Here is a 72,089-nt window from a genome sequence, read left to right as displayed (position 1 = left end):
TAAATATTCATGTAATAGATAATTATTGTAGGTACTCAATAATATCTTTTTTTACTCAATAACTTCTTAGTATATTTTGGATACATATTAGGGATTGAGATCAGATATGGTACAAGTTATTTTGCAGGTTTTAAAATTTTTGGGTTTGGGTTTGGTTCGGATAAACCCCATAACCTAAAATACCGTAAAAAAGATCCATTCGGTATTTATGTCGGGTTCGGATTTTTGGATTCAGTTTATTTGTCCAGCCCTAACTCAAAGTTTATACATGTAAACCGTTAATATTTTTTTTTGAAAAATAATTTATTATTACATATAATTTTCATATAAATATAAATATGTAAGAGTTGAAATTGAATAATCCATTTATTTAATCTGTCTCCCATTATTTAGCTTTATTTTTTAATGTTTTAAAATTGTAATGGACTTTTTTGGCAACTGAATACTTATATTAAAAGTGGGAGCTAAAATCCCAAGAAGTTTTGAGCAACTGAATATCTATATATCTAAAACTGAAGTACATTTTGCTACTGCTTGAAAACATGAATAACAGTATAAATGAGAATTGTATGAAAATATAGATAGCAGTATTTTTAGTATTTTCATTTATTTACACATTTAGCCATTGTATTTTCAATAAATTAAGGACTTCCTTTTGTATTTCTTTTGATTTACAGATTTTGCCACTACATTTAAAATCAATTTAAATTAATTAATTACAATTTCAAAGCTTATCAAACCAAATCGATATTCATAGATTGACCATTATTAATATTATATGAATATCAACTAAATCGCATGTAGTCAAATATAAAAATTTAGAGAGTTCGATTTTCAAGAAAACAAAATATCATAAAATTAATAATAATTCATAAAAAACTAATGCAAAAATTAAACTATTTAGTACATTATAAGATCTTTAAAAGTAATAATGTTGGGACTTTAAAATTTTATTCATTTATAGAGATATTAATTTACAAAAGTTTCTTTATTTAGATTTCTTATTCTTACATATATTTATTCTAAGATAAGAAAAATATTTGATTTTAGTGTATAGACATTAATTGTTATTTTTTGAAATTTGAAATTTACATTAATTTGATTATATTTTTGTTGTATATTATATATATATTTCATAGAAATTACATATGTTTTTAGATATAATATTACTAAATCTCATCAAAAATATATGAAGTGTTGAGAAATATAAAGATAATTCCATTGTGAATATAAAATAAACAATATCATAATAGTTTCTTACTTATACAAAATATATATACATATAAATTATTTATTTATAATTTTAATGAGACCATATATTTACATAGTATTTTCTATAAAAATATTATTTTATTATTTTATCGATTTGTGTAAAATTTTGAACCGCTCCAAGTTGAGACCGACAAAATTTATTTGTTTACAGAGTATTAGTTTATAGAGGTTCTACTGTATGTTGTTTCATTTTAAAATAAATTAACAAAAAAGCAAGTCGATATATGAATAGTACAATTACATGAAATTGCATCAAGTTATAAATTTATAATATAATATTCTGTACAAATAAAAAAAATTATGATCAAACATCTATATTATAAAATAATATATTCTACTGTATATATAAATTACAAAATATAAAAAATATATATGATTTTTTTTTTAAAAAAACCAGCAGTTTATGAGTGTACGTTGAACATTATTTAAATAAATAATCCGCGCTAGTTTATATTAAGAGGGTGGAACTGAAATGGACTATAATCTATATATTAGGTAGTTTGCTAGATTTTTTACTTTTGATAGCTCAAAAAGAATGATGACAAAAAGTCCAAGGATGATTACTTAAACAAAAGAAGTTCCATTTACCTTAAATCTAACTGAGATTTTGAAATTGATAATTGCATTTTTGTATCATTTGATTATTTATTTTATTAAAAATAAAAGTTGATAATTTACGTTTTTAAAAAAATTAGAAAAAAAAGTTGATATTGTTCATCAGTCATCACGACACCAGATTGGGATATTAGGTACGATTTCTGGATATTGGGAAAATATAAGTTGGTATGGTCACCAGTCATCACGGCACCAAAAAGTCTATTTTCCACTATCATTGGGCTGAAGTAACATTTTCTGCCAATACTTATCGTAATCTTTTTGAAACACTAATAATGAACGTAACAAAATAAACAATGAACATTATCTGTTTACACATAGTTTTTTTACATATTATATATAGTTGCATTGCATGCTAGTAGTTTAATACTTAATAGTTGTAAACTAATATAAGCCAACTATTCTACGTACAATCTACAATATAGTTCATTTACCATGCCATTCCTTGGATACGAACCTCACGTCACCTCATTAATTAGATAACAAACATTAAAATACTTTTTGTAACCACATTTACATAATATCTTTAAAGAGATGATAATTCCTTTAGCACTAATCGCAATTGTTTACCTACCAAAGGAAATAGTTTTTTTTTTCCACTAGTCGCAATTGTTCACAAATCATGAGATATTAACATACATATGACATTGTTGTGAATGTTTTCTATATTTAAATTTTAGTTACATAACAGAACTATATCAATAATAAACGATGAGATACTCCGTTAAAAATATGCCAATAATGAAAGAAATGAGTTTTTTTCTAGATCCTTTTTAAAATTTAGTTTTCTTTTAAAAAAAGAACCTCGTGTAACGTTTTAAAAACAATCTGGCTTAAAAAATAGCGAGCATAAATCATAAACTACACACAATTGGACTGGCGTATCCACTTGGACCGGTCGTGAACGGTGGCAACCTAACCTGTGCACTTCTAAGATTCTCTATGTTTTGTGTATAATTTTTTCGGAAACTTTAAGAATATATGAGATGTATCTATGTATGATTTCTTTAAACTTAAGAGTAAGATATTTATATGCTTTTGATACACGCCCTTCCTTTTTTTTTTTTTTTTTTGGCATCACACGCCCTTCCTTTTGTGGAGCCTATCGAAGATTACAATTGCACAAAATCAATCATTTTGAGTTGTGTTATTTCAGATTTGTAAAGCTTTTTCTTTTTATAGTGATGTTGATTCCTCACTGCTTGTACATATCTTACTAAAAGAAATTGAAATATACCTAATCGTTTACCCTTACTCATAATCTAATTAAGGGATTGATGTATGGCTAATGGAAGATATTTTCCTATTAAATACCTAATAAACGATCAGATATATATGAAATATCTAAGATTAACTTATCTTAAAGTTGTAACACAGTTAGCTAAATGAAATTGACGTATGTACTAACCTTTAGTTAAGTGCCTAACTCCAACACTATTTGTAATTTTGTATACGTCAGAAAACATCTTGTAGCTACACGAAACTTACAACTCAATTATTATATTTTTTTTGTAGATTGCATTTCAAATATTTTTATTATTGTGTAAAAGTATCGGATACACATAAAGTTAACATAGCTGTGAATCCTCTTCACATTTACTTTTTTTTTATCGGCCTTGAACCATTCGATGATTCTAAGAAATATCTCTATACATAAGCCCGAGAGTATATATAGAGATTGAGTTTTTTTTTTGTAATACTGTTTTGGCTATATATGAAATAACCTCTTGTAAACATTTTTCAGTTAGCAAAAAAAGACACCTCTTGTAAATAATAGAACCGTGCGCGAGATATATACTAACACTGATCGACAATATAAAATTTAGAAATGGTAGAGATTCGAGAATAAATACCGCAATCTATTTATTTACAAAATGACAAAGAGCAGGAGATTTATAGATTTTAATAAACCAAGATTAAGAACTTCAAACTTCTCAAGTCTTGATCGAGTGGCCAACACCGGGACTATGCCCTGGCGCGGTGGGCCGGAAAGCATCAACACGGTAAAGATCTTTGTCCCTCCTCGTCTTGATGCTTCGTTGCAGACTCTCTGATTCATTCGGATTATCCTTGTGATAATGATGATGATTATGATGATGGTGGTGATGATGATGGCTAGAACGTTTCTTGCATGAATAATCCTGTGGATGATGACGCCTCAAACGACTACCCTGTGCCTCGCCGATGAATTCGCTGAAAAGGAGAATACTAAGGAAAAGGTAAATCACACGAAGGGTCTTTGCCATATCTAAAATAATATATATATATATATATATATATATACTATGCTTAGGTTTATAAGTGTTTGAACGCAAGAAGTAATATGAAAATAATAATAATGATTATAGTTTTGAGGTTGAAAATGTGGCTATTTAAAGACAAATTGGACTTAGGCGATTGATTCCGATGTTTCTAAGTTATTGATAGAAAACGACCGTAACTTTACTGTTCTTGGAGCATGCAAGACCCCATGATTGTACTTTGTAATCGATCGACGACCTATATTATATATATACCACCGAAATATCTTATTATCGTACAATTACTATCTCATGTCTGATTCATTGGAAACAATAACTAGTGTTTGATTTTATTTGAATGACATATTGTTCTTAGTCATTCGATGTGTGAATCTAGATGTAGGTTTACGCATAGTATTTGATGCTTATATATAGATTGGAATTATATTTGCTTCACCGTAATAATGATTTTTTTTTGGCACCGTAATAATGAGTAGAGTTATGATATCTGCTTAAGTAATATTTTAAGGACAAAGTGTACTTCAATGTTTTTCCACAAAAACAAACTGCTAGACTATAGCCCTTAATTAATGATTGTAACCCAAGAGTTATCTATATAGATATTTATATACATAAATATTTTATTCTAGTACCATTATTAGGTCATTATATGAATTACAATATTAAAATTTTATTTTATATCACTTTTAGTAGTATATGATTTAATCTATATGGCATATTGTTCTTTATCTCCCTTGCGATGTCGAAAAATGAAAGTGATAACTAGAGTTTATAATTGTAGGTTAATGTTTTGTAACTCAAAGTTGAGTATCGAAGAAGCTTAAACTATACTATATCATCACACATCTAGACAAAAGTAATGTATGAAAAATTATACGAACTATATGAATCATGACAATATCCATAATCTAATATGTTTTATGTTATTAATACAATAAATATAATTTTTATATTAGAAAAATATGCCAGATTTAGAATATGACATCACCCAACAATAATTTCTTTGAGAAACGAAACATATGTAAGACATATCCAAATGATCAAAAAAATGAAAACATATGGATCAGTCATTAAAAAATGCAACGTTATACATAAAAAATATGAGATGACATATTAAATATATAAAGCATTATGGAAAAATATCGAGTTACAAATCCAATACACTTTTATGTCTACCGAAGTTATGCTGACAATGTTAGTAAGATAACACATAGTAGTTGAGAGAGATGTTGACATATAATTTATATAGTTAGTATAGTCAGGTGGTATATTGTTCGTGTAGCTAGTAATTATCTTAATTATTGTTACATGGGCTCATACCGAGCCAACTTCTGGCGTGCCCCCAAATATGAAATGCCAAATCTCCTATGGGCTCCTAGAGTCTCTTATACCCCTATTACATAATTCTTTTTTTGATCATAATCCAAACTTCCAAATTAAATCTTTCCCGGTCATCAAAACTAAACCCTAACCCCCCCTATGGATTAGTGAATCCATGGGCAAATATTTAAATTCTATACTTTTTCAAATTCAAAAAAAAATATTTTAAAATCGTTTTTAATCATATTTTGATGATTTTTTTGAAAATATAGAAAAAAACGTTTTTGGATTTTTTAAATATTTTTATCAAATTCTATAAATCAAATAAAAAATATTAACGTTTCCATTTTAATTTTATGATTTTTCGTTTGACATATAAAATTAAAAGAACAAAAGGGTCCTTTTGAAATTGTGTTATGAGATATAGGAGTATGAGAGGATTTGTCTCGCTCATACCCTTGATTTTGGACTCTTCATTTTTAAATGATCAGTTGCATATGTGAAAAGTGGAATCAGAACTATGTGTAAGAATATCGTACTGAATGAAATCTATTGTTCTAAGAAAGGAAGAGACATAAACATGTGAAAACGGAAAATGAATGGTAGTTTTGCAAGAAAAAGGTTGGTGATGGTTTGAGATGCATACTCTATATATATTTGTTATTTTTATTATTTGAGTTATAATATTAATTGATGGTTAATATTAATGTTCGCAAGCCCCTCCGCAATAAAGTGTTCGATATTCATGGAAAGTTGTAAGCATTTGCATGTTAGGTTTGCTTCCCTGTAATATTCTCCTTTTCCTTCTTTGCTAAACTTTTTTTTGAACGACTAATTTTTTAATAAAAAGCGAAAACAGAGTTCAGATCTGTGGGCTAAAGTTACAAAACAGAAGATAAGTGTACTGGGCTTTAAGGACTTGTTTAGTTAGGATGTCTGCGACCCTGTTCTGTGAACGAGGGATGAGACGGAAGTCAATCGAAACAAAGCGAGACGAGAGACGGTGGATGTCTGGGAGAACACCGTAGAGCTCTGTGATCTGGCTTTTCCTTCTTTGCTAAACTAGACTCCCATTTATTTGATTTTGACGATTAGTACGTATATCTTATATATTTTTTAGTTTTTAAATCCAAATTATAAAATATTTTTTGAGAATTTCTTTAGTATTATTAAGAGGTCAAGGTACAATAGGTATTTTTAAATACAAACGATAGTGCTAGGCTGCTAGCTCAACAGGAAAATAATTATTCTAGTCTTTGTATATACACGGTACCAAATGTTTCTAATCTTTGTATATATATATATATATTAGGATAAATGTGGATATAAAAAGACTTACAAACATTTGATTTCATTTTTTATATATATTCTAAAATTCTAACAAACATGTCACGATATATCTAGAGAATGTACAGTGGTAAATTCTCACACGAATACTCTGAATGTCCAAGTAATATTTTTCACACAGCTAACTAATTTAAAATAAATAAAATATTAATATTTCGTTTTTTAGATAATGATGCTCTAAAACATCTTTAACCTCATTTTATGTTTTGCTAGTAAAAATGTTTTAGTTCTAATCCATTTTTCATTTTATAATAGAGTAAAATTGGATTTACATTATAATAGAACATTTCATTTATTTCATTTATAAAAAAAAAAGAATATTTCATTTATTTTTTGTTTGTCACTCTATTTTTTACTTTAAAATAAAATATTATTGTTGTAAAATTCAACTTTTTTAGTTATCCTATTTTAAAGAAAAATAGAATAACCATTGAAAATGGTTTAACAGGTTTTCATGGTGGCTTATAAAGATTGAGGAGGCCCAATTTGGACTATATCATCAAGAATCTGAGTTCAAAAAGGAACGGTGGAAATGAGACCTTCTTTAAATAGTATGATGGCCAACATAACAATCAATTTTAATATGTTTTGTTCATTTGTATAAAGCAAAACTAACAACCACGTTAATGACGGCTTTACTGTCACAAAACAAAAACATGTTTGCTTCGAGGAACTCCAAGATCCAAAATTAGCTTATTTCATCCATAGAATGTGACCATATCATTTGTTTCTTTGTATTATGTGATACAGTCTTACAAAATTACTAAGTGGAAAGTAATTCAACCTCTAACTTCTAAAATGTTATCTCATAGATTTTTTTTTTTTTATCAAATGTTATATCATAGATTTAGATTATTATTTAAGCAGTTAAGTTACAAACTATAACAATATATCATAACATTAGAAAGGTTATGGACACATAACACAGAGGGAAAATACAATTTTGAGAGCCAGAAACCATCAGAGAAGAATATCATTATTAAGTACAGAACTTGAGGCGATTTCATGGACTATGCAGTTCATGCTAGTGTCAGGATTTTTGCACCAATAGGATCTGATTTCAATGATTCAAGATCTAAGAACATGATCAAATTTTCCACTGAATTGAAAGAACTGTTAATACTAGAGAATAGATTTACAGATTTCTCAATTGTGTTTTTTTTTCTCACTTTAAACATATTTTTTTTCTTCTGATTTATTAGTTGAGATATCAATTAAAAAAACCATGAGTAAACCAAATTCTCTTCCAAGCCCACGATTCAGTTTTACTTTCTCTATCGCTGCATTAATCTGATTTCGTTCAATCATTAGCTTTCTAGGGTTTGATAAAATTGGAAAATCGTGGGTTTCTCTAAAGTTTAATCCTTTGTTCGGTGATTAGGAAATAATGTGTTTTTTCGCCAAAACTGCAAAAACTCATTTTTCCGTCAAAACCAGAAAATGTGTTTTCTCGCCAAAACCGCAAAACACATTTTTCCGCCAAAAACGCATTATTCCGCCAAAACCGAAAAACGCGTTTTCCGCCAAAACTGAAAAACACATTTTTCCGCCAAAACCGCGAAAACACATTTTTTCGCCAAAACAGCAAAACGCGTTTTCCCGCCAAAACCGCAAAACACATTTTCCGCCAAAAACGCATTTTCCCGCCAAAACCGAAAACGCTTTTTCCCGCCAAAAACGTGTTTTCCGCCAAAACGGCAAAACACGTTTTCCCGCCAAAACCGCAAAACATATTTTCCCGCCAAAACCGCAAAAAAAAGTTTTTCCGCCAAAACCGTAAAAATTTGTTTTTCCACCAAAACCGAAAACGCGTTTTTTTATCATTTAACATTTTTACATATTCAAAATAACACATGGTTGAGAAACAAATTTATTTTCGTAAGGAAATCATGCATTTGATATTGTTGCCGAAACATGTCTTCTCAGGTGAAAGTTTCTGAGAAAACATGTTTCGGCAACGATATCAAATGCATGATTCCCTTACGAAAATAAATTTGTTTCTCAACCATGTATTACTTTGAATATGTGAAAAACTTGTAAATTAATCATAAAAACTTCTAAATCAATAAAGCCAATTTACAAAAGAAAAACTTCTAAATCAGTCTTTCAACCATTCACATTAAATGTAGGTAAATAATAGTCACAGGTAAGAAATTTATCAGCATCTATGAAAATATTAGTTCGTTATCATCTCTGAGCAAGTGAACAAAGCATAGCCTATATAAAACTATACAAAAACCAGTTTTTTTTTTTCTTCCAACAAACGCTGTAAGTTAAGAAATAAGCAGCATTAAATCAAGAGAAAAGAACTAAACTATACAGAACCAACTTTTACAAGAATCAAGAGAAAATAAATGAGCTGAGGGTGGCTGTAGAGACTCTGATGTCTTTTTTCTATCATCATTTTGTTTCTTTATAACTTGAAATCATATTTAACTTTAGTTACTCTGTTTAATTTGGAATTTGGTTCAGTGGAGTCAAATTATAAGTTAAAACGCTTTAAGTCTTTAGTCCACTTTGGAATCAAAATTAGGTCGGACTGTGTTGGTTTGATCGTGTCTTTTATTCCGTGTGGATCTAAATTTGCTTCTTAGGCCTTGACTGGTTCAAACGCAGCGGTTGCGGTTGCGGGAATTTGTGGATGCGAGCGGTTGCAGTTTCTAGCAGTTTTAAGAGATTTGTACGACTGGTACTGTGGTTAAAAATTGGTGCGTTTGCGGGTGATTTATGACTGGTTAACTACCAAATACGGTAACAGTCAAATAATAAATTAACAATATTTACATTTAATATAATTATAAAAATATCAAAAATCATAAAATTATAATAAATATAAAATTTATATTTAGAAAGTTATAATTTTAATTTTTGAAAATTTATTGAAATTGTTTTTATTATAAAATTTTATAATATTAATTAAAATATAATAGATATATTTTAATATTTTCATAATTTCAATTTTAAATTTTTTATTAAATATTTTTACTTTTGTATATATATTGTTTTAAAAAAAAAAAAATTTACCCTTCCACAACCGCCCGCAACCGCAAACGCTAGCTGGAGCCAGCTTTTAAATTTATGAGATTCAGAGCGGTTTGAAACGGTTTAGAGCGATTTGAGTGATTGTTGCAAACCACCGACAATCGCAACCAACCGCAAAAGCTGCGTTTGCGGGTGGTAGCGAGAAAACCAGTCGTCCCCTTACTCTCATGTACCTTCCATTTTAGCCTTCTGGTTTGGTTTTTTTTTTTGGTCAAAACCTTTTCGTTTGGTTTATGACCTATGTCTTATTAGACCAGAATTTATGGGACAAAATTTATATCACAGTAAACTTGTATATGAAATCATCTTGTAATTATCTTCGAGCTGATGCGATACAATAAACACTCTGAATTATTAAAATGTTATGTGTTGTTAGAAAAAAGTTGTATATGAAGTCATCTTGTAAACATCTTCCAAATGCAATACAATAGACACTCTTACTCATTGAAATGTGATGCGTGTAAGAAATTTTTCATTAAAGTTTCCAACGGTGCACTTTATTTAGTTACACTGCATATATGTGAAGCCCCAAGTGTGCAGTGGAACCTAAACTTTATTCTTATTGTCTCCAGCCTTTTCGGAAGTGTCTTGTATGGATCCACTATTTTCTGTACACCACATATTCTTAATGCAACGCTTAACTTAATAGATAAATAGAATGTCTCTCTCTCTCTAGGTATTTATTGCAAATCCAAATGATTATAAGAAGAAAAGAATAAAGAGTGAAAATAAAAAGTTGGCTACTCGAAATTAAGAGGAGGCCATAGAGGATGTTTGGTGTTAAACAAGCTCAGGCGCCACCATATAAATAAGCATTGCGTTGATTTTCAAGGCTGTCGTACATCTATCACCGTTGATTTTTCTAATCAAAAGCAATTGAGTACAAAGTAGAATATATTTCATAATTCAATAGTAGTGTATTGTGGAATATTTTTGACTTTTTAAATAAATTTGTGTGTAGTGCAGATTGGATTATGATATTGATATTTGAATTGTATGGTGAAATTATTTTTTCAGTAATCATAAAAATGTGGTGTGCCTTTGATGTTGAAGATGCCTTGGTTTGAACCTTTTAGGCTCAAATCGATCGATAATAACATTTAGATGTCAAAATTGTTGCAACTAAAAGGTAAGTTTGTTTTCTTCTCTTCGGATAGTTATGTGTTCTTTGCCAGTAACAATAAAACAACTCGGACATAATCTTGAAGTATGTGTGATCTTTGTTTTCAGCAAGGAAGATACATATATAGTTACTGTGTAATTGTGACTTGAACTGTATATATAGTTAGTTTCTGTTGTCGCCGGACTATATAGTTAGTTAACAAAATGTATAAATGAAGAAATACACGATATGAACACTTATGTTATTGACATAATTATGTCTCTTTTTTTTAACCCGCCGACATAATTATGTCTAATATTAGTTAGTACTACTATACTTTTGCCAAATATTGAACAAAAGAGTAGCACTAACATGATGCTAGTTAATAAACTAGTTGTTGCAGCCTACGAAATATTTATAGCTGCTAGTGAGGGAACCTTTTAATCACTATTCGAATCTCACTCACCATCTGAATCACTTTATTTGTCTATCTTATGTTTATTTATTATTGAACTTTAACACTTTTGGTCCAATATAACGAGAGACCAAGTTAATAAATCCCAGGATATTTGGTTTCTTTTTGTAAGGTTAGCTTTTTAAATTAAATAAAAATATGTTTTGATAGTATTAAATAAGTTTTTTTTGTTTCAAAATAGTACACAAAAAATAAAAAAAAGTAACACATTAGGTACAAAGACACATATATCTATAGGGTTAAATATTTGAATTTAAGATTTGTATTTTAATGGTTGGGGTTTAGGGGTGAGGGATTATGGTTTATATTTTAGTGGATAGGGATTTAGGAGTTAGGGTCTAGAACTTAATATTTTGGGTAACAAATATATATTCTATTTAAAAATAAATAATTTTTGAAAAAATATTAATACTAAAATGTATTATGTGTTGAAGGAATAAAAAATGCTAATTCTTTAATGAATGTTATTTTGTGGTTTTTATCATATGCTATTTTCTTATTAAAAATTGTGCTATATATATATATATATATATATATATATATAACTTACCAAACATTCAGCTCAAGTTGAGCCTTTTTATAATAAAGGAAACAAGGTAAGGATGAATTTCCAAGTATTTTAGGTGATGATTGTTTCCATTAGTTTTTGGTTTTAGTTTTTAGTTTTTGGTTTTTAGATTTTGGTTTTAGATTTTGGTTTTTAACTTTTAGATTTTTGTTTTTAATTTTCAGCTTTTGGTTTTTGGTTTTTAGTTTTTAAATTTTGTTTTTGTTGTATTCTTAATTTTTTTCATAAAATAAGCAATACATTCTTTATAATAATAAAAAATAATATGTTTTAAATTATTTTATTTTAAGTATTATACTTAAATATAATTAATAAAATATCTATAAATTATTAAAGTTTAAAATATTTTAATATTTTGAAACTATTTATAAATTACATAAAATATATTTTTGTATTTTAGAACTTGAATGGCTATTTATTAAATTAATATATTGTATTCATAAACATTTTAAATTTTATAATTTTTAGTTGTTTTTAGTGTGTATAATAATTATTAACATTATTCAATAATTTTCTAATTGCTTACAACTAATAGTAAAATTATATATATTTATTTACATATATGAAGCACATAAATTATTTTACATTAATGTTAAATGATAAAAAATGTAGTATTTTATGAAAATATTATTTATTTAATTATTAATTAATTAAAATATATTATTTTATAAAAAATAAACAAAATTCGTTTTTATATTGAAAACCCAAAAATTTTGGTTTTTGGCTTTTCTTCACAAATTGGTTGAAATTTTGAAAAACTACTTTCTCTAAATTTTAGGGAATCTATTTGTTAAAAAACTTGATTGGCAAGTGAAATGGTTTTTACAAAGAAAAAACTAAAAGCTAAAACTTGATTGGATAAAAAATAATTTTTACAAAAGAAAAAACCAAAAACTAAAACAAAACCCACAAACAATCAACCTCTTAGTATTTATCTAATTTCTTGTAAGACTTCAAAACCTTTTTCATCAATATACCCTTATTTTCTGTTACTTTCATCCATATTTTAATCAGAGATCATTTCCCAAATTAAAATAAATATCTTATAAGTATTGACATATTCTAAAGGTCATCACAGAAAGTATAGTATTTTCTCTATTTGTTAAAAAACTTGATTGGTAAGTGAAATGGTTTTTACCAAAAAAAAACTAAAAGCTAAAACTTGATTGGATAAAAAATAATTTTTACAAAAGCAAAAACAAAAACTAAAACAAAACCCACATCTTGTAAGACTTCAAAACCTTTTTCATCAATATACCCTTATTTTCTGTTACTTTCATCCATATTTTAATCAGAGATCATTTCCCAAATTAAAATAAATATCTTATAAGTATTAACATATTCTGAAGGTCATCACAGAAAGTATAGTATTTTCTTTTTACTTGTAAGATTACTTAAATCACCCACTAATAATTTATCTTAATTTTTATTATAAGATATATTTAACTAAAAGCATCTCCAAAAGAAACTCTATATTAACTTCAAATATAGAGTTTTTTTTCTCTTCGAAAATAAACTTCAAAACTTGAAATTTGGAATTTTGAGGCGTGAAACTTCATATTTGAAATTTCATCTTTTTGTTTGAAATTTTGGTCCTTACGATTAATTTCACATCAATTTTATGATTCTTAAATATTTTCTTGTTTATCTTTTTAATCCTTAATTTTTTTTATAAATTCAATTTTACACGTTAAATTAAATAAAAAAATTTTAAAAAATTTTTAAAATATTCTAAAACTCGAATTAGACACAAGAATGTTACAAAAAAAACTTAATATAATTTTTTAAAAGATTTAAAGATGCATGAAGACATAAGTATTACTCAAATTTAAATATTACAAAGATACTAATAGTCTGGTAAATTTGCTCCAAAACCTCTAAAATCTCCAAAATATTGTCGTAACAAATTATGTGTAACCGAAGATAAAGCATTACGAAAAATAATTTAATGGAATAATAGGGTATTTTTTTGTAGTTTAATATTTAATTATATATTTCGTTTTAGAATTTTATATTTTAGTGTAAGAATTTTTTAATTAATATATTTGTAATATTTTGATATCTGTCCTAGTTATTTATAAAATATTTATGGATTTACATTAATTACGACAAATGTAAGGATCATAGTGTAAATGCAAATAATTTGAAATTAAGTTTAAAGTTTTAATTTTGAAGAAAAACACCTTCAACATCAAATATAGAGTTTTGCAAAATAGGGAGTATGCTCTAACTTTCATTAAATCAGAGTGAAATTTACTCATCGCTCTGAAAGATGAGTTTAAACTAACAAATCTGGTTTAGCTAAGGAATCAGTATCAATAATTTCCAAACAGAATGCAATGCAAAAGTAGATAAATTCAAAAAGGTAACACAAGACATAAATATCATGGAACAATCTTGAAGTTAAACGCACTTGCCACTAGTGTTGAGCATAGATGTAAGAGATTCGAATTCAGATTTCAGATAACAAGGTCTCCACTACTAAAGCTAAAACTACAAATTGACGTTTTGATAAGTTGTATCTTATGTACCATTCCTAGTGTCTTTACAGATCTACATAGCAATTCAGGCTAGAGGATATTGATGGGTGAGAGCAAACCTTACTAAGGGGAGTATAAATTGTAGCAGTGGAGTGTCTTTGTGCCTCTTGCCAACGTCTTCAATGACATTGAGAGTAACTTCCTTCTCGATGAATCTCTTGTTTTTAAATTGAAACTTGCGTCATGTCCATAGATTTCGGTAGAACCACGGATACATAAGAGTAGAAAAGTCATGTTGTTTACTTGATAGAAATATCTAACACCATTTACTTAATTTGTGAATACTGTAGGATTATGTAGTGTATATTCCAAAGAACTAAAGAAGTTACTGAAATACCAATTTTGGTTTGTTTCACTGAAAAAGGATCCAATAGAGATTTGGAATAAAAACATGAACATCAAAAAATAAATTGTACGTTTGGACTTGACTAAGCATAATGGTTGTTTCTAAGAAAAAATAAAGGTGAAAGTTTATAAGAAAACATATTTTCTCGTTATCATACATACGTGCATCAATTCTTTTAAATTTTATAGTACGGTGTCCATAAGCACATCCTTAATTCAGCTTGTTGTTATTAAATTTCTTTCTAAGCAATTTTTTAACTTAGTTCAGATTTCTTTCCAACATATAAACCGTATATTATAGATTATGGAATCTCCAACAAAATAAAAAGAAAACTTACGAACACACTTTTGATGTGGCTTCCTTAACATGCAAATTTATGTGTCTTAAGTGTGTATATAGGAAATGTACTTACCATTTTCAAATTTTATAAACGTCTTTTTAATTTCACAGAAATAGATTGTCATTTTCGAGACATGGTGTTCTACAATGTGGGAATATTTTATAGGGAATGAAACCCTACAGGGTGAACAAAAAAAAAAAAGAATGAAACCCTACAGAGCCGTTTTATTATTGCGTTACGGTCGACTTTGAGAGGAGATGAAATCGAACTCCCCTGCTCAAAGATCTTACAAAGGTGACATCACCACTTGTGTTAGCAGATCCTTGCAACGGTTAAGTGATGTTTAGTTAAGTTTGATTCAGTCATGCTGCAATAATAGAAAATGTCTCGATTAATAGCTTAGGTTTAAAGTTGAAAATATACGAGATAAATGGTGGTATATTAAAAACACTGTTTTTACTACACACTCCCTCCGTATCAAATGTATGATGTTTTAGACATATGCGCAACAATTGAAAAAAAAAACAATTAAGAAAGTTGTTTTTATCTAAAAATAATATCATTTAAAGAAACATCAAAAACTTCTCAAAAATCATATACTAAGAAACGGAAGGAATATTACTTTAGCAAAAAAGAAACTAAATATTATTGCAATAACAAAATCAACAAAAACTGAATATGATGAAACAGTACATAGATATACATAGATGATCCAAATTCCATATTAAAAAAAAACCAACAACAATAACAACATCAGCACAATCTTAATTATGTTCAATAAGGGACCAAATATTCTTTTTAAATGACACTAAATTTTTTTTGAACACCAAATAACACTGATTTATAATCACATAAACCGTGTTATTGTCCCTCTCCGTTAATTGTGCACGGAATGTCCAATACCAGGGCTATTTCCAGGTACCGTGGGCCTGAAGGTATCAACCCCGTGGCTCGGTGGTGGCTGGAGTGGCTCAGCCGATGGTAATAGCGGCACAGAGCCATCAGCGCCGATTTCCTCAGCCTTAACAACGGTGGACTTAGCGAGTGTTCGGCCTTCAACGGAACAAAACTCTTGTTTGATAGTCAAAAGCAAGATAAATGCAAAAAGGTAAACATTAATTCGCGCCATTGATAAAATATCCCAGACGAGAATTAGAAAAATAAATTTGTAATTTATAATATATAGTCGAAGATGAGTATGTTTATGTGTTGACGCATAACCAGCTTAGGCCATTTGGTCTATTTATAGAGATGAAATTTGCATATCACATGGGAGCAACACTTGAGAAGTTAAATTATATATTTAGTTAAAGAGTCCGTGTGCTTTACAACTATTCAGTATTACAGCAGAATATATTTAATTATTTGTATTTCTTAATTTCCTTTCATGAACTAAACTAAGTTGTCCTTTCCTATAGATCCTATTTGTTGAACTTTCATTTCTAATATCAGTAAAATTTTAGATTTTGATTACATAATTTTTTGAAAAAATTAAGTAATCGTTGGTGACAAAACTGACATATATAATCAGTGACTATCACTGAACGTCAAGGCCATGCTGGACTTTGAAGATGGATCATGAACTTCAAAAAACCAACCGGCAGGCATCGGATGGCCACTGCATGATAAGGAAGGTAAACAAATTATTAAAGGATCCTCGGGAGTGAACCCTATGGCGAGTCAATCCACTTGAGGTTGAAGGCTTGAAGCAGAAGCACTAAGAACAGCAATCATTCAAATCAAGAGGTTAGGCTTCAAGGTTGTCACCTTCTGTGGAGACTCGTAAACACTCTACAAGCCTCTTCATGATGATTTAAAGATCGAGAACACAAAGGCTCAGCCTTTTTGGAACTTTAAGTCCTGTTACAAAAATTGGGATCTAATTAACTTTACTGCTGATGCCCTTGCTAAGATAGCTAGAATTTTTTTTTTTTTTTTTTTTTTGAGAAAGGGCTTAAGATAGCTAGAATTACTAAGCAAAACTATATTGTTTCTTGGACTTAATCTTGTAATGTTTTTATCAGTATAATATAATGGGTTGAGAAAAAAAATGTTTAAATGTTAAAAGTAATCGTTCATAACAAAAGTAACATATCAACAATTACAGCTCAATATAAATCAAACAATTTCTATCTAAACTAAAATAGTTATAGAATGAAAGTTTTAGTAAAAAGGACACTTCTGATGACAAAAAATAAAATACAAAAAGACACTACATCATCCATCAAATTTCCATATTTCTCTATATATTTTTAATTTAATATGAATTTATTTTATAATCTTATTTGAGAGATCAAAATTATATGTTGTTTTACGTTGATATTTAGAATGGTTAATTGCAATGATGTCATTAATCAATTAAAATAGAAAAATTCCTTATGATAGTCCTTTTAAAATTTTTATAACAAAATAGCACTCATAGAAGAAAATGACCAAAATAAGTTTTATTAAAGGATAAAAATGTATTTTTTACCTTAGGGTTAACTAATCTAGACTTAGGGTTTAGAGTTAAGGGGTGGTGTTTTGGGGATAGGGTTTCAAATTTAAAAATAAAAATAAATATTAAAATTTTCAAAATAAAAAAGAGTTATTTTGGTCATTTTCTTTCTTGAGACTATTTTTGTGACAAAAAATTAAAAATGCTATTTGAGAGAATTGCTCTTAAAAATATTATGCATCATGCCCATTATTAAAATATTATCTTATTATTTTCTTTATTTTAATAATTCTAATTTTAGTTTTTTTATTACTGTGTTTTACCAGAAAAAAAAAATAAATCCAGAAAATGAAAATATGCAAATCATTTACACACATTTAATTAAAAATGATTTAGATATTTGTTTCCAATATAATCTATACTAGGTAATAACCTGCGCCTTGCACGGAATGTGATTATTAGTTTCGTTATTTTTTAATAAGGAGACATTAATCTGTTTAATCTAGATATCAGTTCGGTTTTTGGTTGTTTTTTTAGTTTTTAGTCCCCTGAAATATAACTATCATTTTAAATCAATATTTATTTGGTTTGTTCGGTTAAAATGATTGATGTTTTTGTTTTTTTTCCTCTGGTAATGAAAAAATACTATTATTTATTTGTTTTCATGTTATGAATCTTAGATAGTCGTGATGTCAAATTAATGATTTCATATTATAGTTTCTAAACAGATAATAGTTAAAAAAATAGAAAAAACAATTATGAAGATAAATCATTTTATTACAATTTGGTCGATAGTGAAAGAATTATTAAGAAAAAAAATATTTTAACTTCCAAAAATATTAGATATTTCAGTTTTGGTAAATACTTAGTTATAAGGTGCTCAGGTCAATGTGCACATGTATCTGTATGTAAAAGTATATAAAGATGGTTGATAAATATATAAAGATAATGTTAATTAATATTAAATGACATTTTTTTTCAAAATAATACATGAAAAATAAAATTCTTAAAATGAAATTATTTAAAAACAAAAATATTGTAAAATTTATATAAACTATAATATATAACTTATATATAATTCTTTAAATATATGTATATATATATGCGTATAACAGATCAAATTGGATATCCATTTCTATAAATATTGATATTTGTGATTTGTTTTTTTATACGGATATTGCATTTTAGTATTTGATTTGCTTCGTGGAGTAACATATATCCAGATTTTTTGGTTCGAATCAAAACGAATAACGAATCAAAGTAAAGTTTATGAATAATTTGTCCAGCTCTATTCGTAAACAGTAAAAATAACGTAAAAATGAACCATCCATGTGAGTTTTATATTAAAAAATGTAAAATACATAGTGTGAAATATTTATGTAAGTTTGGCTGAGAAGCTTTTTACATGTGACATGTGTTCATTTTAGTGTGAAATCATTTATTACAATGTTTATACACGTGACATATGTCCAATTTAATGTGAACGCATTTATTACAATGCTTCTCTTTTAATATATAAAGGATTTTAAAAATTATGTCAACTAATATAATAACTATCAAAAGACTAAAAACCTTATTATATGTTTTTTATCAAATCTCTAAAAATAAAACAAACATACATTGAAACAGTATAAATCTATCATATGAAACATATATTGATGTTTGATCATCTGATATGATCATAAATTTTTTTTTATTAAAAATAAATTTTAAATAAATTACTTACTGAAGAATTGAAACAAAAATAATGATTGATAACTGATCCAAGTTAAACTGGCTAAACTGAGAATCGGCCTATTCCTACATCAACAAAGGCCAACGGTCCCGATCATTACATAAACATACGAGCTGTGCGAATTCATACACAAACACTCAGTTAATTCAAATTTCATACACGAATTGATAAAATCTGGTTTTTACATACATTCACGAATTTTTTATTAATCAATGAAAATGGAACATAAACTGGCAGTTAACGGTTATATGCCCCTTAAAAAATCCTACGTGGCATTTTTATTTTAAAACAATAAATCATTAATTAAAAATAATATAAATTTCGTTGGGGGAAGAATAGAACTCGGGCTGGAACATTAATTCATCCAGACATCAGCCAATGTGCCAACATCGACTTATTGTTTTAATTTAGTATGATATTCTATTTACTTTATACTATTGAATATTTCTGTGTTTTCAAAAAAACCTCATGTATAAATATTTTTTCTTCACAAATTACATTTAATTTCTAATATGTAATACATAACTAATGTGTAAATGAACCTATTGTATAAATATTTTTGTATTTTATAAAAAACATAATGTATAAATATATTTTCACAAACTTTCTTATTTCAATCGAATGAAACTTAGAAATGTGGAAAGAAATCATATTTAACGTGATTTGATCCGACCTGTATATCCATATATATGAATATCATTGATAAGGATGAACTAAATTATTATATTATCAGCATAAATTTTCTCTAAAAATGCATATATATTTTTCACAAATTTTATATAATTTCTAATATATATACAGATTGTTATAGGAATACTTTAATATAAAATATGAAAATTGTGTATTTTTTATTATGTTGGACACATCTCTTGTAATTTATTAATAAATATATAATTAAAATGTAATATTCACTAGATTTTTTTTAAACTCAGAAATATTCTTTGGTATCAGTAAAACATCATACTAGGTTAAAACAATTAGTTGGGTTTGGCATAGTGGCTGATATCCGGATGAATTAATGCTACAATCCACGTTCGATTCCCCACTCCCTCAAAATGTTCAAAATAATTTTAACTAATTATTTATTATTTTAAACGTAAAAAGCCACGTAGGATTAAAGAATGACTAGATAGATTTTGATCCGCGCTTAGAAAGCGCAAGTTTATCTTTGAAATTAAATAAATTTTTAATATATAATTTTTATATAAGATAGTGTATAGGTTTGAATGCATTTACCTAGGTGCACTGAACCGTACCAAACTGGAAAAAACTTCAAAATTAAGCTAAATTTCATAAATAACCGAGCATATCCTATATCTTTGGAACCAAAAAATAGAAACCAAACTGAGAATCAAATGAATACCTAAATTTTTAAAATACAAATTATGTACCTATAAATATTAATTATATTTAATTTCTAAATAGCCAAATATATAAAAAATACTATTTATAAATCAAATTATGCAAAACAAATTAATGACTCGAATATTTTTTATTCAAATAATTAATAGTTAATTATTCATCCTATATTTTTTTTTCCAAACAAACTAAGCTACCCAATTTAAAGTGCAAGATATTTTACCTCTAATAAATTCTAAAAGATATTCTCGTTATAAGGTAAGAACTAGATTTTGACATGTGTTTAGAAAGTGCGGGTTTATTTTTGAAATTAAATAAATTCTTCTTATATAATTTCTATATAAGATAATGTATAGGTTTGGGTACATTTACCCGGTTGCATTGAACGGTTCCAAACTGGAAAAAACCCAAAAATTAAGCTGAATTTCATAAATAATCAAACATATCTTATATCTTTAGAACCAAAAAAATAGAAACCAAATTGAGAATCAAATGAATACTTAAATTTTTAAAATACAAATTATATACCTATATGTATTAATTATATTTAACTTCTAAATAACCAAATATCATAAAAAATACTATTTATAAACCAAATTATGCAAAAACAAATTAATGACTCGTATATTTTTATTCAAATAATTAATAATTAATTATTTATCCTATATTTTTTTCCAAACAACCTAAACTACCCAATTTAAAGCGCGAGATATTTTACATTTGTGAAAATTCAATAAAACGTATCATTTGCATTGTTAGAATTTGTAAAGTAAATAAACATGTTCTGTTTAAACAAGTATTTTTTTTACTAATTTCGTTTAAATCTCCAACCCGTTTAGACCCATTTGATATTTTTTAATGATAAGATTAATCATTTATTTCATATATAAGAATGTAAGATCAAATCTTAATAATTGATTGCATGTAATTAATTAAATTAATGTTTCATAGTTGAAAAGTTGCATTAAGGCTTTTAGTTTCCAGTTCACGAAAAAATGAAAAAAAATTGTTATACACCAGAGGATTCTTCATTATAACCTATTAATGGAACTATATGTGGTAATTATCACGTCATGTATAAACATGTTTGAATAATCTGTCATATATTTGTGAGAATTTATTGTTAGAGTAATTATATAATAGATTATGAAGAATAATAAATGAGTTCATTTGAATTATGTAAAATATTTATATAGTTTGGGAAATATAAGGTAAGACCAAAAAAATAGTTAAGTCTAATGAAATGGTCCAACAACCTTGTTTAAGTAGATTTTTTAAGAATCTTTCACTTTTAATAGTATAGATATGTAACCGGTCGCTAACTGCCAGCTCAGATTTTTTTTTCATTGACTAACGGAAAATTCGTCAATGTATGTAAAAGCCGGACTTTATTAGTTCATGTATGAAATTTGAATTAATTGAGTGTTTGTGTATGTATTCGCACAGCTCATATGTTCATGTACTGATCGGGACCGTTGGACTCTCTTGATGTAAGAATATGCCTATTTCCCGCTAAACTGATACCACTTTCCTTATTTATTTCATACTTTTTCAAAATAATATATGATTAATTATATAAACTTAAGAAATTATAATTTGAAATCTAAGAAAAAATGTAATTAGCAAAATTAATCTAATTTTATCTAAATAAAAAGTTGTAGGTCAATTCAGAAAAACAACTACAATCGAATATACACAAAAGTAAATAAATAAACACTCATCTTACTATACATAAAATTGCATGTATTGATATGGTATAACATCATTATATATAAATTATAAATAAAGATGAATTTATAAATAAATGAAATCAAAATATTACATATTATTACTATTTAGTTTTTTTAATAGTTTTTAACACGTTATTTTTACAGTTATACCGGAGAATTATCATAGCAGAATCACCTAGTTGAAATTACATGTCTTCAATATTTTAAAAAAAAAAATATACATGAAAAATTGGCTTTCTTGGTTTGAATTATTTATGCAGAAAACTGTTAATTTCAAAAACAAAGATAACTTGTTCCACAACTCTCAGAATATACATTATGTTTCCAGTGTGGAGTAGAAAACATATTATAACTTTTAAATTATTTCTGCCGTGAGTAAAATATGCATTTTACCACTAGCACACTACTATATGTTTAAACACACTTTCTAATGTATTCAACCAATTCTTTATTTGTTATACTATGTGTAGAATACTAGTTCCGCCACTGTATTTATTTAATCATTCGTAGAACGTGTTTCTGTCGAACTAATTATGAAAATTTTAAATTAGGAATAAAAAAAAAAATTAGATCTCATGTTAAAAATCTCTGTTTCATTCCACGTTTTTACAAACTGATATTTTTTTTCTTTATTATGTGATTCTTTTTTATTGTTTTTTTCAGTTTTGTTCCGACCAATATGATGCATGTCTTTGTAAGTTTTGGCGAATGGATATTGGACATCAATAAGGACTAGATATGTGTTGTTAATGAAGAAAATTGAGGTAAGCTTTTTACGTTGGAAACAACTACTACTCTGGAAAAACTTAAGAAAATGGTTTTAGAAAATTATGAAATCATACAACACAATGTATAATTTTAAGTTAGAAGCTAATTAAATTTAACCTTTGCTAGATAATTTAAGATATATATATATATATATATATATATATATATATATATATATATATATATATATATATATATATATAATCGTATAAGTAACAGCTAATGATGATTAAAATAAATTAAAATAATATTAAAATACCAATTATGTTATAGAAATATTGGATGATGACTTGAAATAAAATGTACTTAATTATTTCTAATTTATGATCATTATTATAAAGTATTTAAATTTTGGTTATTTAAAAATACTAAATATAAAATTTGGAAAATATCAGACATAAGCTAGACTTGAGGAATATGAGTGCATCAATATTAACTGAATATAAAATATTGTATCTTTAATCATATGTGAAATTTTAGTTGCATGAATTATGTTGCAATTGTTCTAATCATTTAACTTCTTTTCAACCACTGAAATATCTTTTATTAAATTTTATTATGCTGTTAAAGTATTTTAACAATTGAAATTTTTTTTGTTTCATTAAAATTGTCTTTCTAAGAATTATCAGTAATATGTTTATCAATATGAATTTAATAAATATTACTAATATGATTTATTTTTTCAAAATATAATAATTTAGAAACAATATGTCAAAATATCAAAAATTAAGGAATAGTTCTAAATTTATTAATTTTGTAATATAATTGACCAATATCAATTTAAAAATGTAGCCACAAATATAACATTATTTTTTAAGAAATATATTTTGGTTGTGAAAATAGATCTTGACAAATAGTAATTATATGTGTATACTATTAAGTTTTAGTACATTAACTAATCATGATTTTTTGCATTAGTTTGAGATAAGAAAATAATATATGACATGTATATTGAAAAAATACTGGAAAATGAAGTTCAGAATACAATAATTTTATAGCTATGACAATGTTTTAGAACAAATTTGAAATTTTCTTGTTTAGAATAATACATATCTAAATATTTAAACATAAATAAATATGTTGTATCTTTGATCATATGAGAAAAAAACATTTTAAAACCAATATAAAAATATTTTCCTCAAAGTTTGTTTTCTTTATTTTAGTTTTTTGAATATGTTTCATTTAACTATTTAAACAGGAAAAATTATTGCCAACTGCATAAACTATATGTCACTACTATATGATTACATATGTATAAAATAATAATGTACTAAAAACTAGACGAATTATATGATTCATATGACGAAATCCTGAACTATTATATGTTATATTGTTAACACCATAAACATCATTGTAATAGCTAAAAAGTGTTTCAGATTGGAGATCTAGCAACAATTGATGAGTTTTTGGTCAACCAAAGTCTTTGAAATATATCTAGCACACATACAAGAGATCAAAAATAGAATACATACATAGATCAAGGATTTAAATGCAATGTTATACAACTCAGAATATAAAATGATATATAAAAACTCCATTAAAACTATTGGATTCCAACATACATATTAGCTATTTGAATGATGTTAATGGTGTTGCAAAATAACAAATAATAGCTTAGAGATGTTATCATGTAAATCATATAGTTCATGTAGTTTTTAATACATTACTTTTGTTCAGATGTGTGGCTTTCATGTAGCTCACAATCCCTTTCCGTTTAATTATAATCTTCTTTCATTTCATTTCATTTCAAATGATATTACTACTTTGACTTCTAATGATTAAGATGTTGTTTAGTAATAAATAAATTTGCATGTAATAATTGAAATTTATGATAATCTAATCTATAGTCAATATATAGTGTAAAATATTTTTAATATATTTTAATAAATTTAGTTAACTAATTTTTTTTAATTTCAGTTTAATATATATATATATATATATATATATTTATTTATAATAAATATGATATTAATATTTTGATTTCCACACTTCAGCACATTAATATGAAGCTAGCTACCACAATTGTCGAATCAAGTCTCCAAACGTAGATCAAAGTTTCTGAGAAAACATGCAGGGAGAGAGAAAAAGTGTTGAAATGTGTTTAAATAATAAATATATGCTCATTTAATAACTGAAATGTATGATAATGTAATCTATAGCTGTTATATAATGTGAAATATTGAAAATCATTATATTTTATTATGTTTAGTTAACTAAAGTTATGTTTTCTTATTTTAGCCTACTATATATATAATAATAATAATATAAATTGTGTAGTGCGATATAAGACATTTCACTTAACTAAATTATTAAAATACAAATTATTTAATTTTACATGTGTAAATATTTTTAATTTATTTTATTTTTCATACATTTTATTTCGAATCCTAAAATCTCAACTCTTAATTTTTTTTATTTTAGTTCAATTTATCTTATTCATTAGAGAAAGGTTTCAATATATGTATTTAGTAAGAAATTAAAATTGTAAATGAAATATTTCTGAGATCATTTATATGATAGGAATATTAATTAAATTTTGATGCAAATATTAGTTTTATATAATATATACGCATATTATTTTTAAAAGATTTAATTTATTACTATTTACATTAATTAAACAAATAATTTTAGCTACAATTATATTTATATATATAATGATTAAAGATAAATAATATTAGTAATTATAAATTTAAATATATGGATCATAGTTATATTCTAAGATAATTTATAAGTTTTTTAAATTTATTATAATGATTATAACAAATGGTTAAGTTCAAATTGGATTGTATATATAAATGTTGAAGGTAATGAAATCATAAGTCAAAAGGGTAATAACAGTTTAACATTTAATTATGGCCAAAAATGTTTTACAATTTTTCGTTTTAATATAGAAAAACATGTTTTGAGATTATTTTATTTGATTTTTTAATAAAACTGACAATGTCTAGTCATCTAAGATAGAAAGTCAGTCTTTATATTATGAAATGTATTCATTTGTATATATTGTGAAAATATTGAAATAGACGATGATTTAAAAATTAATTTAATCTCTGATGAATATTAAAAAATCAAAAGGAAAATAAATTATATAGTGAAATACTAAGCATAGTTATTTATACAAAGATGTATTTTACATAAATGTTATCACAAAATTATTTTAATTTGAGAAGTCACTGATATTTTGTTCTGCGTCAACTTTTCTACAAATATTTTTTAACAAAGTTGAATATAATGTTATTAGAGAATTTTTAAATTTGAGAAGTTGTCTTTTTCTTAATCAATCATTCTACAAATATGTTCTGTTTTTTTTTTTTTTACAAAGATGAATATCATAAAATGTAATCCACGTAAATAAATTTATGATGGGTACATTTTTCCACGTATAAAATGTATTTTCAACTCTTGTTACTCTTAAAATACATAACTATACACAATTTCTTGCATGTTAATATCTTAAGCATTTCATTTCAAAACACCAAACCATTTTAATAATTCATTTTAATATCTGTATTTAGCCTGGATATATGTATTAGCCACTATAATTGATACACTCATTGCTTTGTATCTTTAAGAATTATTTAAACCAAAACAATTAGTTTTAAGAAACAAGATTAAATGTTTGTAAGTTCCAATTAAAATTTACCAAACAAGTCTAAGTGGGGGTTATTGGTTCCAATACTTTAGTGGATTTACAAATTCTTTTTGGATTTAGAAATCATTGACAAATCCCTTTATTTTAAAATCAAACAAACATATTTCAAAATCAATGATATAAATTTCCAAATCAAAATAAGTTGATTGTTATAAATGAATGAAATGGATTTTAAATTGAAGTTCACATTGCTAAGCTCGAAAAAAGTATAATTTTCTTGTTTCATTTATTAGATGGTGTTTCTTTATGATTTGTGATTGGTTATGTTACTTGAATCACAATAATATGATAATTAATTCAGTATGTTGGTAGGCAAGACACGGTTCGTTTGTATGGTTACTGTCAAGTGTCAATTTAAAATTGGAAGAAGCGCCAATAATATCTCTCTTCACAAGAGACAACCCAGTCAGTTTTTTCCGAACAACACGATTTCGTAACGATACAAAGGTAACACCACCATCTGATTCTTGTGTCGGTGAGAAGGTAAAACACTCTGGCCAACTACGCTTAAACTCCTCTGCTCCATTGATGAAACGTCCGACGGACAAAGATAGAGTCTTTGGTGAGAAAGGTGCATAAATTGAAAAACATAAGCATCAACATTCCAGCAGGTCTTAAAATAGTGAAGAAATACCTCAGGAAAAACAAATCCTTTTCGTCAACAACGGCTCCGCCGCCTTCTACTACGGCAACGAAAAAAGAAAAAAAACATCGTCTGAGGCACGGAGACGCGATGATCCTCTTCTGCAACAACAAGATAGCATAAAGGTGTCATCCTACACAATAACATGATAACTAACCACAACTTTGTTTGTATTTATTTTCCAATAAGTTTGTGTGCAAAACATGCCCCTGATGCAAATTCTGAACATGAACAAAAGACATTATAACGAGGTCTATATCAACCACGTGTATTGGGGATACACAAAAAATATAAGGAAATGGAAAAAAACCCAATAATGCAAATCCAATCAAAATAACAAGGTATAATTTGATATTTGCTCCCTTGTATTTTACTCTTAAAAATACTCATAAATCCACTCAAATCAAAATCAAAATCAAATCCTCAAATAAATCATTAACATTGAATAACACTTGATTCTAAAAACTCTTTTAAAATCATATAACCAATAACACCAGATTTAAAATTAGATTTTAAAATAATAGAACCAATAATACTTGATTTGGATTGGATTTTCAAATTCATAAAAATACATAAACCAATAACACCCTCTTAAAATTTCATTTTTTTTATAAACGGTTTAACAAGTTTAATTTCATATATTTATGTGTTGGTTCACATTTTCCTCATCCTATTGATTACATGTACCATATTTGGTTGCTTCATATCCAAAATTTACTTCTGTGTTGTTGTTGTTTCTAATTTCTCTACAGTTTGGTACAAAAATATGAAGTGATATAAATGTTGTTGGTTTACAAACACCATGATTGTTGCTTCATAATCAATAAAAAATTTTTTTATTAAAAACATTTTCAATCAAATAATATCACATTCTTATTTCACTAATTTCAAAAATGTCTGAATGAAAATAAAATTCATTTTATACCAAAACCTTTTTTGGTCATTCCCTAAATTTTTATATGTAAGAATGAAATGTTTCATGTGTCTTTTAGATCGTAGTAGAAAATATCACATTTAAGTTACAACACCAACCAGAAGAGATTATAGTTATTTGATATATTATCAATCAAACAGATTTCATATATTATCAACAAAATATTTATGAAAAGTTGGATTTCTTTTATACCTTCCATTAGAATATATGTCATGTTAATTAACATTATTAAAAATTGTCATTTCTTAAATTCTGTATATTTTAAACATGATCCTTGAAAATAGACCTTGTTCCATATTCCACGTCTTAAGTCACCAAATCTTACACCGCAAAATAAATAAATTAAATTTATATAAACTTTATCGCTGAGAATGTGAAGTTAGTATTGAAGATGGTGACAGATCTAATAAACTTGACAATGTCTTTGACTCAATTTTAAGATTTCTTAAGTTGCAAAATTTGTTTTATGTAATTTTGTTTTATATATTGAATGTAAATATAGATTATCTAGCACATAATGTATAATCTCAGTGAAAGCTAAACCCCAGTTGGCATGGATCAAATGATAAATATAAAGTATTTAAATTCACAGTTTTACAAAGAATAAGATGTGTAATATATATATATATATATATATATATATATATATATATATATATCATATATGTATAACATAACAATTATTCAAAATTTTCAATCTAGATAAAAATATATGAATGGTATCTCAAAATTTTTGATGTGCATTTATATATATGATAATTTCTCATTTATATTACAACGAAGCTACACACTTAACTATAGTTTAACTTTTAGCTTTATGTATACAGTATAAAGTAGACATAATATTAGTTGATTGAAAAGTCCCAAAAAATAATAAATTGATTGATCTTTTATCGTGTTGTATATACATAACTAACTCAAATAATTACTATACGGTAAATTTATATTGTTTTATCATTTTGGAGAAATATAAATTTTTACTCAATAAACATGATGTAATTTGAAGTGTTACTGGTCATACAATAAATCCGATGAATTATTTATCTACTACAAAAATTTCTTGATATATTAAGCTATAGATAAAATAGTTAATAGTATATGGAAATATGTTTTTTCATTTCTAGTGTTTGATTATGTACGTATAAATGTGTATTAAATTTTTAAAAAAATTATTGACGTATTACATATGTGTTTAATTAAGATATACAAATGAATTAGATGTTTAAGTATAAGTATAGTTTAATGTGGCTATAAAATTGTTAGTAATCATTTATGTAAAAATGTTAGTATCTAATGTCTCGTCGTTGCTACCCCTGATTTCATCGCAGCTCGCGGACAATTCTAGGTCACAGTTTTTGCCACCGATTCTCCGTTTAAGATCTTCATATTTGGCTCATCTCTAGATCTCATTCATCTGTTGATCTCGTTCATTTCTGATCCAGTTGAGGCGGTTCAAAACCTTCTGTTCTCATGTGTTATTATATTGTGAGATGTATGAATTAGGAAAATATCAGTTTTATTTAATGATGTTAAGTTGTTAGAAACATGTTGACTGATGCATAAAAAGGCTTATAATTGTTAAAATATTAAATAGACTGATTTGGTTGATGCAACTGATAGATGATATTGAATTGTAATGATGAGCGAACTAGAATGGCTAGATGCATAATGAATTGAATTGGATAATGAGAATGAGAATGAATTATGTTGTGTTGTAAGATCTGGATCCCATGATTTGTGTGATTGGTGCGGATCCGAAAAGTAATGGATGAAATTCTGAGTAAAAATGATTGTGGAACCACGGGGTGGATGGACGATTGGCTGGTGATCACTAGTGAGAAGCCAAATAAGACCGCAAGGTGGACAATGCACGATAACTCAGGCCATGAGTGGAGAGTCTAGGGAAATTTGGTTTTGTGTAAGCTGTGGTGTTGTATGTGTGAATATGTTGAAAAAGCTCTTTAACTGCAGCTTGTCAGTTCTTGTTCTTGCATTGAGTTGTATTGTGGTTCATGCGATAAGGTTGGTCTATCACTGGATAATCCAAATTACTCATCTCCTCTATCTTTCCTTTCTTCGCAACATTGTGAATAGAAGTTGTGGTTAAGTTGGTAGATTTAAGAAGTTTTCTCTAAATTCATGGACCAAAGAGAGGACATAGTGGCTTGCTTTTAGGTGAATACATATGTATTAACACACCATTTAGCATTTGGGAGGTGTAATACCCAAATTTGTGGGAGTAGTATAGGTAGAAAGAACTTATAAGAATTGATTTGGCTACTTATGGTACAAAAGTACATTTACTTTTTTGGTTAACCATCCAAAGAAAACTCATAGGTTAAGTGTGATTGAGCTAAAGTAATTAAAAGATGCCTGACATATCAGGAAGCTGATGCAAGATAGTCCGTGTGAGTGAGGACAAACATGGAAAACAATCATCTCGTATATGTAGGATCTGTATATCAAATCTACTGAGCTTACTTACTAATAACACACCGGACGTCGAACGAAACCAAATCTTTCTAGTAATAGACCGAGTGTCAAACAAAGATGAGGCTAACGAACGTTGACGGGTGGGGACATTACTAGGCTAGTGTTACACATTAGCTCAGATGTGGAGACTTCTGTCTCTATTTATACTTCCTCTCAAACTCTTAGTTTATAAGTACCATAAATGTATACTTAGTAACTTAATTTATATTTTTTACTGTTGTCTGATTTTTGTTTTCCTCTGAGGGTTGCTCTATAGTAAATGAATAAGATTTGGTTGTTTTCCTCTGAGGATTGCTCTATAGAGATGAATAAGCGATCTAACTGCTATAGGTAAGAGAATTAACACGATTTTGGCGATCTAACTGCTGAGAATTAACATGAATTTGGCGTCGGCTCAAAGCTCACCAAGTTTCCTTAGTTTGATCTTCTCATCAGTAATTTACATACTTTAACCAACTCTCAAATTCTCATTAGAATGCAATGATAATCCAGAAATGTATAACACTTCAAAATTCTTGCAACCTAAGCAATGCCAAAATATAAAAAAAAATTAAAATTGAAGCATCATGTCATAAAATGAAAGAAGGAATTGAAAATCCGACGGGAAAAGCTTTTCTTTAGGCTCAGCAAAATGTATGGATTTGTAAGTGTTCTTCCAAGAGTAGATAATAAAGATTAATGGTGTTTTTTTTTCTGTGTCGATTTAATGTTGGTTGCTGCAAGCCTGCGACTAAGCAACCTTCTTGGGTCTACCAACAGAAGGTGTAACATTCTCATCTTTCTTAGAACCTGAAGCTTCAGGTTTTCTGGCCCAAGCAGGAGCTCGATCTGGCTCATACCTGTAATCATAAAACAGTTCTTCTCCAGCCAATATCCTCTCCTTTGCAAAAATACCCACTCTATGATCTCCAGCAACCATAATGACCTTAACACAGATACAGAGAGTCTCCAGTAAGATTTTGAACCCATCATGCCAAAACCAAACCGTGTCTTTTCACTTGCAATTTTTATACCTTTGCGTAACAGTTAGGTTCAGGGGAATGATTGGCGAACTTCAGTTTGTCTCCTTTCCTATAAGCATCTAGCACAAACTGCAAGCAGATCCAAAAAAACACGTTATGTGGTTTATGGCAGAGTTGGTTTTGAAGACACAACCTAGAGAGAGAGACGTGCCTGATCATTTAGATTAAAGAGAAAAGAGGAATTCTCGCGATCATATATCTTCCCTCGTTTATCTGCTTCTTTATGTGATATCAGCTCTCCTGTGTATTCCCCGAGATATTCGTGTTTACTTACACTGTTCTGTAAAAATGAAACAATATTTGTTCTTAAACAAGTCCAAACTCCAAACATAGTTCCATCTTAAGAGGACTTCGATTCTATATAACAAGTTACGCATCTACTATACCTTTAGGAAAGCTCCCCAACCAGATACATCAGATATTCCAAGTAAAACCTGATTCACAAATAAAGCAGCAAACTTAGTATTTTATCTTTGATCATTAAACATTTGATTGCTCCTCCTAGTTATGCAATTGCAGTGTAATAGATTGTAGAGTCAACCAAAGCAAAGTATTTACCCTTTGTTGTTGTTTCAGGAGTAATTTCATATTCCTGCACTCATAATTATCGCCTCTTTGGCTAGGGACCCCAAGCGTACCATCCCCACCACTGCATATTCACACACAGTATTAGCGCTTCTACATATATCTAACAGAAAAAAGAGCAACCTGTTCTTGAACCCTTTCTAAGCAACCAATCAGTACACAAAACCCAAAGCGGAACATTCACCACTAGACTTACATGACCCAGCAATTCCTACAAACATCAGGATCACATTCCCGATCTGCAGCAAAGCACGGACATTGACGGCTCCGACACTGGCTTTTGGCACAATGACAACCTCTAAACCTGTTCTTGCAGCTCTTTGGGCAACTACACAGGAAACAGAGGATGTGGGTGATGAAACTCACGGCTGAGAAATATATATATATATATATATATATATATATATATGATCTTAGATTAACATTTACCCGCAGTACTTCTCGCAGCAAGTCCCGTTTAGCAAACAAGTACATTCCTTCCCGCAAGCAGTTTTGCAGTTGCATGGATTAAATTGACGGCACGGCTGGTCTTTCTTATCGGTACTTCTTTTCCTAATTGAATGATATGCAGCAGACTTCCAAGTATACTTCAAGCGGCGCACTTTGCCTCTTCTACGTAGAAATCTTGACCTTCTCCGCACTTGGTTATTAGTCTGGTTCGTCCAACAACTAAATTATTAGTTCTGACGAGAAATAAATGCACTCTAATAGGAATATATGTAAAACAATAGCACTATACCATATTTCCATTGATATCAAACTTGGAAGAGCCGTCGGGATTCAATGCATCACCTCCGAAGAAGGAAGCTTTGTTCTCCGAGCAAGTCATGTATTGGAAGACCTCCCAACACGACTTGAGACCACACAGAAGGTTCCTAGCAATCATGCAGCTACGAAGAAACAAATAATTAATAATGACTATATCCCACCAGATTGAGATACCTGGCACCGAATGACAGTTTAGCAGTAGCTAAATGCATCTGTTACTCACCTATTCATTCCAAAAATCTCAACACCTTTTTGGAAAAGGCTTTTCTCAAGTGGTCTCCACGATTTATCTTCAGACAGTCCTCCTGGACATACGTTTTCACCCACAAACTCTTCTTTCCTTAAACTTCCATCGCTACACGGTTCAGATGCAACAGCATTTGACTGAGAAAAAGGATCGTCACCCTTCACAGAATTCTTGGAGTCATCTACAGGAGTGTCATTCTTTCTTGAATTCTTAGAGCTCCCAGATTTTACATGCTTCTGAGAAGAGGATGTAGCATCTTCATTATCTTTATGTTTTGCATCGCTTGCTGAACGACTCCCAGTGGCGATGGAATCAGTATCGGAAGCTTCTGACTTCTTTTGCCTCTTTTGAGTCCTACGAGAAACTCGCTCAGCAACTCGGTTGTTGTTCCTCTTACGACCTCCACGTCTCCCACTAGCCTTCACCTTTGATGACGATGAAACTTTCTCAGGATTGGTATCCTGCTGAACGCCGTTCTCTGAGTCGCTTGTTTCCGGCGTGCATTTTTCATTAGACGAAGCGCTTTCGCTAGGGAAGGTTTTTGTTTTTTTCCTATTAAGTTTGCCGGAGAACTTGGATGTGGTTTTAGTACCCGCACCATCTGATGAAGTGCCAGTTTTATCTTCAGTGGTGCCATTAGCTGGAATTCTATTAGATTTGAGAAGCTGGAAGATTGAAAACAATGATTTTCATCAAGTCAGCCTCTCTAAGAGATGAGATTAGCTACGTGGATAACGCAAATTTACCGTTTTATAGCAGTTTGCGCCACAGGTTAGATTTTCATCCACAGGAGGAGTCCATGGAGCTGGTTTCTCAGCCTAAACATCCACAAAATACAAATAAGAAACAATAGTTATAAATAAAAATCAATCATTTGGCACTAACTCACAGGAAATATAAGATCCTGCGAACACCCGTGCAGCCGGCAATCAAACACCTGCATAGACGCATAACACTGTTAAAAGGAGACAAATTCTTGCTACGGCATCAAAGTAATAACCATTCCAGAACTTAGCCGGAGATATCAAACTGACTAACAAGGCATCGACGGCAGAACAGGTTGTCGAAAGAATCCAAAGCTCCATCCATATCTTTGTTAAGAAGAGAACTCTCTGCTTGATTATCGCCACTCTCTGAAACTTCTTTTTCCTTCATAAGCACTTCATATCTTGCCTGTATAAGATGTTCGGTGTTCATATCTCTGCAAAAAGCCAATTGGGAAAAGGCTGGAAGAAAACTAAATGGATTTCTTTAAACGATGCATCACTCACTCTGTTGTCAAATCCTACAATTGAAGTATGCCATGGATTCTAAAAGAAAATAGGACGTGATAGTTCATACCAGGAATAGACAGGGAAAATTGCTGATACCTTTATTTCACTAGAGCTTCTGGACAAGAAATTTGCTAGTTCCTCCAAGACAGAGTCTGAAAGACCTAGTTGGTCAAGGGTCATGCTGAAGGAATGAAAGGAAAATGAAAAAAAATATAACTGAGCATGAAAATGTAATAACAATGAAAGAGATTAACACTAAGAGATTAAGTACACGGCAGTCACGGAACGATTAGACCGATGCTATTCTATTCAATATACTAACCGAATAATAAAATCTTCAGGCTCCAGAAAAGCTCTTTTTTCATCTTCCTCGTCAATAGCCTCCTCTTCACTATCACTGCAAATGAGTGCTTCCCCGCCGGTTTGGTCATAATAGATTCTCCTCCGACCCACAACAGACTGGTCTTCAGTCATTCTTTGATTCCTGCATCATTCCAACCATGATACTAATGTTGAAATATACCACAACAAGGGCTTGTGTCTCAACTACATACCTATCCAGAAAAACCCATGTGGTATAAGGCGACAAACGTTTAACATCAGGCATTTTGATCGGCCGCAAGGAAATCTTAACAGGGACACTAGACCCTTGAACCATGGTTGTTGAACTAGCATTCCCATCTTCTAAGAAGCTGCTATGGTTGTTGCTCTTATCAGCATCACTTGCATTGACTCCGCTTTTCATACCAGGCGAATCTCTTTGCCTCTTAACCAAGAGATCACTACCGTCTTTATAGCTACCGCCTCCTCTCTCCATACACGACCTCATAGTGGATTGAGTGATGCCACGCACATTCTTCTTGTTCTCATCAATCCTTCTCTGGTCAAAACAAATCAAGCAATCAGTAATAGAGAAACACCACAAGAGTAAAGCAAGATTAGACCTTAATTGAGATACACCGATCAGCTGCGAGCTTCTTCTTAAGCGAATCTATCACTGCTGAAACTTCCTTAGACGCTGGAGCTCTCTTCTCCGCCTGAGATGTCTACAAATGTGACAGATAAATCTGAGAAACGGAATCTAACAATCAAATGCAATCTCTAGATCCAAGAAGGAGCAAACACAAGCGATTTCGAATACACACAAGCAAAGAATAGTCAATGGTCTCAAATAGCGAGAGAGAGAGAGAGAGAGAGAGAGAGAGAGAGAGAAGAGGCACTCACCGTAGAGTGCTTGTGCGGGTCCGATCTGGTGGCGGAAGAAGAAGGCGAAGCTCCCGACGCCATTGTCGAGGAGCCAGATCGGAACCGAGGAAAATGCGGGTTCGGGTCAGGATCCGAGAGGAGGAACTTGGCGCGGGTCGTATAAAACCCTAAGGAAGATTATCTTCGATTTTCATTTTTATCTATCTATCTATCTTTGTTGTTCGGATTAGAAAATTGAGATTGAAATTGTTACAGATGCTTTTAGAGAACATTATTAATAGTTGTTTTGAATCGGGAAGCGTGTAAATTATAAAACTTTTTTTTTATGTTTGATTTAAAAATAAATAAATAAAATATAGTTGGTGGGAAAATAGTGACGTGGCAGGTCGATTTGAAATATCTACTGTACATCAGGTAAGTGGTTCTCCGGCGACGGGCACGGTGTTGATTTCTAACAAGAAAGAAAGAAGCATGACCTCTTTTAACGTTGCTGGGCTCAGAACTTTCATGGGCTTTTAGAATCCTACTTTTTCGGCTTTGTTCTGGGCCCACATTTTTCATTTTTCGTCAAGGACAAGCATAGCTAAAGCTCATACTCCTAAACATTTGACTCAGTTTCTCCAGCATATTGAAAGATAGATGTAGATAAATATCCTAAGAAGTTTTGGGACCTAAGTCCATAGTCCCCCGACCCAAAACCACAGCATATAATATTAGTTTCATCTCAGCGATCACTCACACGATATCATATTGACTTGGTTTAGAGAGCTTCACGAGTTGACATACTTTAGAGGTGATGTCTTACAGTTTGACATACTTCAAACTAGAGGTGTACTTTGTGAAGCAGAAAATACCACAAAATGTCTATTATAACCTTCATTTAATTTCATTCATGTGGTCAAAAAAAGTGTGGTCATGAAACCAATTTTAAATTGTGGACTATCCATAACCATCTCATTCACCACCACTACCGTATCTTTCTTTTGCATAACCATAACCACCTTCTTCACCACCACCACCTCCACAACCATCCACCACTATAAACTCCACTCCGCCATAAGCTTCTCCACCGCCACTTTCTCTACCGCCACCGAGGAGTATAAGTGTAGATCTATCTCCACCTCTGGTTCTTCTCCCTTCGCTGCCTTTGCCACCACCGCTTCCATGACGGCTAACCACATCTTTGACCACCATAACTTTCATATCCACATCCACAAGTTCCACTTACGTTATCCACTCCTCCACCTCCGCCATAAGCTCCTCTACCACCCCTTCTTTTGCCGCCATTAGAGGGTATAGCTGTTGATCTACCACCATAACTTTCATATCTACCTCCACAAACTTCACTTACGCCATTAGCTCCTCCACCATCAACTCTCTATACCTTTCGACTTTTGATCCACCTCCATGGCTCCACCTCCAACTCTTCCTCCTTAACCACCACCATAAGACCCTACCTCTACCGTACGTCACCACCATAACCATTAGATGTTCCACTGTAACCACGTCTCCACCTCCTCCTCTCCACTAGCATCCACATCTCCACCCTCTCTCTTCCACTAGTGGCTTTTATCAGATGGTGTGAAACGTCTCCTTGAAAAAGTAATTGTCGAAGAAGAATGAGGCGGATTAGAATTTTATGGGTCAATGAAAAAAGGATTTTAGGTTATAAAGATTTTTTGGAGAATTTACAAGTATAAAGTACTTCACATGCTGAAAGTATGTGTGAATGTAAATAGGTAAATGGAAAGTATGTGTAGATGTAATTTCTTCCTTAGTTTATTCAACAGAAGTCATTTGGGTCTACTTTGTGACTTGGTATGAAGCAAGGTTTGTTGCCTCTTACAATTCCACTGGTGAAGACAGGGGCAGATTCCGACATAAATATTAGTGGGGGCATTATCTGAAGAAAATTAATTACTGGGTGCACTAAAGATAACATTTCCTAAATTTCTAACACTTTATTGTACTTGTTACACTAATTTTTTTTAAATGAAAAAATAATGGGTGCACTAAAGGTAACATTTCCTAATTTCTAACACTTTATTGTATTTGTTACGCTAAATTTTTAAAAATGAAAAAAATAATGGGTGTACATGCAGTTAGTGCTTACTACTTGGCTTCGCCCAAGATGAGCCCGGGTATGATAAACCGTGCCAAAGATAGATACATTGGATCAAAATATTACTTAATTGTATCTTTTTTTACATATGCTGCCAAAAATTCTATGAAAATGACAGTTTCGTTTGCATAATAAGAGGAACAAAAAAAGAAACATATGATCAAATGGATTAGATGACATTATTATAACATCTTCTTAAGTGGCAAATGGATTAGGAAGCTTGATGGTCTTATTTTTCTTTTTCCTCCCCAACAGCTTTCTCCACAGGCTCTTACCTCCGCTGCTCTTTTTCTGAGGAACAACAGCGAAGCAATTTGATTCAGAGCCTTTGCTTTTCTTGTCTGAGAGAAGAATCTGTTCCAATGCCTCAATGGTTTCACTGTAGACAGAACTGCCTCCCTTTCCCATTTTATCTACTGCTTGAGGTTTCTCCTCCTCCTCCTTGTAATCTCCATTGTCCTGATCCTCTGCCTTCATCTGATCCAGAAGAGACGATCTTTGAGTGGTCAATCTCTTCTCTGGCTTTGTCTCTTGTGAAGGTAGTGCAGTAGTAAAGTCAGGTGTGAGGTTGTCTGGAAGTAAACCTGTTTCTTTTGAGTTAGTCAATGCTTTGAGCTGCTTTCCAAGATTTAGAATCGTCTCTTGACACTCTGCTAACTTCTCAGAAGCAGCAGTGATCTCCAGTTCCTGAATCATCAAAGACAATCAAACCTCTCTCCTGTCAAAAAATGTAAGAGAATCTGAGATCTTGTGCTGGTTACTTACAGTTCGCATGGTTTGTTTTTCCTCCAGCTTGAGCTCGTTCTTTGAAACACTGAAAGAAGAGGATACATCAGAGCTATGATTTGATCAAAGTCTTCAAACCATTCAGACTTACCTTGCTGTCTTGTCCTTTGCCTCTTCTTCAATCAACTGATCATCTGTCTTCTTAAGCTCATCTGCTTCCGAGATCAGACCAAACAGTCCAATATCAACTTCACTTCCACTCCGTGACTCGTCCCATTCAAACTGCTTCTTGATCTCTTCTCTCATGCTTGAAACATCTTGTAGAGAGAAACAATGGTTCACCATCCATTCCACCACAGAGCTTAACTCTTCCGCAAACTTCTTCACGTCTGCTTTTCTATCCATTAGATCGTAACAAGTCTGGAGAAACCGCTGCATTACACTACTCAGCTCTGTAGTTTTCCATTGCAAGACACGAGCAGTGTAACCAGAAAGCCTTTCATCTTTTAAGCTAACTCCTTCGATAACTTCAACAATTCTTCGAATTGATTTACTGATCTCACATTCCGTGTCTGGTGCACTCTCCTCCACAGTGAGAGTCTCGGTCTGTTTGACACCTGACAGAGCTTGTCTGATCTCTTCAAGTACTTCATCAGTGTTCCTCTGCGTGATACTCTTATGTTCCGTGATGGCTTTCAAGACAGTATGAAGAGATTGAGGTACCTTGCTCGTTGAATCTGACTTAATATCTTCATTAGATTCGTTCTCAACCGGACCAGAAGCTGAAACTGAATCAGAAGAGAAGATAGGAGAGCTTCCAGGTACTGTACTTGCAAGCTTCTCCATTTCAGCAAAGTCATCCATTAGTTTCATCTCTGAAGCTTTAGGTGTTCTAACCAAACTCGTTCCCCTTTGCAAAGCAGAAGCCCAAGAGTCAGAACAGCTAACTTTATCATCATTCTCAAACTCTGATAACGATGCTAGAGAGACTTCATGTGAGACATTACTGCTCCTGCTTGGCTCAATGTTTGTTGTTCCTTTAGAAGATTCCTCGAATTCTAGTAGTCTACAAGCTGTTCTAGAATACATACTTCTTGAGAACTGAAGCTCGTTGACTTTCTTGTTCAAAGCATCCCTCAGAGTCTTGTTCTCTTCCTCCAGTAAGCATAACTGCTCAGTGAGGTTACTGATCATTGCGCCGTTAGTGCTTCCGTTGACTCTTCCCCTTCCCAACATCTCTACTTCACTCCTCATTTTGGACATAGCGGCGGGTCCTGGCAACCGTTTCCTGACGAGCACACGCAGCCTTTGACACTCTTGTTCTAGCTTTGCAACTTTCTTCACATTCTCCAAGTGAAGTTTATGAGATGCTTCAGCGGTTCGACGGCTAAACTCTCTCTCTTCGTTCCGAAGCTCGAGCTCTTTCTCCACCACCCTGACTTCATATCTCAGCGTAACGTTTTCTTTCTCCTTTGACTCCAAACTACTCACCAAGGCAATGTTATCAGCGCGGATACGCTCTCTCTCTGTGATTAGATCTTCAACAGTTTTGCTCTTTGCTAACAAAGCCTTGGAGAGCTGAGTGTTCTCCCCTTCTGCTTCTGCAAGCTTCTTACTAGTATCTGCCAGTTCCGTCTTTATAACCATTAGTCTCCGTTCGTGTTCATGTGATGCTTTTGTTAAAGCATCATGCATCCTTCGCTCCTGCTCGTCCCTAACAAAGCGAAGCTGCTGCATACATTCTTTTAGACCAGCGTCCGTGTGAGCGGACCTCTCGTCGCTCATGTGTTTCTCATTCAAAGCTTCTTCTAGCTTCTTCTTGAGAGATGCTGATTCAGCTTTTGTCTTCTCCCAGCCTGTTAACACAAAATGCAAATGTGAAATAATAAGGTATGTAGATTGATTCAGGACAGCTTAAGATTTAGTGAAGTTACCAATGATTGCTTCTTGTGTCTCAGTTTTATGCTTATTGCTCTCAGCTTCGACAGAGGTAAGCTTATCATTTAGACTTTTGAGGCGATTCTCTAGCTCTATCTTGTCAGCAAGAACCTTCTCAATCTAGTTTTAAGAACAATCAAGCTCATGATCAGAAAATACTGCAAAAAGATCATAGCTGAGACATAATTTAAGTAGATTCTCAAAATCAAAGGTGTTTCAAATTACATTACTTTTGTTAAAGATCACCAAGAAGGACAAACAAACCCTCAAACAGATCACACAATCTGATACTATTTAAGTACTAATCATAGAAACATCTCTCTACAAGATTTACATAAATGAGGAAAGAAGATCCATTTTCCAACCTAACAACAAAAAACATTAATGTGATCATCAAATAATACACTTACCTCTCCATTGCTTTCAACAACTGTTTTCTCCATTGATTTCTTCTTCCAAGGCCATGCTTTATGATCCATCTCTTACCTCCCACAAGCCACACAACTACACTTGAATCTTTGACAATATCCTTATAACACATTAAAAAAAAAGCAAAAAGAAAAGACTTTTAGAAAACTCAAGCAGAAAGACAAAGTCCAGATTGAGAGTGAAGAACAAAATGAAAACCCAAATTAGAATAAAGATTACAGCTCAAGCTAACAATCAATGGCTTCTACATGCATTACATACACTAGAGAAGAAAACAAAACAGTTAATAAAGGTGAAGACTTTAATAGAAACACATGACTGAATCACATAAAGTAAAGATCTTTTTTAGCCACAGTAAGAAGATTTGAAGAAAAAAACAAAACTTTCCTCACCTTAAAGGGAAGTACAACACTGCTCCGATCGTCTCGAGGAAACTAACAACAGAGAAGACAAAAGGAAGAAGCAAGAGAGTGAAGAATATAGAGACAAATGAGAGAGGTTAAGGAAGAAAAGGGACTGTTTGGCAAAGTTTAAGATTACTCCAAAACAACTCTAGAGATGGGGAGAGAGAGACTGTAGAATGAGACAGGATGTGTCGGGTACGATCTGATCGAAGTGGGCCACGTACGCTTAATGAACGTTGGATCCTTCGAGATTAATTTAAATTTTTTAATTTAATGGTAACACAAACATGTTTATCAATTTCATGAACCTTGGAAATCTAACGTTTAAAGATCTTAAGCTCAGATAGTTTATTAATTATTTCTTCTTACTTTTCTTTTTATCCAAAGAGTGATTAGTAGGAAATGCTTTTAATCATCCAGATGGACCTTGGAGTTTTAGGGTCTGACTGGTTCAAACGCAGCGGTTGCGGTTGCGGCTGCGGGCGTTTGCGGATGCGGGTGGTTGCGGTTTCTAGCGGTTTTAAGAGATTTGTACGACTGGTTCTGCGGTTAGAAATTGGTGCGTTTGCGGGATACTTATGACTGGTTAACTACCAAATACAGCAGCGGTTAAATAATAAATTAACAATATTTACATTTTATATAATTATAAAAATATCAAAAATCATAATATTATAATAAATATGTAAATTATATTTTCAAAGTTATAGTTTTAAATTTTTTAAATTATAGAAAATATTTTTATTTTAAAATTTTATAATATTAATTAAAATATAATATATATTTTAGTATTTTTATAATTCCATTTAAAAAATTTTATTTTTATTTTTATTTTTGTATTTATATGGTTTTAAAAAAAAAAAAAAAAATTATCCTCCCGCAACCGCCCGCAACCGCAAACGCTAGCTGGAACCAGCTTTTGATTTTAAGAGGTTTGGAGCGGTTTGAAGCGATTTGTAGCGGTTTGTATGATTGTTTCGAAACGCTGTCAACCGCTACCAATCGCAAAAGCTGCGTTTGCGGGTGGTAGCGGGAAAACCAATCAAGCTCTTAATACATTTTTAAACGTTAAGCTTATAGTTTATTAATTCTTTTCTAAACGAAAGAGTGATTAGTAATTAACTAATTTGTAGGAATGCTTTTTGCTTAGTGAATAATTAATTGAGTTAAGTGTGCAGTCTAATCAAATTTTTGATGTGCTTTTGTTTTGTAGTTTACCTTACCATCTCTGTCTTAAAACTTGGAGGTTGGTATCTTTCTAAATGGAAATTAATTATAAACTAACAAATAGCTTGTCCAATAAAATAATGTTCATTTTGTTTTAAATTAACCCATCAATAAAATAGTATCTGTCACATGAATCGTATTACACAATTTAAAACGGTAATACTAATCGCAACTAGATCTTGATCCGTTGAGCAACCGCGTGTAGATATTTTTTTCAATTTATATACATAGATATTTATTTTAGATCATTGGTAGTATACATTTTTAACGTTAATCAAATATATTTAAATATTTATATACCTATTTCAAATAAAATAATTTCATAGTTTATATGTTATAACTAATCAATTATTTAAAATCGTCACATGCATTTATCGCTTCTTATTATATATTTATCTTATTATATTTGCATTTAGTTACTGAAAAAATTAATATATGCATGAAACAACATATCTGAAAATTATTTTGTGTTTAATTTATACTAAATTTTGATCCACCATCCTTCAAAGCTGGATTTTCTTTTAACAATATTTTTTACATTTATTCATTTTAGATAATATATTATTGTATATACAAAATTTTAAGATATGTAAATTTTTTATACATGTATTATATAGTTTGCGAATATTAAACCGTTCTGTCATCATATTATATTTTTAACATAAATATTTATATTTATGAAAATAAATTTATCAATTTAATATAATTTATCATATTTATTTCAATAAAATAGTTTATTTTAACATTATTTATTATTATTATAAAATATATAAAAATAAAATAGAATTTTAATTTTCATTTTATAAACGATACATGAAATATATATATATATATATCAATGTATAATAATAAATCTATTTAAAATTAAACTATATCATTATTAAAGTACTTACCAACATAATTTCTGGTTTTATTTCTAAATTTGAAATTTATATATGGAAGTTAAATTAAATTGAACCTACATAATAGAGAAGAAATATTTTGAGATACTGTTAAGAACAACAAAAAAATATTTTTAAAAGAGAAACTATAATATATTGTACTTACAAACTAATTTTGTAGTAAATATTTTTATTTGAAACAGAAATGACATTTCTTTCTAACAAAATCTTTTAAAGATCTTTATAAAATGTTTTTTTGAAAATTAATCAATTTAAATTTTTATTATCATTAAAATATAATTAAAATATTTATATGATTTTAATTTTCGTTCATCAATCACAAAATAAATTTAATTTGAAATTCTAATTATATTTTATGATAATTGAAATTTAAGTTAATTAATTTCAAAAATAAATTTTATCCTGATTCTGAAAAGATTTTCTTAAAATTTTCTTAAACAATATTTATTTGTATTTTCAATAAAAAAATAAAGATATTAAAATATATGATGATTGAGTTATGTAAAATTTGATAAATTTTCTAGAGGATGGTCCAAACAAAAAAAAATCACATATGAACAAAGTTATGACTTCTCTTTTAATATATAAGATATTATTATTATTATTATTATTATTATTATTATTATTATTATCATTATCATCATCATCTTGTGTTCATGTTTTTTATATATATTTAATATTTATTTGAGTACTATTGGACTGCTCACCTAAATCCATAGATTGATAACTTTTGTTTGGAGTTTATTCATCAATTGAACTTTTCAATTATTGTTTGGACACGGTTAGGTCATAGAACCACTAAAGTTAATGTTATACAAAAATATACATGCTAATTAACTCCTTAATGCTTCATTTCAACAAAAAAAGAATCACCATTATGAATAAAAGAAAACACAAAATCTGCCTTCAGTCAAAAAAAAAATCAATTTTAATATGTAGATTATATTCGCTTTATTATTTGGTTTCTGTTTATGTAGCAAACTCTTCTTGTTATGAAACATGCCTGAACTTTAACCAACATTGCTTACCTTTCCTATAAACATACTACTTTTTGCTAATCACTTCATTAACAAGCGTACGCCTTCTTTGTCTAGAAATGACTTCGTAATGGGTCCAATTAAAGATGTAATTAGCCAGCTAAGCTTTAGGTGATCAGTCTTTGTATATGTTTAATAACACTACTCAGAAACTTGCACTCGGTCTCTAAGATACTTACTCATCAGTTGCAAATTAGTGTCACTTCAATCTAAGTTAGTTTTTAATCAAATCTTCTTACCAAATTATCTTGTAAGTTTCTTTTAAAGGTAGATAGAGATCCATATCCATGGATTATTTGGTATTTTTAGAAAACCTGAAATGATAAACTGTTAAAAAAAAGTCACAAGGGATCCGATGGAGCTAATTAGACATGCTAAAAGTGAATGTCATGCTTGGTTTGACGCAAACTTAAAGATCCCAAATTATGCACATCTACCACACCAAACTTAAAGTGAATATACAAGCCTTACGCTTGCAGAGTATTTGTTTGGTAGATGGGTCATATACTTTGGAGTCATAACATAGTGGATATGGTTGGGTATGCCTAAATGAATTTGGAAATCAATAATTCCCTAGGGTTGAAAAACAAAGAGAGACGAGTGTTTCCTCTGCATTTAGAATTAGATGCTCTTATTTGGTCCATGAAAATATGCTTCAACACACAACATGTCAACACTTTGGGATGGACTGCAAGGATGTCGTTGTAATGATCAAGATCCGACATCATGGCCAAGTTTTTCTAGAAACTAGCAGAGCTAGCATCTATTAAACGATGATTCCACGACTTCAAGATCACGCATGTTCCAAGGATGCTGAACCGGATAGCAGACACTTTAGTCAAGTCTGTCCGAGTTTTTCATATGAGTTTAGTTTTTGTTGGTTGTTCTATTCCGATTTGGATTCTCAGACCACTTCTATCTTGACTAATAGAATATCCTTTTGGATGTAAAAAAAGTTTTGTTTAATAGAATATACTCTTATCATATTAGCTTACAATGGTCATAGGTAATGGTCTTTTATAAAACAAAAATAATACGCATGCCTGGCCCTGGACAACTCTTAAAAACAAGGGCAGTAAGCACAAAAAAGGAGCTTTCAAACTGAACTACTGATACTATTTAGTAATGGCTGAAAAATGTATATGCTATCAAAGACCGGACGCAGATGCTTCTACCGCAACTGATAGTGCATACAAGAATTGGCTTATTGCCATATTAAATATTTTTCATTTGCATGTTCTTGCCTGTTTGCTGTTATTTTACAAGTCAATGGACAAACGACATGGTGATTAGATACGCTGAAGCTGGACAGAGTGTGAAAGTTGGATGATGATGATGAAGTGGTAAGCATCTTTGCAATAACCCGTTCTGTTTTATAGCATAAACTCTTCAAGATAAATTATTCATCTCCCTCTTATCCTATTAGTTTAATTACAATGGTCATAGATAATGGTCTATTGTAAAACGTAGATAGTATGTACAAGAAGTGTCTTATCGCCATTAAATATTTTTCATTTGCGTGTCTTGACATGTATGTTGTTATATTCAAAGTCAATGGAGAAACGGACATGGTGACTACGTTGAAGCAGAACAAAGTGTGAAAGTTGGATGATGGTGATGAAGTGGTAAGCATCTTTGCACTAGACCCGTTTATCTAGTTAAAATGACAATCCTTAAGATACTTGAGTAGTGTGCTTGATGAATATGTATAATTATGGTTGCTTATGTATTGTCTATGTGCCCAGATATTCCTGGAGAAAACAGCTGATCAAAGTATGTATTCCTTGATATTTATAGCTGATCACTAGACTTCATATCAGCACACAATATTTTTTTAGTACGTAAAAATAAGGGGTTATTTGTGAAATAACCAAAAAATAATGGAAAATTAGATTCTTAGTAAGAAAGTAAAGAGAGATAGGAAGAAAAATAAAGAAAGAGAGAGTGATTTTGGTTAGTTAGTGAATTTGTGTTTTTTTCTTGTACATTGGGCATAATTTCCCTTAAAATAAAACATAATAGCTAAGACACATTAGATACTATCTTATCCATTGCATATAATGGATTTAGATAATGTCATCATTTCATGTATCTGTTTATTTATTCACACCACCAATCTGTTTATATGCTTTGTGAAGTTAATGTCATATGTCAATCATTTCAAATCCTCATCAACTAAATGGGATTATCAGATTGTAGGTTGCCGGATGAAGTTAACGACCCAAGTAAAGAACACACCGAGAAGTTAATCGGCGAGGGTTTTATGTTTACTCGTGAGATTACTTTTTGGTAAGATGCTGCTACCTTGGAAATTATGGGTACATCAACTTTAAGCTTGAACTTTGATGCAACATTCTAAAGGAGATAATATTTTAATGCTTGCACCGTGACTAGATTTCAAGAATATTTTATTCGACATATGCTAAAGATTAATTATGGCCATATTTTACATTGTTTTTTTTTTTTGAACAAACTCATATTTTACATTGTAATATGCATATTTGTAATGCAGGTGATTATTTGACCCCCCCAAAAAAAGTAATGGTGGTGATTTTATTCGACAAATATCAATGGTGGTGATTTCTCCCGATTTATAAGGAATTTGTATCCGACGTGTTTGAACTATCTTTTCATTTTGATGTCATTTCCTTTCACTGGATCTCAAGGGAGGAAAACACTGACAAAACAGTGTCTTGTAGAGGGTGAACTCTTTATGGCTGGAAGCTAACACCACCTAATGCATTAATATAAGCTGTGTTTCAAAAGAAAGTAAACTAAGCAGTGGTAGTTCGGTATAAAAGCTGATTGGAGGTAAAACATAAATGTAAATATGTTTAGTTGGCTGAGGATAGTAAGTACTGTGTTTTAGGCTTCGTTTGAAAAAATGAAGCTGGACTATTGTACTTTTTTTTTGTGACATGGCTGGACTATTGTACTTTGACTCATATATATATAGTTATGCTGAAAATAGGAATATATTAAATTTGTTAAAAACTAAAAACCATTTATTAAGATATTTTATTAGCTCAATTGTCTGAAGTCCTTTTCCACTTGCAGTGTAAACATTCTCGGCCACAAAAGAAGACGAGCAATTCCTAAGTATCTATTGTCCAACCAATGACTTAAAAAGATCTCAACGTTTTCCGCAATCCTCTTCACATAAACACCATATGAGTCTTCATCCACCGACCTCTCTCTCTCTCCAACAAAGCTATGGTGACTCTCTGTTTTCAAGACTCTGTTTCTCTCTTTGTGACAATGGTGGTGGTTATTGTTCTTCTTCTTCCTCATCCTACACTTTCTGCTACGTCTACATATTCTCGTCGTCCCGACAAGTTCTACGTCAACTGTGGCTCGGATTCTAATGTCACTTATGGTAACCAGACTTTCATTGGAGATATGATCTCCGGTGATAACTCCATATCCTTCACCAGAGACGGAACTGATGTCATCAACCAATTTGAATCGTCCACTGCGCAGGAAATCTATCGGACGGCTAGGATCTTCAGACGCCCTTCTCATTACAAGTTCCAGCTCGGTTCTCTTGGTCTACACTTCCTGCGTCTCCACTTCTCCGCCGACTCTTCTCGAACAGAGCTTTCAACCGCTCGTTTCACAGTCTCTGCCACTTCCGGTTCTAACCGTCCCTTGAGAAGTTTCTCGCTTCAGAACTTCAACGAGACCCCACGAGTTGAAGAGTTTCTCCTCATGATTAACTCGCCAAAACTCGAAATCCGCTTCGTGCCGGACCGCTCCTCTGTTGCTCTCGTCAGCGCCATTGAAGTGTTCTCCGCTCCTAATGACCTCACAGAGTCGGCCAAGAATCTGCGTACGATTTACAGATTAAACGTAGGAGGCAAGAAAACCAGACCAGAAGACGACACGTTGGGACGAACTTGGTTCCCAGACGATGCATTTCTCTACCGAAAAGATTCAGCCAGAAACATTTCATCGACGCAAAAGCCTAACCACCAGTCCGGGTCGGAACTCATTGCTCCTGACTTCGTCTACCGGACGGCTAAAACGATAGTTTCTTCTGAAATGATATCTATGATAAACCTTACATGGTCTTTTAAGGTCAAAATCAACTATAGACACTTCATCAGGGCTCACTTCTTTGATATCAAGAACAACGAATCACAACCCTCCGATTTTTATCTCTATGTAAATGGGCATTGGCGTCTATATGTCAACCCTTTTGATCACCATGGGTCAGTGACTCCGTTTTATATTGATGTTGTTAACGTCTCTGATGGCTCTGGGCTTTTGAATGTTAGTCTAGGCAATACGGAACCTTACAAGGATGCTGGTTTTTTGAACGGTCTGGAAGTGATGGAGTTTTTGGAAAGTTCTTCAAATGGAAGTAGTTACCGGGTTTACATCGTCGCTGGATGTGCTGGTGTTGCATTGTTTTTGGTCTTGGGTTTGTTGTTTATACTTTTCTTGAAGCGGAGGCGATCCAAGGAGATGCAGCCAGAAGTTGAGGTCACTGTGTGGTCGCCTTTGCCGTTGTACAGAGGAGGTGGGAGTTCCGAGAATGGACCTTTTTATTCGGGCAACAATTCGCCATTAGTCAACCTAAGCTTAGGCTTAAAGATTCCCTTCAGAGACATTTTGATAGCTACAAACAATTTCGACGAGCAGCTGTTGATTGGGAAAGGCGGTTTCGGAGATGTTTACAAAGCCATTCTTCCAGATGAAAGCAAAGTGGCTATCAAGAGAGGCAAGTCCGGGTCCGGACAAGGAATACTCGAGTTTCAAACAGAGATTCAAGTCTTGTCAAGAATCTGGCACAGGCATCTCGTTTCTCTAACGGGCTACTGCGATGAAAACTCGGAGATGATCCTTGTCTACGAGTTTATCGAAAAAGGTACGCTTCAAGAGCATCTATACGGCTCAGATTTGCCTTCCTTGTCGTGGAAACAGAGGCTGGAGATTTGCATCGGAGCAGCCAGAGGACTGCACTATCTCCACAGCGGCTCGGAAGAAGCAATCATTCACAGAGATGTTAAATCCACAAACATATTACTAGACGAGAACACTGTTGCCAAAGTTGCTGACTTCGGCATATCAAAACTCGTGGTTCGTAATCAAGAATCGATCAGTATCAGTACCAACATCAAAGGAACGTACGGTTACCTTGATCCTGAGTACATGTACACGCGCATCTTGACGGAGAAATCAGATGTGTACTCGTTTGGAGTTGTTCTCCTCGAGGTTTTGTGCGCGAGACCGGCTCTCAGTAGGCACCTTCCTTCTGAGGAACAGAACCTAGCGGACTGGGCGATGTCATGCAAATCGAGGAAGATAGTTGATAAGATTGTAGACCAAAGATTGGTAGGTCAAATTGAGCCGAACGTTTTGAGGAAATTCATGGAAGTCGCGGAGAAATGTCTTAAGGATAGTGGAGACGAGAGGCCGAGCATGGCGGATGTGAGCTGGGAACTGGAATACATTTTGCGGCTTCAGATGATGACGATTCTTGGAGATAGTGCTGCGTCTATCTCCAGCTGTGGAGGGGATGGCTCCTTGGTGATTCCAAGGCTAATGGTGAGTGATTCGTTTAGCTGCAACTCGATTGTACAGGAGGATCAAGTGAAGAAATATGGAAGTACAAATTCATCTCGTTCTCAAACTCGAGTTTTGTCCCAAGTTAGAGAGGAACCGTTACGAAATTAACGAAGTGGATGGTGCACTTTTTTGGAGTCATGTAACGTTACCGTTGAGTGAACATTATTCCGAAGAAAAGTAGAAGTGTTGTACTACAAGCTGATTTTCTGAATGGTCTAGAGGTAATAAGAGTTTGTAAAAAGAGTCATCATTTCAAAGATGTAAGAAATAGGAAAAAAAAAAAGAGTCTCAAATCAAACTACGGCTATTCATTTCGTACTTCAAATGCAGTTAGGAGCTGTTATTTATTTATTTTTGTCAGATTAAAAGTGTGTCTAGATGAAAATAAATTTATTATATGTGTTTGAAACAAAAATCTTCATGTGTCCAAAACTGAAAATATCTAAACGTATATTTATTTATAATCATAACTTTAAATTATTCTATTTTTATTAAAAAATTATTTTGTAAAAAAATAGCGATTTTCATGCAAAACAATATAATTGCATTTTTCTAGACTTTGTACTAAAACCATAAGACTGCAAATAAAATCATAAAATAAAATTTCCACTAAAACTAAAAAATTATATTTTTTGTCAAGACTGAAAAAAACTATATTTTTTAACAGACCTGTAAAATCCGCAAATTTATATTTAGGGTCTGATTGGTGACCATCCAGAAAACAAGATGAACGAATAAAAAAGGAATGTACGGGAATAAAATAGCAGAAATGAATAAGAATGGTTGTTCCTTATCAAATTTAACAAGGAATAATTTTGTTCTTTGATTCTCTACACAAAAAAAGGAATGAAAGGAAACGAGAGGGAACTATTATTTCTTGTGAATGGTAATTTTTTGTAGGAACGTTAGAGAATGCATTATTCCTCGCGGTCACCAGTCATACCTTTAGAATGGGAGATCAAAAAGAATAAGTTAAAAGACCATTGTACAGTCTCCTTTAACAGAATGAGGGTTCCAACACTAACCACTGGCCATTAGGCAACTTAAACTTAGACATTTTGAGAGCAGCAAACAATTCTAAAAGATTTCCTTCATAGACATTTTGAGAGCAGCAAACAATTCTAAAAGCAATGGTTGATCGGAGGCGGCTTTGGATATGTTTAAGCAAATTGACTATCAAGAGAGGCAAGACTCGTTGAGGACAAGCGATTTTGGAGTTCCAGACAGATTCAAGTCTTGCAAAGAATCTAGCACATGCATATTAAACAGAGATTGGCAATTTGCATTGGAGCAGCAAGAGGATTACTTTATAGAGATGATGTTGCTTTGTAGTGTAATGGATTTGTTGGCAAACATTTTCCCAAAGATAATTGAAAAGTGAATTGCAACGGTAAAAGATTATCCAACCAAAAAAAGCATCATTTCAAGTCAAAAGAGAAAACAATCATTCCGCAAAAATTTTGTCAATCAGAGAGAAAGAGAGAGAGAGAGAGTTCAAGCAGTACTCCAACAAAAGCTTCTCACAAGTGATCATTAATAGAAAGTGCAGCCATCATGCCACTCGGGCTTCCACTCTTGCCTTCACTCCCCTGCGTTGGCTGATTCACGTTTCTCAACACATCCAGTGCCTCTGAAACTTTAGCATTCAGAGCCTCTGGTGACTCTATCAGATGCAACACTTCTGTCTGGTCCATCTCCAGAAGCATACCCGTCACTTTGGCAGCGTTCTCGTGCTCTATCTTGTTCACTAATGGGTACAGAGTCTCACCCAGAATCTACATAACATACAATGTAAGTGGCCTTACTCGATTTGGAAAGACTAAATATATTGAGAGAAAGAGAGACTTACTGTTCTTTGCTGAGCAGGTGAGGCTTGAGAAAGAGAAGAAGCCAATGCACCAGCAGACATAGGCTGACCAAGAGGCATTCCATTAATGTCATAAGGAAATGGAACCATTCCTCCTGGCATTGGACCGTCTGGCATGTTTCTGCCACGAGGGTAACGGTATCCACGTCCTCCTCCTGCCATCATCTACAAGAGAGAAGCAAAGCAAAAGCTTATAGAATCATCTTGTGCCATGTATTTTTTATATAACTAACCACAAACTGACTAACCTGTGGCTGCATAAAGGGCATGGGTTGCTGAGGCTGATGGCGCATGGGTCCATCACCTGACCGTCTTCCACCTGGTCGTGGCCCTTGCTGACCTGGCTGCATCATCGGGCCGAAATAGCCTGGCCTCATGCCAGGAACCATCTGAGGCTGATATCCGAATCCAGCCTATCACAGATTTGAAGTAAATCAGCCAATGAACCACATCTGAGCTTAGAAAACAAAGTGATTTACCTGGTGAGGGATCATTTGTGGAGGTCCTTGACCGTAAAAAAACTGCTGTCCTGGAGCACCACCTGGGAACATTGGCATACGAGGACCCATACCGGGGATAAAGGCAGGTCTCATCTGAGAAAACTGTGCCTGAAACAACACCATTAAAAGAGACTCATGATTGATGCATCAAACCAAAGTAACTGAGGATGATAGCTTGTTGTGAAGTTATTACCTGCAGCTTAGCCCTTCTTTCTTCCTTCCTTTGTGCAAGAGCAACATACAACGGTTTGCCACTAACCATTTTACCATTCATTTCATTCAGCTGCCAAAAAAACCCCAAAAAGCATATACATGAAGAGAAAAAAACAGTTTAGTAATGTCCAAACACAAGGTAAAGTTATCTTACGACTCTTGAAGCTTCACTGGCAGCTGAGAAGGCAACAAACCCTGATCCTTTGCTAGCACCACTAGGGTCTCGCATAACCTGTTAGAGATACAAGAACTTGAATCTCCGAACCTCTCATGGTTAGACTGTACACGCAAAGCAAACAAGACTGACCTTGCAAGAAGTAATAGTACCAAACTCAGCAAACAGCTCACGCAACTTCTCATCAGTAACAGTATCATCAAGATTCTTAACATACAGATTCAACCCATCGAAACTGTTCCCCGTCTCCCTCGCGCCTTGCTCATACCTCCTGCTCAACTCAAGCTCCCTCTCAGACTTCTTCTGAGCTTTCCCTACATACCACTCCTTATCATCGAACTTCTTCCCGTTAAGCCCCTCAACAGCACGAGCCGCGTCTTCAGCATTCTCAAAGTTAACAAACCCGAAACACCTCGACCTCCCATCTCCGTCCCTCATAACCACAGCGCTTGAGATGCCACCGTACTGACCAAAAGTACTCTTCAGCTCATCGTCAGTAGTAGTCTCCGAGAGATTCTTCACGTAGACGTTGGTGAACTTCATCTTATCAGCAGCAGACTCTCTCTCCTCCTTCTTGAGAAAGGGTCCAACGAAGATCTGCTTATCGTTCAGAATCTTCCCGTTCAGCTTCTCAATAGCGCTCTTAGCTGAGTCCTCACTCTCAAACTGCACAAAGCCGTAGCCTTTGGACTGACCCATGTGATCAGTAGCGACCTTACACGACACAATACTCCCACACGGTGAAAACGTCTCGTGAAGCGTCTTGTTGTCAACAGACTTGTCAAGATTCTTGATGAATAGGTTCCCAATCCCACTTCTACGAGCAGCAGAGTCACGAGAAGAGTAAGTAACCCTAATCATCTTCCCGTTGAGACTAGTATAGTTTAGCTTCTTCAGTGCCTTCTCCGCTGTCATTACAAGACACAACAACAAGAAACTCAGACACACAACAAGTCATTCCGCAATACCCATGACTTAGATTGTCCAAAAAACATCGCAAAATCAGATTTTTAGCAAAATGCGGAATCTTATATATCAAAAAGGTGGAAACTTTAAGACACACAACAAGTCATTCCGCAATACCCATGACTTAGATTGTCCAAAAAACATCGCAAAATCAGTTTTTTAGCAAAATGCGGAATCTTATATATCAAAAAGGTGGAAACTTTAAGACGAATAACAAGTGATTCCGCAATACCCATGACTCAGATTGTCCTAAAGTATCGAAAAATCAGATCTTTTAGCATAATGAGGATTGTTATTATTATAAATCAAAAAAAGGGGGAAACTTTAGGACACAAAACCATCATCGATGTTGCTGTAGTTGACGTAGCCGTATCCAAGAGAAGTGTTGGTGGCGGTGTCGCGGCACACGCGAACGGACACGACTTGGCAGACCTCGGTGAAATAGTCGTAGAGCTGAGAATCGGTCACGTTGAAATCCAGATCTCCGACGTAGAGGGAACACATAGCGCCGAGATTCACTCCGTCAGAAGCCACCGTAGCGTCTCCAGGAGGAGGAGAGGATGACGACGAAGGGGCCTGAGCTTGAACCTGTGCCATTTTGTGGTTTTTTTTGTTTTTTTTAAGGATAAAGAGAGATAAATTAGGAGGAAGAGGAAGACGGAGAGATTGTGGGCAGCACGGCGAGAGCGCAGCGGAGAGTGATGGAGAAAAGTTGAGTTTATATATACTCCTTGTCTCTTTCTCACGACGATGTGAAACGATGATGCCTTTGTTCGAAAACCCTAGACAAGGTTATTAAATAAAAACATTTTTTATTTTATTTTTCAACGGTTCAGATACGTATGGAGAAGAATCTGCTTTATTTTCAGCCGTCCGATTCTTTTTTCTAATGGATGAAGATAAAATGTAAAAGAATTAATATTCTTTTTTTCTCAGCCGTCCGATTCGTTTTAGGAAGTGGCGATGGGCCCCGCTATATCTCACGTGATCATCTCGTGACTGTCTCTCTTGAGGGAGAAATAAATATTACTACATGCTTGCTCGGCTGTTGCCGATTTCTGACGAATGATTCTCCGGTATGGTCCTCGCAAGAGCTGGCTTTGTCTACTCAAGATTTAATTCCGGTCTAGCTTTAACCATTGGGGAATTTTTTGGATTATGCGGTTTTTTTGTTGACAGCAAAAAGAAAAATCCTAGTTCGGACTAGACACCTCTTCAGAAATCTAAATTGGTGCTGCCACACCAACATAATACACAGCAGTATGGGAATTTCAAACACCTCGTACAAATTTGTCCACCATAGTATTTTTTGTTTTTGAAATATGTTGGATTGAGAGCTAAGAGAAAAGCATCCTACAACTGTTGAATTTCTTTTAGATGAAAACGCGTAATCACCATCTTCACCGGTTAGGAGCAGTATATTATAAATTTACCTGCATTTACTATAGGGTCATTATACACTCTATAGCCCAAAATCGAAAGTATAGGTGCTCTGGAGTATAGAATGGATATCGCTTTGTATGCACTTCCATGTTCAGGTTATTTGTTCGTGCTTTTGGTTTTTGAAACAGTTGTATATGACTGACATTGACTCATGTGACTTCTTGTTTGAAAGTTCAAGATCAGTTGGAGGAATGTTTTTTTTTGTTTACTTGGTTGAGCTTGTTTCAGATTACTAACTTGTTTGATATGGATTCAATTTGTGCTTTAAAAGGCCGACACCTAGGCTTGAAGCCAGGCATAGATGAGGTAGCCCAGTTCACAAAGGCGGTCGCTCAATGATGCCTCAGGCCTCACATGGCTTTATAGCTAAGTTTACTGATGATCAAACCAAATAAGATATTAATATTTAATCATTTTATCATTTTATGTTAACTACATATTAATATTTCCTACGTTTCAAAAATATCTATGTTTTAGAAAAAAAAATTTCAAAAAAAAATACATTTTTTATTTTCAATGCATAAATTAATTGTAAACTTTAAATAACATAATTCTGTACTAAAATTATACTCCCTCCGTTCGGTTTTACTTGACGTTCTAGTGCATTTTCTTTATGTCAATATATTTGACATTCACATAGTTATATGCAAAGAATGATAAAATGTGACTTTTTCTATCCTTGTAGTTAATGATCTCTAGTGATAACGATATAAAGTCAAATTAATATTAAACAAAAATGAAGAGGTTAAAATAGATATTACATTAAGTTTCTTAATCTATGTACCAAACTGTAAAACGTCAAGTAATTCCGAACGGACGGAGTATTGGTTAAAAGTTGTGCGGAATACTTAATTACAAAAGTTAATGCATTAGTAATTAAAATCTAAGATGTTTATTTAATAAATGTGAAAATCCTAAAACATACATGTTTCTGAAACAGATGAGGTGTAAGCTAAAAAAAACCTATTGACATAAAGCCTGGTCCCTTGCGTCTTGCCTCTTTGTACTCAAATGTTCTTCTATTCTCAATTTTTTTTTGGTGGAAGCTGATGCGTATGATGATGAGATGAATTTTAGTCTTTTTAGACAGTTAGACTTTGCTTTAATGTTTAAACTATGTGGTTTTTCCGTGCCTATGCGCGGATATAAATATCTATAAAATAAAAAATATTATAAAATTATTAATATTCTAATTTTTTTAATCATTTTAATTTATATGTACGACTTATTTTAAATAATATTATACTATTTTAATTAAACATGTAATCTGAATCTATAATGTCTAGTCGATTTAGCCATTACTTTAATATATTGAATTGTATTTAATTTTTCAAGTTTAACCATACTTTTTTGTGCAAACAAAATAAAATTTTGACTAATTTAGATTTTTTTTCCTTTAGAATTTTGATTTTGGGCATAAAAATTTAGATTTTTTTATATAACTCATTTTATGGGTTATATTTAGTTACACATATTTCATAAAATGAAAGCACAATTACTTTTAATTCTAATTAAACTAAATTTGATTAGTTTTATTTATTTCATTTGTTCAGTTCTTCTTCTATGTATAGATACTTTCGTAAATTCTTTTATATAATTTAAGATTTGTGAATTTGTAAAAATAGTAGAAAAAACTGAGATGGCGATAAGTACGAAGTTTTATAAAAGAATATTACCATATATTTTTGAAAATTTATGAACATATATCAATATTTACAAAATAATTATTGTTTTATTTGTAAATTCTATGTAACTTAATACTTTAGATGTATAAAATATAAATATAAAAAATATTCTAAATAATCTTAACCATAAATGTTTACATTGGTGTTTATATATTCTTATTATAGGTGTATTATGTTCTATAAATATATTAAATTTGAAAAATAAAAATAAAATAATAATATTAAGCCTTAAAGAACTTTTAGTGGTAAATTAGGTTTGATTAAAGTTTGTAGATTTTTTATATATGTGATTTGATAAAACAAATTTAAATAAAATTTAAATAAAAATTAAAAATTTAACCAAAAAAATTATGCAAAAGTTAATAAACATCTCAACACTAGCAATTATAAAATATTTTTAGTTCATCAATGAAATTTTAGTGTACTTTATTTAATTTACCTTTTAATAATCTGAGAAAATAGACTGATATAAATAATTTTGTAATTAAATTTAGAATATAAATTTTGTTTGTTGATATTATGTTTTAAAGAAAGGGTTATTTTTTTAACATCAAAAATGTTTTTTGTGAACTCCTTTTATAAAATATAAAGTATATTTTCTTTCCTTATTTGTAAACATAAGTTTCGTTTTATTATATGAATAGTTTATTTTTATTATATATGTTATGTGGAAAATACTAAAAAGGAAAATAAAATTTTAAAAACAATTGGCATAAATTATTAAATAGTTTTTGCCTAAAAACCCTTCATCAAGTTAAGCCGGCCCCGGGTCTTGTGAAAGAGAGTATCCGCGATCTCACACTCTCCTGTCAAGTAAACCTTGTTAACGCTGATAAATCATGTTCATTAAAAGCTACTCAATAACAACAATGTCAAAGTAATGCATTTTGTGAGGCCCTGTTAACTTTTAGAAGCTTCCAATAACTTAGGAGAGGCGTTGAGCGTTTGCTTTACTAAAGATCGTGTAAGTGCACTTCTCTCTGTCTCTTTGCAGAATCGGAATCAGCTACTATTTTGTTGATGGGTTAGGTTATCAGATGCTTTGATTCTCATCTAACCAATACTTTTGATTAATACAAAAATAAAAAAAAAGCTTTCCTCTTTCTTTGGTTTGTTTATCCACCGACGTATACTCTCTTTTACGGTACTTCTTGATTTGGTGCAAGTGTAACCAAACTATATTTACGCCCCTTATAGCTGCTGAACTTTGTCCGTACGATATTAGTTAAGCTAATTTTGAGCTACCATTTGCATTAATCTTTTTTATTGTTTTCTAACAGCGAATATAAAAGAACAGTATTATTAAATAACATACATATTTTAGATGAATACATTTCTAGAAAATAATATTCTAGAAAATAATTATTAAAACAGTTTTTTTAATAAATCAATGAAGTTTTGTCTTTTCTAATTTATATTCAAGACATCAAAATAAATAACCTAAAAATCTATGAAAAAGGGAAAAATGATGAATGTTACTTATAAATGTTTAAGAAAGGTAAAACAAATTTTGAAATTTGTAAAAGTTTTGGACCTTACACTCATAATCTTTACTAGATCCGGAATCAGTTTTTAGAAATTTTAATTTTAAAATAACATTTCATAACAAAGAAATTATGAATTGAAAAATTCTTGCACTGCAATTACACCACCAAACATTTTGATAACAAAATGGTATTTCATTCATCGCTATTAATGTTTCCTTTTTTTCAACTTCATTTGGTTAATAAGAGGTAAAATGAACGAGAAATAAAGTAATCGCAACGTCATAGACTCATCATGAGGCATATGAAACTACATATTTCAATTTTGGATTCAAGAAACCAAAAAAAAAACACTGAAATTTCACTTTTAGTTATTACTTCCCTAATTCTAATTCTTCTTCTTTTTTTTTGAACTTGTGGGATCACACAGAACATGTCTGGAAAAAAGTGTCTTGTGTTTGTGGTCACAAGACTTGTGTCAAATCTTTAGTTTCACACAACACCCGTTGTATAAACCGTTCCTCACTTTGCACGTTTTAGATTTTGCCAAATGGTTACGAAAAAGAAACAAATATCAGCAGAAGAATCTTGCCGACTACCTCTGCCCCCAATAAAATAAAAATAAAACAGAGTATGCAAATAAACTGAGAAGCTGTAATTTGCTCTTGACATTATCCTCAAAACACATCAAATCACTTTTAGTGGTTACGATAATTTGCGAGCTTTAGTTGTTAGGACAGTGACAGAGTTGCACCAACCTCTACAATTGTATTCTTTCAAATCTTACTTTCTTTCCAACACATAGATTTCTCATCCCCAACCGCAGATCAAATATTATTCTCCCCTATTGAGATATTTTTGAATCATTTGCTTTATGACGGGGTAACAGAAAAACTGACTCAATAATACTGAAAACCATTACATGATTTATGTTGATTTTTTTTTTTTAAATATACACTGTATTGGTATGTAAATATTTTCAACGAAGAAAACACATTCAAACCACACAAAAAAATAACTAATTTGCTATGGTTTATGTGCACTAGCACCTCTACAATACAAAATGCAATTTCTTTAACTTGTTACAAGAAAAGGTTGCTAGGGTATAATTTAAACACCCGGAATGGATGATCACATAACATCGAAAGAGAAGAGTTTGTAAATAAAACTGAACAGATTTAGAGCAAGCACTATGAGCAAGATTATCTGTCATGTTGATTAAAACACAAAAATATATGAATAATTGATAGAAGATCCAACAGATTAGTTGTTTTAGTCATATTTAGACTTTTTTTAATTGTCTTAGCGATTCATTTATAGAGTAGTTTAAATATATGTACCGGTTCTCTTGCAAAAGAAGCACGAACACGTAAATACAGTACTTATTCTCTTATCTAAATCATGACACACAAAATCAGAACACCTCTTAAAGTAAATCAACCGACCAAAAAACAACCATGTATACAACCTATGGATGGAGTAGCCCTCCAATTGAATACGTGTTTCGTTAATACAAAGACCATACAACCCATTGAATCATCATAGCTAGTTCACTTACAATCTATTTGTAAAATTGTAAGTGGCACATTTTAAATCTTCCATCGAGTGGTGAAGCAAAAATAAAATGGATTGCGCATCTTAGCGACCACGGTGCATCATGGATGCGCATCGTAGAGACAAACATTCTTATTCTACAACTACATTTTTTTTATTATTATTATATTTTCCTTCTATCTCCTCTTCACCCATTGGTCGTCATCTTCCGAATTTTCCGGGTCGGGCAACTTATTCAAATCGACCCGTTCCAACGACCCGTTACCGCTCTTAACTCCATTACAGTTATCCTTATCCTCGTAACCACCGAGACTCTCGCCGGGTTTCACCACCACCGTCGCTCCGAGCGCGTCCACCTGAGCACCAACCTCCGCCGCTTTTCTCCTTATATACGCCGCCGACATATCTCCACCACCGCCTGAACCAGTAAGTCCAGCCAAAAGCTCCGGGAAATTGAGCCTCGCCGAAGGACCACGGAGGTAGAAAACAGCAGTGTCGTAAGCTCTCGCCGCCGCTTCGGGAGTAGAGTAAGAACCGAGCCAGATCCTGGAACGCTTGTTGGGTTCTCTAATCTCAGCCACCCACTTCCCCCATTTCCTCATCCGTATCCCTTTGTACGGTTTCAGATCTCTTTTCCTCGTCCCTATCCCCATCGTCGCCGCCGTTACTTTCGCTCCCGTCTCCATAAAAAAAAAACTCCAGAAAAAATCACAGAATCATCGGCGTTTTTCTTATTCGATCTGAGTTTCTCGAGAGAAAAGATATTTTGTGAGCGGCGAAAGGGTTACATGCGAAGGGAAGAGAGTTTAAAGACGTGAGGAGAAGAAAGAAGAGAAGGTTTGGGAATTCACCGACACTTGAAAAATTAAAACACTTTCTGATTTTTAAGCTTCTTTATATTACAAGACAGAGAAGACAACCAATCTCCTCTTCCCATTCCTCTATTTATATACCACTTGTGAGTATGTATTTTCCACTGTTGCTGATCATTTATGTTTTTTTTTCTTATTTTTTGTTTTATATAGATTTTTGTTTTATTGGTTCTTTTAAAGTAGTATATATATTTATTTATTTATTACTCCATCCGTTTCACAAAGATATATTTTTTATTATATTCACACATATTAAAAAGGAGAAAAAGACTAAGATAGCACCAAACCAAGTTTTTGTTCCCAAAGTAGCACTCAAGGCTCAAAGTCACAAAAATAGGTTTCATTAAAGAGGTAAATATACACTTATACCCCTTGGGTTAATTAATCCAAACCTTAGGGTTTAGAGTTAAGGGGGTGGGGTTTTGGAATTAGGGTTTAAAATTTTATAAAAAATAAAAATAAAAATTTTAAAAACAGTTTCAAAAAGTATTTTTAAATTATAAAAAGAAAATTAAAAAAAAATAAAAAAAAAATTTCAAAAAAAAAAAATCAAAAAAAAATTATAAAAATTTCGAATCTGAAAAATATAATCTGAAACTATAAATTTTTTTTTATTTTGTTTATTTATATTTATTTATATTTATTTTTGTTTGTTTATTTAATTTTAAACCAAGGGTATTAGGGATATTTTACCCTTTAATGAATGTCATTTTTGTGACTTTCTCCTTCTAGTGCTATTTTTGTGACATAAACTTCAAAAGGTGCTATTATTGACAATTGCCCATTAAAAAATCACATTAAACTACCATAATAAATGTATTGTTTTCTGTAGTTTTCAATTTTTGATAACTCTTAACCAATAGTAATTAATAAAGCCAATTAATTTTCTTGAACTTTATAATTTTTTCATAGAAAACACAAAAAATGCATCTTTGTGATACAAGTTTTTTTTTCTAAAAAAATTATCTTAATGGAACGGAGGGAGTATGTTATATAGATTTTTGTTTTTTTGTTGAACTACATATATATTTTTGTTTTATTGGTTCTCTTAAGTAGTATCTTTTATCGGTTCTTTTAAGTAGTATATATATATATGCTGCATCATATATGTAATTTTTTTTTGATCAACTATATATGTAATTATTTGTCCTCTTTAGATATGCATTATGTTCCAATGTTTAGTGTATGAAACTGGAAGAAATGTTGTGTGTGGGATTATTTTATTTTATATTCCTTCCATTTTATTTTAATTATTATTTTAGACTTATGTATACAGATTAATAACACATTTAAATTTGTATATTTACTAAATAAAAAAAATTATTATCAATAAAGCTAATCATATTTCAACCAATAAAAAATAGATTATAATATAAAGTTAATAAATTTTGCATTCAAATTAACATGCATTTTTCAATTTGGCCCGGCTTGATCGGAAAGATAATCTATTTTTTCAGGTTGTATGTCGGTTTACTAGGGTTAGGCACATGTTTGTAAACAGATTAATGGGTTGATTTTTATTTTTCTTTTCTTTTTCTTTTTTCAGTTGTTATTGTAAAAAAGAACTAATTTGTTTTAATACAAAAACCTTTTTTTAAAGGAGGGTAACATATATTTGCTACGCGTTTTCTTGTATACTATTGTGAATAGAGTTTGGTCCCCAAAACATAAGTTAAATAATTCAAAAATGTATGTATGAGTCGTTTTGTTTTTATATCGTTGACAAAAAATGTGAGAATAAGTGGTTACAAAAGTCTATGAACGAATGATGTACCGAATAAATTGTATACTTAATTAACTTCAGTATTTTAGTTTATTTGATCGAACATTAGTTAATTATATTACCCATGCGAATATTAACATTTAGATTTTTTAGGTAGATGTATCAAGAAAAAAAATAGAAATTTGGAAAAAGATACTCTTAGTAACCACAGGTTGGTTGGCTAGTGGTCTTGTAGTAGTCAAAACACAAATACGAACCTGAGTTCGAATACTCTCTGTGGCCACAGAATACTATACGCCCTCCCTAAGTTTAAAGTTAATCGCGGTATTGGTGCCGGGTTCTTAGGTAATGGGTATTAGTGCCGGTTGGTTCCGGGCCAGAGGGATTAGATAGTTGGCAATCGGAAACCACGTGCAGACTACGGACCTTTGGGCAAAACGAAAACTACGTGCGGATTACGGGTCACCTTTGAACCTCCTGTTAAAAAAAAAAGAATACTCTTAGGGTATGACTAGTTTTCCCGCTACCACCCGCAAACGCAGCTTTTGCGGTTAGTAGCGGTTGCTGGCGTTTTGCAACAATCGCTCAAACCGCTCTAAACCGCTCCAAATCGCTCCAAATCGCTTTGAACCTCATAAATTCAAAAGCTGGTTCCAGCTAGCGTTTGCGGTTGCGGGCGTTTGCGGGAGGATAAATTTTTTTTTTTTCCAAAACAATATAAATACAAAAATAAAAAAATTCAATAAAAAAATTAAAGTGAAATTATAAAAATGCTAAAATATATCAATTAAATTTTAATTAATATTATAAAACTTTAAAATAAAAATATTTTCTATATTTTTAAAAAATTTAAACTATAACTTTCTAAATATAAATTTTATATTTATTATAATATTATTATTTTTGATATTTTTATAATTGTATAAAATGTAAATATTATTAATTTATTATTTAACAGCTGCTGCATTTGGTAGTTAACCAGTCATAAGTATCCCGCAAACGCACAAATTTCTAACCGCAGAACCAGTCGTACAAATCTCTTAAAACCGCTAGAAACCGCAACCACCCGCATCCGCAAACTCCCGCAACCGCAACCGCAACCGCTGCGGTTAAACCAGTCAGGCCCTTAGTAATATGTAACTGAAACCAAACGTTTTACGAAGTTTGCAATGCCTTGTTTTGCTTTAGTTTAAAAACATACTATTGATTGAGTGACCATGACATATTCATGATTTAGATCCGGTTTGGGTGAGTTTATAGTTGGTCCGTAGCCAGTTAAATGAAAATGTGTTATGTGATATATGACTACCGATCGAAACTCTAATATTTTGCTTAACACATTAGGTCCAGTTTAAATACGCCCTCCGTTTTTTAATATAAGTCGTTGTAGAGAAATTTTTTTGTTCCAAATTATATGTCGTTTTCGATTTTCTATGTAAAATTTATTAGTAATTAATGTTGTATGACCAATGGTAATATATCTTTTATTTTTATATTGGTTGAATTGTGGTTATGTAAATAATTAATGATGTTTTTGCTTAGAAAATTTAAAAAATTAATGATTTTCTTAATCTACGTGTATAGCTGTAAAACGACTTATATAAAAAAACGGAGAGAGTATTTATTAATACCTGAAAACATCTATAGAAGTATTGCCAGTTTTCAAAAAAGAAACAAAAGTAAAAAGTTACTCTATTATTAAGACTTAAAAGTTTGAATATATATATATAGACATAGTTCATACACGCAATAAATCTAGTGACACACTATTGGTCTAGAGTCCGACATTTGCTAAATATTTTAAAACTCCCAAAAGACTTTGCAGTGAGGCAGCTGCGCATTTACACATAACAAACACTCGTCGACCTTTTTCATTGGACGGTAATAAAGTTACCTCATAACTTTAAAATCAATTTTGCTTTTAAAGAAATCAAATGAGGTGCTTTGTCTTTTAACTAATTGCGTTAAAATGAGCTTTACCAAGTTGACATAGTTTACAAGTGATATCTTATAATTTGACATATTTCTAGTTGAAAGTGTACTTTGTCCAGCAAAAGATGGCGTAAAATGTCTATTATACTTTTCATTTAAACTCATTCACGTGGTCATAAAAAATGTAGTCATAAAACGATTTCAAATTGTAGACTATCCATTACCTCCTCTTTCGCCACCACTGTCGTATCCTTCTTTTGCAACACCATAACCACCTCTTTCACCACCACCACTTCCTTAACCATCCACCGATGGTGTAGTTGTGAACATGATTATCTGTTTCCAACCACATCAATTACGCATCCAACCACATCAGCTGTCATCATCCGCTTCTTCTTCCACGACTGTCTCAGGTACAACACAACCACTCCGCCAGGAACGAGATGTTTTCACTTATACTCACTGTTTTTCTATTTTCACCACTCGAAACTCGATCTGTAACACACACGATAGTGTAGTTATGGACAATTATCCGCTTCCAACCACAACAATACACATCTAATCGTATAAGACACCGTTAAATCTGAGTACACCACACGATGGTGTGGTTTGGATAGGGTTTTCAGTTTCCAACCACAAGAATATGCATCCAACCACAACAACATCTGTCAGATATGAGAACACCTTATGATGGTGTGGTTGTGAACAGGGTGATCCGCCTTCAACAACAACAATCTCTGCTGATGTGTTGTCGTCAGTGGATGTTGACTCGTCGAAGAAGTAGTCGATGGAGAAAAGGAAGAAGAGATCTTAGAGAAGAGAAGAGGAGATGTGGGATAGAGAGGTGCAGAGAAAAGATAAGAGAGAGAGGTGCGACATGTTTAACTTATACAAAGTCATTTGGGTAATTAACATTGCCAAGAGTACATCACATGTGCAAAGTATGTTAGATTGTAAACAGAAAGTAGAAAAGTATGGTAGATTGTGATTATTTCTAAAATATATGATAGAGAAGAAGTTACGACATACATGTTATGAGATGTTTAGTGAAATTGGATTTTTGAGATAATTCCAAAATTTTCGAACACAAAATTTTCATAATACATATATATGTATGTATTTCTAAATATTATTATTTAATTATAGTTATTTAAAAAATGGAAAATGTAACTGAAATTTTCTTTTTAGATATTTTCGATTAGATTTTCCATAATTTTGAGGATATCTATAATTAAATACTAATATATATATATATGTATTTTGAGAATTTCATGCTGAAAACTTTTCATTGAAATTGCTCTAGAGACGGGGGGGGGGTATTTTTCTTTCTATTCATTTTCTCAATTTTTTTTATAAACATTCTAAATTTCATTTTTGTATTTTCGCAAATGATAAAACTGTATGGTTATTTTTGTCAAATTTTGGATGAAATTTTTCCCTAGGTGAATTTCTAAATTTGAAGATTAGTTCCAAGAGGTCTTACATGCAGATACACGATTAATCCATTTAAACAGTACGGTAAAGTGACCAAAGCGAATCAAACTACCCTTTTTGCAAAAAAAATATTTCCGTAGTTGAATCTTTATTTTTTTTTTGGGTAAAGAAATCAATAGTATATATATTTTGTCGTTTATAGGTGAATCTATATCTAAATTTTGATTTTCTGTCATCCTAAAATTGACGTTTGAAATTCATTTTAATTTTTTATAAACTAAACCTTACTTGACTACAAAAACAATAAAACAAAATTAGGTCGGTGGGTAACGAACGGTGTGTGACTGTTTGGAGATATACCATCACGTAAATTGACTACAATAGTCCTATCTGACATTTTATTTAATGTCATCGGCGTTTTACGGTAAAAATATTTAAATAGACAACATAACATATTAGCATTCTATTGTATTTATATTTTGTTGACAAAAAAATATGCGTTTATATTTTAAATTTTAAAATAGATTTTTAGTGTTATTTCATTTCATCTCTTATATATTATTTAAGAAATGATTTGTCAGTATCTTTTTTAGAATCACTTTTACATTCTAGAATCACTTTGACTAAAAAATATGATATAACTATTAAAATTGATGACATGACTTATGGATAAATATGATATGTATAACTATATTTAAAATAAATTTATATTTTTGGTAAACTTTATAGAACACAATAATAGCATATACATTACATTTAGTGTTGATTATATTTTTAGTAAACATTTTAGAGTACGATAATAACTTATACGTCATTAAAACGTCCCATTGCCACTTGATGGGGAAGGGGGGCGGGGGCGTTCGGACTTTCTCTTATAGACTACGCATGAATGCTTTCCTATATCAAGAAGAAAGCGAGAAGTCCAAATATGACATGAATAATTTTGAATTATTATTTAATTCTATTTTTATAATTATTCAATTTTTATTACTAAAATTTTCTACAATTTCTTTAAAAAATCATAAATTTTTAATCGTAAAATCATTAGTTTCTTTTATATATCTACCAATTTTATAAGTTATTAGTTTTAATTTTTTGATAATTATAAAATTTTGTTTTTATTAATTTTATAAAAAAAAATTTAATATATTTAACCAAAAATGTATCAAAGATTATAATTTTAAATATACAAATATATATTCTTAAATATAATTTTAAATAAAAAATTATTTTATCTTAATTTTATGTTTAATTAAATCAAATTTATATTATAAATATTAGTGAAAGTAAAATAAAATATAAAATAATAATAAATTTTATTTTCAAATATAATTTGAATTTAAAATGTTTTACTGCACTTGGAGCAGGAAAACACCTTGTTGATAGTAAAGAGATTGCAAAATTGTTACACAAAATCGAAACCAAAATATTTCAAAAGAAAAAACTAAATATATTTTAGTATATATCACAAATTTTAAACAGACTTTATTTAAATATATAAGAAAATGTAATAACAAATAAAGTGATGACTATAACTAATAATTCTATTATATGTGTAGAATAAACTAAACTATTTGTGGGCTCTCCAAAATTTAAGTTTATAAATGTTTGATGATAGTGCAATACAATACCAAAATAGTTTAACGATATTTTATATTCAAACTAAAATTTTGATTATCTTGATTGAGCTAACTCTATTTGATATTTGTAGATTTTCCACCTCCACATACAAATCTTCTTCCATATATAAATAAATATCAAAGGATCTATGTATATAATACATAAATGGGATAAAATAATTTCTTCGAGTAAGCCGCCAAAAGATTATAAGGTCTTGATTGGTATAGTATTAGCATTATACTCTACATTATCCAATCAACATTTGTTAAAAAAACATTTACCAAACACTAATGCTCTGCAAATATTTTTTGGTCAATACTTTCATATAAGTTTTTAGTAGAGCGTTTGCATTTACAATTTATAAAATTAATAAAATATATAATTAATTAATTTTTTATTTAATAATATTATTAAATTATTTTATATTTATAAAATAAATATATATTTTAAAATAAATTTAAAATATTTTTTAAAGAAAATAATTTTAATTGTAAAATGTATTTTAAAATAATATTTTAATTGACAATTTTTCTAAATAGTAAAACAAGAGCATACAGTTATATATCATTTTGTTACTGTTTTATAATCTACTCTGCCAAAGACCTGAAAACAAAACTCTTGGAAGAAACAAATTTGGGTGTTACCGATATCTAAACAAAAATCTCTCAAAAGTTATGTATATAAACGAAAAAAATCTAAATGCATTTCACAATCAACTAGAAAACTCCACTAAACTCTGATTGGGAAATATCTCTTGACATTGGTTACAAGAATTTGGTTATGCTCCATACCATAAATAATCTTGCGTCCACCCTGCTGGTAGTGTCACAAAGACTGGAGGAACAAATTCCATGTTTTTGAGGAGATCCAGTCGGCCGGTCATGTGGTAGGTAGCACAAGTATCCAAGATTCATAGTGTTTCTTCGTTCTTACCGCTTAGTCGTGTGTCGGGTTGGTTCTTTTGTGAATTCATCAGATTCACCAAAGTTTGCCATTAGGCATTGGTGAGGCCAGCAAGGCCTTGTCGATCAGTGTCGGTTAGAGCAGAGTTTGCTCCAATTTTAGTCATTGAAGCAACTATTTTAGAGGAGTTTACTTGCACATAATTGGTTTATTCCGTTGATGGTGTATTGCTTTGTTCTCCTAAATAGTTGTTTGTGGTTCGTGGTCTGGTTCCCCACCATTCCGGGTATCCAACCAAGCAAAACCATAAAGTTGCATGATGACCACTACGGCCACAACTAGTGCAAGTGACATTTGCGTCATGGTTGAGTTTGCGTCGTGTTGATGTATCGTGGTCGGGAACCATTGTTGTTGTTTGAATTCGATTGTCGAGAGTTGTCATAGCTTTGGTTAGTTTGCCGTGGGGTAGAATAAGAAGTCGAGTGTGCTGGTGTTTAAGCTGCAAAACCTAGCACGGCTGGTGGTTCTTTATGTGTGTTAACTTGGACTGTCTCGTGTTGAATTATGGTTTGGTATACGGTCTCAAGGTCCGGGATAGGAATTTGAGCACAGATTTGTGATCAAATTTCACCATGAGTTGCATCATCGAGACCGAAGAGAAAATCGTGTACCCTGATAGTATCACGTTCTTTTTCTTGTGATTCCATAAGATTGCAGTCACATTTGCCGCACTTACATGTACTAACTGTCAGACACTCAGCCATGGAATCCCAGATTTTGGTTAATAGACCGAAAGTTAATAGTCTTCTACTGAGGATCCAGACTGACGGCAGGTTGCAAGAGAGGCCCGAAGTTGTTGATATCTAGCTCTACTTTTAAGTGCAAACCGGGGTTGATCCCATAAGTCTTTAGCTTCTTCTTTATGTGAGATGTTGGAACGTAGCTTGGGTTCGATTGTTAGTTTGATCCATGTGACAAGAAGATGATTATTTCCCATCCAATCTTCATAGTCCGCAGAATCGGTAGTCAGTTTAGGTATAGTGTCGTAAATAAGGAAAACTTCGTCTGTGCGCTTAAAGCAACATGTAGGTTTTGTGCCCATTCATCGTAGTTTCGTCCATTGAGCAAAGGCTGAGAGATAACCGCTCCAGGATTATCACTAGCCGATAGGTCATAACTCATAAGGAGAGTCGTTCGGCGGGTCGTGGCAATAGTTCCTGCCATGATTGAGTATGTCGAGTTCAAAGAATCGGTTTGATTCGTGAATCAAGTTCGGAGAGCCGTTATCAAAGATCGTTCGAAAATCATCGCAAGAGAGATCGTTTTTCAGTGTCGTGGCTTTGATACCATGAGTTATGTAATCGATATAGTGTTCTATGTTATTCATTCATGACCTCAAGGTTTTTTTTATAGAAGCCATAAGATCCTAATCCTATCAACAATAGAAAGGCTAATATAATCGTAATAAACAAATACTAGATTTTGATCCAAGATCATTTTCCTCTTTAAATTTTCATTTACAAACGATAAATATTTGTAAAATGTAAATAGATTCATAAATTTAATATTTTTTTATAGCAAAATTTATAATTTTCATCTTTCAGTAACTTTTATGTTTATTAGTTTGATAATTTTTTGGAACATTTATAAATATTCAATTACATTGTATTTTTCTGAATTTTTATATAGATTATTTTTTGTTTATATAAAGAATGTTAACGTATAGATCTTACAATTGTTAAAAATATTGTGATAATTTTTACTTTTAACATTTTTTAATACAATTTTAAAGTTGAACAAAATTTTTGAGTTGTAAATTTTCTATAATAAGTTGACTTTTAACTAATAATGTTATGAATTTTAATTGGGCTTCGAAATTTTTGTCTTCATTTAAAAGAGCTTAATGGACCTCACTGAGGCATAATTCGTGGCTTTTTTGAACATTATAAGCCTCTTAAACTATGAAAACGATAGCTTGTTCGTATTAATAGGAATGATAAAGTTAAGAAAACTTTCAGTATGGAATAAAATCCTTAAGTTAGGAGGTTCTGATCGGGTGGAAATATATCAAATTGGAAAGATATCATATTCATTAATTGATGAAAATATGTTGCATTTAATCATAACTATTATTATTAGATTTGTTTAAAATAGTGCCACAATGTGATTGGGCAATAAAAGTTCTTGATTCTGATTGGGTGAAAATAACTTCCTGAATTTAATTTAAAAATATCTAAAAAAAAAGGCATGAGTATGTAAATAATTCAAAAATTAAGAGCAAAAGTAGTATAGAATTAGATAAGTTTTTAGATAAGTCTGATCTAGATATTAAACAAGTAATAAAAGAGCATATAAGCCTCAGTTAAACTGTCTACGTAGGATAAAAAAATCGTCCAATCAGAAAAAAAAAATTGACACGTCAGCCCGGCTTTGTAATGTTAGGCTTCGTCATTTTTTTTTAGCCCAAATGTTGATCAAGATTTTTAGCATTCAATGTAATTATCTGAATTTTTATATAGATTAACATACTCAGCTTTATATCATCGCCACTTCTCTTACATTATCAATTGTTTTTTTTGGCAGAAAAGGACAATAGAATGTATCGATCATGTATGTGCACATCCTCTACCTCTAATAATAATACGGTTTACTACAAGAAAATAATAATGAAAACTGTAATAACAGGGTCCACGTGCATGATTCATTTTCTGATATCATGAGAAGTGGCAACATGTATTGCATTTGTTATATACTTTCTTTGCCTGCTCACTATCATCCCAAGGTTTGTTTCAACACGTCAAACACTCAAAGTCACTACCTTTTAAAAAAAAAATAAAGACTAGAACTTTTTGTTATACGCAGACGATGGTAAAGAAAAGGAGATGCAGTGATGTTGTTGAGTTGCAGCAGCCTCCTCCGTACTTTGTTCTTGGTGATGTATGGGAATCGTTTGCAGAGTGGAGTGCTTACGGTGGTCTAACAATGATACAGATCTTCAAAGCTTTGAGCAGATTGAAAAGGTTCAACTCAGAAGAAGCTATAGAGTACGGACTTGTCATTGTTAGACCACCGCGCATCAAAGACGACGCTCCTCTCCAAGATGAAACCTCAGGTCTCGGTTAATCCGCTTTATTAACATTCTGTAATGTCAAAGTCTTACAAGCTTGGAGTTGTTGTTCTTTGTGCGATTGTTACCAAATAAAATCATTTATGTATATAGAGTTAATTAATTATCATTGGATCTTGAAACCAGTTACGAGTTCAAAAGTTTTTTATTTATC

General features: G+C 31.2%; 7 protein-coding genes across 10 annotated transcripts; 1 reads left to right on the top strand and 6 right to left on the bottom strand.

Moving 5' to 3' along the window:
* Positions 1-3,043: 3,043 nt before the first annotated feature.
* LOC125607996 (precursor of CEP11) lies at positions 3,044-5,841 on the bottom strand. Its single transcript, XM_048777663.1, has one exon. It carries the CDS (start codon positions 4,131-4,133, stop codon positions 3,822-3,824), a length of 312 nt encoding a protein of 103 aa, XP_048633620.1. The 5' UTR covers positions 4,134-5,841; the 3' UTR covers positions 3,044-3,821.
* Positions 5,842-15,391: 9,550 nt separating this feature from the next.
* On the bottom strand, positions 15,392-16,961 carry BNAA04G13640D (precursor of CEP3). Its single transcript, XM_048777662.1, has one exon. The coding sequence runs from the start codon at positions 16,355-16,357 to the stop codon at positions 16,106-16,108; it is 252 nt and encodes an 83-aa protein (XP_048633619.1). The 5' UTR covers positions 16,358-16,961; the 3' UTR covers positions 15,392-16,105.
* A 14,465-nt stretch (positions 16,962-31,426) lies between these two features.
* On the bottom strand, positions 31,427-36,359 carry LOC106448504 (histone-lysine N-methyltransferase CLF). Of its 3 annotated transcripts, none has more exons than XM_048777658.1 (17): positions 36,100-36,359; positions 35,820-35,921; positions 35,430-35,755; positions 35,198-35,359; positions 34,972-35,056; positions 34,640-34,774; positions 34,491-34,538; positions 34,348-34,419; positions 33,578-34,266; positions 33,326-33,476; positions 33,016-33,239; positions 32,783-32,914; positions 32,560-32,650; positions 32,388-32,435; positions 32,153-32,281; positions 31,993-32,070; positions 31,427-31,904 (listed from the first exon to the last, which is right to left on the bottom strand). In XM_048777658.1, the coding sequence occupies exons 1-17, from the start codon at positions 36,160-36,162 to the stop codon at positions 31,710-31,712; spliced, it is 2,730 nt and encodes a 909-aa protein (XP_048633615.1). In that variant the 5' UTR covers positions 36,163-36,359; the 3' UTR covers positions 31,427-31,709. The 3 variants fall into 3 exon arrangements, with proteins under 3 accessions (XP_048633615.1, XP_048633616.1, XP_048633617.1); XM_048777659.1 differs by having other exon boundaries at positions 35,820-35,912; positions 36,100-36,358; XM_048777660.1 differs by lacking the exons at positions 35,430-35,755; positions 35,820-35,921; positions 36,100-36,359 and having other exon boundaries at positions 34,640-34,802; positions 35,198-35,351.
* A 1,893-nt stretch (positions 36,360-38,252) lies between these two features.
* Positions 38,253-42,074, bottom strand: LOC106446468 (filament-like plant protein 7). 2 transcript variants are annotated; one of them, XM_013888205.3, is made up of 6 exons: positions 41,689-42,074; positions 41,278-41,396; positions 40,864-40,987; positions 39,081-40,785; positions 38,969-39,017; positions 38,253-38,890 (listed from the first exon to the last, which is right to left on the bottom strand). In XM_013888205.3, the coding sequence occupies exons 2-6, from the start codon at positions 41,344-41,346 to the stop codon at positions 38,399-38,401; spliced, it is 2,439 nt and encodes an 812-aa protein (XP_013743659.2). In that variant the 5' UTR covers positions 41,347-41,396; positions 41,689-42,074; the 3' UTR covers positions 38,253-38,398. The 2 variants fall into 2 exon arrangements, with proteins under 2 accessions (XP_013743659.2, XP_048633618.1); XM_048777661.1 differs by lacking the exon at positions 41,689-42,074 and adding an exon at positions 41,516-41,626.
* A 5,919-nt stretch (positions 42,075-47,993) lies between these two features.
* Positions 47,994-50,755, top strand: LOC106446467 (probable receptor-like protein kinase At2g23200). Its single transcript, XM_022718155.2, has one exon. The coding sequence runs from the start codon at positions 48,080-48,082 to the stop codon at positions 50,543-50,545; it is 2,466 nt and encodes an 821-aa protein (XP_022573876.2). The 5' UTR covers positions 47,994-48,079; the 3' UTR covers positions 50,546-50,755.
* Positions 50,756-51,802: 1,047 nt separating this feature from the next.
* LOC106446466 (polyadenylate-binding protein 4-like) lies at positions 51,803-54,929 on the bottom strand. Its single transcript, XM_048777657.1, has 8 exons — positions 54,497-54,929; positions 53,325-54,100; positions 53,172-53,249; positions 52,998-53,087; positions 52,784-52,912; positions 52,553-52,717; positions 52,287-52,469; positions 51,803-52,212 (listed from the first exon to the last, which is right to left on the bottom strand). Exons 1-8 carry the CDS (start codon positions 54,753-54,755, stop codon positions 51,958-51,960), a joined length of 1,935 nt encoding a protein of 644 aa, XP_048633614.1. The 5' UTR covers positions 54,756-54,929; the 3' UTR covers positions 51,803-51,957.
* A 5,205-nt stretch (positions 54,930-60,134) lies between these two features.
* LOC106446465 (ethylene-responsive transcription factor ERF008-like) lies at positions 60,135-61,284 on the bottom strand. The gene has a single exon (XM_013888202.3). The coding sequence runs from the start codon at positions 61,008-61,010 to the stop codon at positions 60,501-60,503; it is 510 nt and encodes a 169-aa protein (XP_013743656.1). The 5' UTR covers positions 61,011-61,284; the 3' UTR covers positions 60,135-60,500.
* Positions 61,285-72,089: the final 10,805 nt, after the last annotated feature.

Source organism: Brassica napus, chromosome A4 (assembly GCF_020379485.1).
Source record: "Brassica napus cultivar Da-Ae chromosome A4, Da-Ae, whole genome shotgun sequence".
NCBI lineage: Eukaryota > Viridiplantae > Streptophyta > Magnoliopsida > Brassicales > Brassicaceae > Brassica > Brassica napus.
Note: the sequence above shows the minus strand (reverse complement) of the source record. Positions and strands in the feature narration are given on the sequence as shown.

Bases quoted from the DNA above. Each gene is read 5' to 3' on its own strand.
- LOC125607996 (XM_048777663.1), bottom strand. From the start codon at position 4,133: ATGGCAAAGACCCTTCGTGTGATTTACCTTTTCCTTAGTATTCTCCTT.
- BNAA04G13640D (XM_048777662.1), bottom strand. From the start codon at position 16,357: ATGGCGCGAATTAATGTTTACCTTTTTGCATTTATCTTGCTTTTGACT.
- LOC106448504 (XM_048777658.1), bottom strand. From the start codon at position 36,162: ATGGCGTCGGGAGCTTCGCCTTCTTCTTCCGCCACCAGATCGGACCCG. The intron at 32,282-32,387 runs GTATAGTAGATG...TCATTTTTACAG, and splicing joins GTTGGGGAGCTTTCCTAAAG to AACAGTGTAAGTAAACACGA. The intron at 32,071-32,152 runs GCACGTCTCTCT...ATCTGCTTGCAG, and splicing joins TCTTTAATCTAAATGATCAG to TTTGTGCTAGATGCTTATAG.
- LOC106446468 (XM_013888205.3), bottom strand. From the start codon at position 41,346: ATGGATCATAAAGCATGGCCTTGGAAGAAGAAATCAATGGAGAAAACA. The intron at 40,786-40,863 runs GTAACTTCACTA...TTGTGTTAACAG, and splicing joins GACACAAGAAGCAATCATTG to GCTGGGAGAAGACAAAAGCT. The intron at 38,891-38,968 runs GTAAGTAACCAG...TTGATGATTCAG, and splicing joins AAAAACAAACCATGCGAACT to GAACTGGAGATCACTGCTGC.
- LOC106446467 (XM_022718155.2), top strand. From the start codon at position 48,080: ATGGTGACTCTCTGTTTTCAAGACTCTGTTTCTCTCTTTGTGACAATG.
- LOC106446466 (XM_048777657.1), bottom strand. From the start codon at position 54,755: ATGGCACAGGTTCAAGCTCAGGCCCCTTCGTCGTCATCCTCTCCTCCT. The intron at 54,101-54,496 runs GTTTTGTGTCCT...TTGTAATGACAG, and splicing joins CTACAGCAACATCGATGATG to CGGAGAAGGCACTGAAGAAG. The intron at 53,250-53,324 runs GTCAGTCTTGTT...TATCTCTAACAG, and splicing joins GTACTATTACTTCTTGCAAG to GTTATGCGAGACCCTAGTGG.
- LOC106446465 (XM_013888202.3), bottom strand. From the start codon at position 61,010: ATGGAGACGGGAGCGAAAGTAACGGCGGCGACGATGGGGATAGGGACG.